Below are 58491 nucleotides of genomic sequence, written 5' to 3'. Positions count from 1 at the left end.
CAACTCCCATGATCCCTAGCTAACAGAACCAGTGGTCAGGGATGATGGGAATTGTAGACCAAAACATCTGGAGGACCGAATGTTGGGGATGCCTCCTCAAGAGAGTCACCAGCAAACCAGAATACAGGGAAGAGTTGGAAGCCATAAGAACCTGCTGGGTCAGGCCAATGTCCCACCTAGTCTAGCATCCTCCTCTCAAGGGGCCAAACAGATACCCCAAAGGGAAACCCCCAAGCAGGACCCAAGCACAAGAGCCATCGCCCTTCCTCAGGCTTCTAGCAACTGGTATTCAGAAGCACTGCTTCCTCTGTCTGTGGAGGCAGGCATAACCATTATGGCTGGTAGCCATCAATAGCCCTCTCCTCCATGAAATTCAATCCTCTTTTAAAGCCATGCAAGTTGATGGCCATCTCTGCCTCCTGTGGGAGGGAGTTCCGTAGTTCAACATCCAAGGCCCCTGGCTTGACATCTTTGCTTAGTTGACCCAAGTTAGGGCGCAGGTTGTGTGGACCGCTGATGGCTTTCCCCACCTCAATGGAACACACCATCGCAGGAAAAGCATAGACCACATCCCTTCTCTCCAATAAAATACAAGCGACCACGGATAAAGATTTACAAACATCTTGCATTTTTATTAAGCCAGTCGATGTGTTCCAATCTTACATAGTGGAGGGCCGTATACCAGTAAGTCAGGAGCCAGTTCACATCTCTTCCTCCTCCCGCCCTACTCATACTGAGAAGAGCTTTATATGGATGCTCAGATATGGCTCCTGGCCACCTTTAGGACTGCAGATCTCGTAACACGCCCCCCCTTCCCACCAACTTTTGAACTCCCCACGCTTTTCAGAGAAGCTGCAGTTTGGGCCATGTCCCACACCGTTTCTGCTGTAGTCCAAGTCTTTGGAAGCAGCCAGCTCTGGTGCGCAAACTGGCATCAGCGGCAGCTCCTCCCCCCCCCCAATTTCTCTCCTGCCACGTTTTCCCAGCCAGAGAATCTCGGCTGGATTTTTTTCTCCCTTTCTAGATGCAGAGAACACGCACACAACATTTAAGGAACAGAGTTAAGCGATGGAAGCAGGAAGAAAAGAACTGGAGGGCTATTTGGCACAGCCTACAAGGGTATCTATAGAATTCAAACCCATGTTTCCACCCATGGCTAATGTCCCATGTGAAAAACACGCACGCACACACACACACACACACACACACACAACTTCTGATGACAGCCCAAAAGATCAGGTTTACTTGGGTGGATGAGCAGCAGAAACCCCAATTTCCGGGAACATAAAATATTAAGATGGATTTCCCACATGGTTTCTCTCTTCCTGCTTAGCCAGAGTTGTTGGGGCTCTCGAGAGTCATCACCAGGGCCAGAGCTTGGTTGTATATCATTGGGTTAGGAAAAGGAACTCCCCCCCCCAAACAGTAGACTCAAATGTGCCCGCTGTGCCTTTGACCTTTGCCATGTGCTAAGCATTAGGTAGAAGCAGCTCATACAAAGGAGACCTTACACATTTACCATCTCTTCTTCCTTCTGACAAGCAAGTCACAGACTCCCAAAAAAGTGAGGACAGAAAGAGGGAACCTTTTTAAAAAGAGAGAAAATCCAACCAGAATTGTTTTACTGCTTACTAGGAGTTAGGCTACACTGCAGAGATGGTCTAAAGGTGGGTGCGATACCGATGGTGTAGCCCAAACAAGATGTTTCAAAATCCCTTTACTCCTCCATCCACTTAGAGGAAACAAAGGGCCTGCCCCCATCAGCACCTGCTGCTGAATGTTTGATGGGTAAACAGGTTGGATTTCAGAGCTGAAGGCCACAGGGGCTGCTGTTGGAAGCCAAGTAGGGTGCCGACAGAGCTGGTTGCAAATTTGGCAGGATCTGTTTCCTCAGTAGTAATAATGATGATGATAAATTTCCACACTAAACCCTGCTTCCAAAAGAAACAAGGCTCCAGGCTTCAAACCTCACCTTTTCTTTTTCTTTAGATCAGCCTGGACCTCCTTGGCAAGAGTTGCTTTTGGGTGAAGTAATAATCTCCAAATGGAGGCAGAAATGTCAGAATTTACATTTAAAACATCCAATTAGCTTGAGCCGATTATTTTTCCCCCAAGTGCTTTTTGGGGGGTTCATTTATAATTTGTAATCTAATTTTAACTTCTCCAAAACAGTGGCCCAACAAACAGCACATACACACACGCGTGCACACACACACACATACGCAATGCAGAAAATGTACAGAAGTACTTTTTGTTGGAAGCTCTTTCGAGAGTTCTGGTGGGCCATTCAGACCTCTTTTGATACTCCTTCAAATCCTCTAATACCTATTTGCTCTGGCAGTCCAGCTCACCATTTCTGTAAAATCCCTGTTCAATTCACAAAGGGTTCACCTGCACCTTCTCCAGCTGCAGGAGGAGCAAGGGAGGTTCTGCCAAACCCTACCCTGCAGGATAGGAGCATTCAACTGCCTGCACTTCAGAAGGGCAGGATTCTTCCCACAGCCAAACCCTTGGAGAATCCTTAGTTACTTGTTTCTCAAAGTACAAAGAGGACTTCAGTGCTGCAAAAGTACCTTACACAGCTGGTGGGCTGCACTCAGCTTGCAGAACTACATACACTCTTCTTTTTAAAAATGCCCATTTTATGTTGAGTCATTTTGCTCTCTCCCCCCCCCCCCCCGGTTTAAAAATATATCACTCAGGTAACAACTCCATTTCTTGATTCCACTGCCTCTTCCAGCAAGACTAAAACTTGCCCCTCACAACTACAAAGTGGTCTAGTTTGCTGGCATTTCTGAAGTCTGCACATGCTCTTGTGTACCTTCCTCTCCTCTCCTTGGCCCATTTTGCATCATGGAAGCTCTTCCCCTGCCTTCTGCTTCACCATTTCGAGCAGAACAGCCCAGAATCCCTTATAAAAACATAAAACCCCAAAGCAAAACCAGGAGGGAGCAGGTGAGGAACAAAACCCCCCTTTTTTCCAGTGTATCCTCTTGGAGGCAAATGATGGGACTCGTGTTCGGTTGCTATTTTGAGAGTGCTAGGATGGCTTAAAAAATTATCAAGCATGTGCTAAGCCAGAGAAATCTAACCTATGGTTCCCAAAGGGTGGCGGCTGTGCTGTCGCCTTCCTGCCAAAGGTAGGGGCATAACGGAAGCAGCGAAGAATTTCATCCTGGGTGCCTTGTTAGGGGTGGGAAGGATGCCTGGGAACAGCATAAAATGTTCGAATGTTTGGGGCCAAACCCCATTAATGGAAAACTCAAAAGCTTTAGAAACACAACCTGATTAAAAAGAGATCGAGAGAAGCAGGCGGCGAGGGCCAAATACAGAACCTGCAGAAAACCATCCAAGATGGCGGGCACTGGATGGCCCACAAAGCCACCAGAGGCATCGCTGCCTTGGAGGAAACCACACCTGGCTCTCCAAGAAAACAAGAGTGGGGAAAGGGGGAGGCCTGGCTGGCAACTCACCCATTTCCTATTTGCCTGGCGGAAGGGAAGTAGAATGCAGAAGGAAGTCCTCGCAGGAAACTGCTTCCAAGCCCTTCCAGTCTCTTCCCTTCCCAGAGGGTGTCAAAACCAGGCCTGGGGGTGGGGAAGGAAGACTTGGGAGGTGTATAGGGCAAAAGCTTATTAGGCCCTGAGGTGGTCCGGCCCCCATAAGAAAAAGCTAGCTTCAAGAAGAAATGGTTTGCCACTACCTGCATCTTTCCAACAGTGACCCTTTGGCAGGCTCAACATAAAACACTGGCAAATGCGGAAGGGAGTCAGGCGTCGAGAACCCATTCAGGAACCTCAACACTCAGACCTTGGTTAACCCTTCCTGGTTTATGGTATTTCAGAGGAGGCAGAGAATACTAGGGGAAAGGAGGCCCCATGGCTTTCTCTGTGGCAAAGGGATACCGTCAGGTTTCCTTCTTCTCCTGCTTAGCCTGCAAAGCCCCCCTTCACTCCTCTCCAATAAGCTCTGCACAAGAGCTAGGCCTTCATCCCTCCTACAACAGCCACAAGGAGCCAGAGAAAACAGGGTTTGTTTGTTTTTCAGGGCAAACCAAGAAACCCAAAGCAAGCCCAACAGAAGGGCCACCATTTTCTAGTTACCTGTTGTCTGGTGAACAGGGGAATAGAAAGGGGAGGCAGGCGGAACAGCACCATGCAGACGGTCGCTTAACCCCAGGGAATGAAAGGAGAGCTGTAATGTGGGGTTTGTTTCCTCCCTGGCTCAAGCAGCCCAAGATGGTCTATGACACCACTCACAAAACGCAACACTTTATGAGAAAAGCAAGGCGTGGGAAGATGGTGCGGTTTTTGGACAGGCAGAGTGGAGGGTGCAGAAAGGGAGGGGAATGAGGCCCACTGTTTCCTTTTCACAGCTAACTCTTCCCACCCCCACCCACAAGGAAATAAATAATGTTTTCATTCGGAAGCTTCTTATAGAGAGCTGTTTTGCTTTGCTGAGACAGGATCACTGTTCCCCTGCCACCTTAACATCTTTCAAACACTCAAAGGTGAAGAACCCTCCCCGGTTTTGGGGGGAAGGGGGAGACAAGGGAGGGGAAAGGAAAAACAAAACAAAACACAAGAGGCATGGTCACTAAGCATAAAAAAACACAATAAGGGGAAGGGGCGGAAATGAAATAAAAATGGGAGAGAAAACGTCCTCCTCCCCATCACCAGATTCTGAAAGAGCCTCCTGCAAATCCTGATCCCCTCTCTCAGGATCACCGGCTCTTTCGCAGCGTGGATCCGGTGGCAAAAAGTCACAAATGTCGTGTTTTTGTTTCAAGCGTAGGCGACAAGCTGCCTGCAGGATCCTGGAGACGAGAAACCAAGCAAGCTTTTTGGAGATGAATGGAGGCCCTCCCTCCCACCGCTCACACCCGTCCCCATCAGCTTGGAGAAAAGGAGACCACCTCTCCTCTGTCCGGCCGAGATCCGTCTCTCTTCCCCAAGCGGCTGCATGGTCTGCCACAGACGCCGCCCGTTTGGTGAGATGGGGAGGGGATGGCGGGGGTGTGGATGTGGGGTGGTGTTTCGTGCACACGCCCAGCTGCTTGTTTTTCATGGATTGCCGCGGCGGCGGCAGCTGCTTCGTGTCCAAATATCGCCTGTGGTTTTGACTTCTTTCGTTCCAACGCTGCGCGTCCAAAGACGGGGAGACAGAGCTTCAACCAACCCAGCGGCTTCTCTCCCCTCAACCCATTTCCTTCCACTGCTTGTAGAATTCCAGAACGTTCTTTATCTCGACGCTGGCGTTGGCTGCCGCCTGGATCGCAGACTGGGGAAAGAACAAGGGAGTTGGGATCCAAGTGCAGTAAGGCCCTGGAGGGGAGGTGCTGGTCTTTGCATCTCGCCCAGTAACTCTTAGCTACCCATGATGTAACCATCCTCACCACCCTGAATCTCAGGCCTTTCTAGCCCTGAATTCTGTCTTCCAACAGTATCTGGGCAGCTGAATCCTGGGGAAATCACAGGCAGAACATGGTGGTGAAATTGCTCACTTGCTGCCAGCAACAATTAAATAGTAAAAATGGAACCTTGCCTCCTGGCAGATTAACCAGCTGCAAGCCTACCCCACCATGTCCCCAGTTACTTTCAACCACTACTTTGCACTCATCACGTGGCAATGAGTTCTGCAGGTATACATTTTGTTTTCGTGAGTGGTACTCTCTCTCTATTTCAATAGACAACACTGCTTTTAAAAAAAGTATTCCATACTCCAAGTCAAAATATCACCACGAAGCCGGAACAGTTTGGTTTCAGACCACACTCACCTTCATGGGTGCAGAAAGCTTGCTTGGGTCATCCAGCTGGAAGCCTGTGAGGATGGTCACCATCCCACTGGAGTCATCTTCGCTGCCCCCTTGAGAGGTTGTCAGCTGTTTGCAGCTATCGAGTATCTTATAGAGGTTCCTGTTATATTAGTATTGAGGCAAAAGAGAGAAAACAGTGCCACCATTTGGCTTAGTAAAAACAGCTCTCTGCTTGTGAATGCAGCTTTGCTTAAGATTTGAGGCAGGTTGAAGCAAATGCTTACCAAGCATCTAGATCTTGCCTCTTCAGTTTATGCCTCTCAAAGCTTTTCCCAACTTCTTTCTGGCAGCGGATGTACCTAGAGACAGAAGATCACACATTGGGTGGATGTGTGCGTGAGTGCAATGCTGATCAGGCTACTTCTGCAGCACAGCTGAAATTGCAAAGTAATTTGCAGTACATTTATGCATATTTATCCCAATAACCCTGCTAAGCAGTGTCCGTGTTTTGCAGGTGAGAGAAGCCAGTTGTTAAAGGAAGATTTGCTCAATGACCAATATCAAGCTGAGAGAGAATCTGAACCCAGCTCTTCCCAAAAGCTTCATCAAAGTTAAAAGGCTCCACCTGGCAGTGGTGGCCCTACAGTTGTGGGGTCCCTCCTTGGAGAACTCTGCTCAAATCCCTTGCTTGAGACCCTACAATATTTTACTGCAATTTTATCAGAAGCTGCTTTTTACTGTATGGTGTTTATTCCACTGTTGTACTGCATTTAAGTTTTATGGTAAGCTGACTTATAAAGACTTGACCTAAAAGGTGGAGCAGAAATCAAAAGAAACAAAATACAGTGGTACCTTGGTTTACAACCATAATCTGTTCTGGAGGTCTGTTTGTAAACCAAAACAGGTTGTAACCCACGGCACGCTTTCGCCAATGGGGCCTCCAAAAAAAAATTTGTTCGTAATCCCAAAAAAGTTTGCAAACCAGGACACGCACTTCCAGGTTTGACGTGTTTGTAATCCAAAACATATGCAAACCAGACTGTTTGCAAACCTTGCAAACCAAGGTACTACTGTAAATATTTATTATTATTAAAAACATCAAATGCCTGCACACCTATACTGGGAAAGGGATGGAGGTGCAATGTTCAAATTTTTATTGCAAACAGGTATTCACATTCAAGGGCAGGACCCAAACAGCTGTTTTACATATGAGAACTGCAGCCTGATCAGGGTGTATATGTAAATTACAACCTAACGACCCATCCCAAGAGAGGCTGCTTCTTAAACACGGTTCTTTATTACCTGTTCCAGTGTACAATGAAAATGAATACTGTTGACCAGGGGGCTCAACCTACCTGTTTCCCTTTTTAAATTCTGCCTCTAGATATCGGATGCTGTCACGAGCTCCCGCATTCTCTTTCTTCAGGAAGTCTAAGCCATCAATTACTAAGGATCAAAGAAAAACAAGGTGGTTACATTTTCTGCTTCCCTTAAGGCAGAGGTTCCCAACTTTTCTGGTCACTGCCCCCTTGGTTCCACAAGCTCATCCCCAGTGCCCACTACCCTATAAAAAGCATTGTTCAGAACAGCGGTTTGCACAACCCGCTAAGAAACACACAGTAAATAGTTAACAACCACACATTTATTAAAGCTCCAATTTAAACTGGTTAGTTTAATTGTTAACAAAGTAGATGAGCCTGCACTGGTTATACAGCTGCCCAACTGCCCCTTAGCAACCCCCCAGGTAATCCCACTGCTCGGCTCGCTCACCGCCCCCCCCCCAGGGCAATCAACCCTTTCACTACCTGGCAACAGCAATTGTCCTGCTCAGGATACCAGCCCTGTGGTGGGAGGGGCCACTTACCTGTCCGTGGGATGATCACAATAAACCTTCCACTGGCAGCCAGCTGCCTGATGGTGCAGAGGTGCTGGCAGAGAGCCTGGGTGTCAGGGACCAGGTAGGGCGACATCACACACTGTGCTTTGGGCTGCTGGAGGCTCCCTTCCAGCTGTGACACCTCCAGCTGGGGAAAGAGAGAAGGAAGCAGGAGCCTTTAGGGAAGAAACTCTGAGCAAGAGCACCAAATCCATTAAGGAGTGTTCTCAGTGGCCCACCCTGTGTTGTCAGATGACCAGCCCATCCAGCAGAGTACAAGAAGTTTTATGTAGCAGGGTGCAGGTTCAACCCCACACAACTCCAGGTAGCGAAGCTGGGAAAAAGACTCTTCTCTGCTAGAGACTCTGAAAAGGACAAGACTATACTGGGATTTGTATGGTTTGACTCAGTTCGTGGCAAGATTTCACAGAACCGGCTTCAGCAAGAATCCAGAGTCTCAGGCAGGAAATCTTTCTCAAAACGAACTGCTCAAGATCATCTTTTAACAGGATAAATCAGGGACTGAACGATGCGTATAAAGCATATGCTCTGGCCTTTCCTCTCCCTGCATGGCTGTGTAGGTCACTGTATTTTTTAGTTATTTCATAAAATGTATTCACTGTTTGATTTTTTTTTTTAAATTACCCTTCAGAGTAGTTTACCAAAAATTATCAATAGCAAAAATTAACAATAGTTTAAATACTTTTGAAAAGTTAAAACAGACTAAAAGCGGATTAAAACTCACACCATCTTTTTAAACCACTTGGTAGACTTGGCTTTTAGCCGGCGCAAAAAAGAGTACAATGAAAAGAACTTGCCTGCTGTCAATAGGCAGGGAGTTCCCAAGTGTGGGTGAGGCCACACGGCAACCCTGAGTTCTTACAAACGGGGAATGGGTATTCTGAACCAGTTCCACCAATCATGAAGACTCGCTGTTATTGGTACCCCAGGTTCTGACCAACAGAGCTGATAGGCCTGACCAGTTTACAGCGCAGGATGGGAACCTTACCTGCTGGCTTTGTCCTCATTCAGTCAAGTGCTTTAATTGCAAGCTATGTCAGGCGCAAGCACAAGCGATACAGCCTCCCCACCCCCCACCCCAGGTATTTGGAGGCCTCCACTGACTTGCACTTGCCTCCCCCATCTATGCACAGTCCATCATCATACCTGCAGCCGAAGCTGAGCCATGTCTCTCATGAGCCTGTTCCGGCGAGCTTCCTCAGCGGCCTAAGGGAGAGCAAAGGGAATGATGCACGTCAAACTGCCTTTGCACCTATGGTCCCATTCCACAACTCTGGAATGGTTCCTCCACTTCCTTTCGCTATCCATGGGTGGTGAGATGGTTAGAGGGTGTTGGAACTATGACCTGGGTTCAGATTCCCACTCAGCCATGGAGCTTACTGAGTGGTCTTGGGCCAGTCACTACCTCTCAGCCTACCCTACCTCACAGGGATTGCTTTGAGGATAAAATGGGGAGCAGGGGAAGAACTATGTACAGCCCCTTGAGCTCCTTGAAGGAGGTGGTGGCATATAAATATAAGAAATAAATCTACTGTAAGGTCACAAAGGCCTAAATATGCAATACAATATAAGCAGTGTAAAATTGCATGCTCTGAATACTCTCCCCATCCCCTAGTTGAAATGTAGTCTGCAAACAGTCTAAAGGACCCTTCTTTTTGCTGATAGCCACAGAAATAACACTGTAAAGTATTTTTACACTTTCCCTAGATGTTTTTTTTTATGGGCAAAGAAAGTGCTAAGTTGAGGACTAGAAACTTGGCTACTACAAGTCTTTTCTCAGCCACTCACTTCCACATCACCCCTGAAACTTCCATCAGATGCTTCCCATGCATTTTCTGGTATTTTCTCAGGCTTCACCGGTGACATAAACTCACATATGGAAGAGAAGAGCTGTGCAATGCACAGGCATGTGACAAGACAGGGAATGCAAGAGGAGGTCCCTGTATGGCTATCAAGCCTTGCTCTTCACTGGAGCATGTTTGTTCTATCCCACTACTCCCCTCCAGCCCACCCTGGAAAAGCTCACCATGCGGAACTGGGCCTGGGCCTGCTGGAGCAAGCCGTCCTGCTCCGACTGAGCAATGCTGATGAAGATCCCAACCTCCGGGTTGAACTGCAGGATACTGCCTTGCAGGTGGGTGATGAAGTGTCCGAAACTCCGGATGCAACAGATGCGAACCACGGACTGTAATGAAGAAAGAGGAGGAGGACCTGGTGGGTGGGGAGGGCAGGGAGCGCGTCCACTTGAGGCCGAGATGGGGGCTCACACACACTAAAGCAAAGCAAAAGCTCCCCTCCTGAACACCTGAAAGGCTACAGGAACAGCTGGGACTTGGGAGGGCAAAGGATGGGCCAAGCTGGCTGACCTCTCGCTGCAAAGGATCAAAGAGCTCCTAGGCCAGAAGGATCAAACCCCACCCAGCGACACCAGCTGACTGATAGGTGGGCGTGGTTTGGGAAAATAGCCTCACACACCAAACTGGGCTCCTTTGGTGGGACAGGACTGGCCTGCGAGCTAGAGGTTCCCCACCCCTGAAGTCCTGGAGCAAAGGTTCTACTTGCCCTCACGTCCCCCCCCCCCAGTCCAGAAGCCTCCCATGACTTCTGAAATCCAGCACCAAAACCAGCCTCTTACCTCCTCCACTTCTGCAAGGAGAGGCCTGTCCTGCTCAAAGTTGAACCTCTTGTGTGCGTTCTTCAGCGGGGGAAGGTTGCGGAGGGCCATGTCCTCTGGGAGCAGCAGGCAGGCAGGCAAGTCTGGCAGCTCACACCCAGGCAGCATGCTCTTCACCTCGTTGCAGAGGAACAGCCCTGCGCATCAGCAGTGGGGATGGGAGGGGACAGAACGGCGGCTTTATATTTCTGGGTCACAGAGGCAGAAGGAGCAACTAGAAAGTCACACGAAACGCTAGTCCTCAAGGGCACGTCTAGTCTAAAACTGGGACTTCCACAACTCCTCATGGTGCCAGCTCTGACTCTGCCACACACGGGAGTCGGCCCCGCAGGAAGCCCAAAGGGGGAAGATGCTCCTGGCTTGGGATGCTTGTGTCTCCTTCAAAGAACAGGGTTGTAACTCAGTGGAAGACCAAATGCTCTGCATGTAGAAGGTTCCCCAGATCGACCCCCACCATCTCCTCCAGGAAGGGATGGGAAACAAACACACACACAGAGGCTGTTGCCAGATCAAGGTAGACGGCACTAGGCTAGATGAGTAACTTGACTCTGTGTAAAGTGGCTCATTACATTTCCATATCATGACCAGCTCTGACAGTAAGCGCTATTCAACGGTGGAACGGACAACCTTGGAAGCTGGTGGACTCTCCATCATGGAAGGTTTTTGAACAGAGTTTGGGGGTGGGGGCATCTGCCAGGGACTCTGCACCTGTTATTTGTGCATTGAAGGACATTGGCTTAGATACCCCTTGAGATCCCTTCCAACTCTACGATTCTGATTCTTTTCATGAGGCATACAGAAGACCTCAGCAGGAGCTTCCCTCTCTGAATCCAGACAAGCCACCATCAGGTAAGCAAGTGTGGCCTTGAAGGTGGAACTGGCGGAGCTGCTCCCCCAGAAAGGGGCTTTGTGCTTACTCCACTGCATAGCATACGAGCTTGGTAGACTTCTCACGTTCTTCTGGAACTAAGCAATGGAATTCCAGAAGAACGTAAGAAGTCTACCAAGCTCAGGTATTGTCTACGCAGATTGGGACAGTAGGTCTCCAAGGGTTTCCAGTAAGGGACATTCCCTGGTTCACCAAGAGATGGTGGAGACTGCAAACTGAAGATTCCAGGTTCAAAGAAGTCACTTTGTGTGACTAGACTTCCCACCATCTCTCCCCATTTTAAAACAGCAGAAAAACTGGGTGTAAAGCAGGAAAAAGACCCAGGAAACTAGCAAGAGTGCCTGAACTGCACAGGAAGTTGAAATTCAAGTATCAGGGGTGGGGTGAGGGGACATTAGAAAAGGAAATTTCTTCTAAAAGTTACCTGAGTCCTGAAGGTCTCCAGCTGAAGGAAGCAGGTTCAGTAGGACAGAAAGTCTGTTCCATAAACTCTGAGAACTCTGGCGAAGGGAAAAAGCACCACAAACAAATGCAAGTTGAGCATGTTGTGAATATTAGGACTTGGGCCAGAGATCCAGGTTCAAGCCCTTGCTCAGACTGGCCAGCTGCTACCACCTCCCAGCCTAACCTACCACACAAAGTCAGCACCAGGATAAAATGGGATGTCCGTTTTACTACAGCTGAGAGCAGGGGGCCCTTGAAGGTTGCACTCGAAATAAAGTGCAAGAGGGTGTGTGCGTGTGTAGATTTAAGGTAGCAATGGGGCAAGAATACGGCACTGAAACACTCAACCTCTCCCACCCACCTTTCTTCCCCAGCTTGGCTTTGACTGTGGAATAGAGCTCAGCTGGGAGAAAATTACCTGGGAGGGAAGGGTTCACAGCTCCCCTTGCTACTTTAAATCACAAGGATTACATGAAGTGTGCATTTTAAGGCATGGGTTTGTCACCCTCACATTAGTTTGAGGTCTACTTGAAATCCCATCATTTTCCCTACGATTTATCTGATAAATATCAGAACTGTGGGTCATTTACACCTCCAGCGCCCCTTTGACTCTTAGCGCGCATGCGCACACCCCCCACACCCCCGGTAATCCCACCGCCCCACCAGGGCTGGTACCACCCACTTTGGGATCCACTGCTTTTATCAGTTACTTCTACTTTTAGCAGTTAATGGCAAAATGCTTTATACAGGCTGGCAAGTGCAGTGGTTGAGTGCACAAGATAGAGGCTCATTCAACAGCCCAGAGGTGTAAGCTGAAGAAGTCGTGTAAGTGGGATTCTCCCCCATCACCCCTCCCTACCTGTGCACACATGATGATGAGATCAGTGTTGGTTCTCAGCCAGTCCAGAAATACTTTGACAGTCGGCAGCAACCCCTCATTGGTGATGATCTCCAGCTTCTCCTGGAGAGAACGCTCGTTCCTGCAGGATTTACTGCTAGAGACGCTCTCTTCCGACTCAGAAACATCGTCTTGGACAAGACAAACGGATCGTTAAAAACAAGGAACTTAGATAATTAAGCAAGGAGTGCAGATTGGAAAATGCAATTCTCCTCCAGAGGAGAGACACCCACCTACCCTGCCAAGTGCTTTTTATCTGGCCCCTGGGAATCAAGAGGTTTTATCAAGTTTTAATCTAGAGGTGATGAAAAGCAGTAGCTGGCACCTCCACAGAAAAGAAAATCACTCCCTACGAGTAGGGATGGTGGAGAAGGAGATTTAGTGCACAATTTAGTACACCACCCTGCCTCAACTTCCTTTCTGCCACACTTCTGCCCCCATCTGCAGTATAAATTTAAAGCAGCACCATACCATTTTAAAGAGTCATGGCTTCCCCCAAAGAACCTTGGGAAATGAGGTTTGTTCTGGGATTCTTAGGAGGAATAAGCCACGACTGCGATATGCTGCTGCTTTGAATGTATAGTGCAGATGGGGACACAATGTCAAAGATTAGAAGACAGGTTTGTCACCCCACTTTAAGACAGCAATGTTTTGGGGGCGCATAGCTAATGGCTGGCCTGGAAATGGATATCAAAGGAGTTCTCATCTTGCCCCCTTCCCCACTTACACCTCTGCGTTGGCAACCGGGATCTGTGTCAGCCAGATCTCACCCACAAATCACCCTCTACAAAATCCTAAGGTCTTTCCACCCCACTTCTGCTCACACACCCTTTTCTCCACTCAGGACCTCCTTTCCAATCTAGCGTACATGCTTTCTTTCTCTCTCTCTCTCTCTCTCTCTCTCTCTCTCACCTTGCTCAGTCATTTTGGACTTCTCCACGTCCCCATTGACACATGGCTTGCTGTCCGCCACCTCTTTCGGGGCAGGCAGCTCACAGTTTGGTTTGAGGAGGACGTTGCTGAAAGTGGGGGCCAGTCGGAAGCAGCGCTTGGTCTGGAAGAGCTGCGTGGACATGGCCTGGAGGTTGCTGGCTATACTGGCATCACTGGCGCCCAGCAAGCCTGGCCCGTTGGCCGCAGGAGGCTCCAGCAGGGGCTCAGTCTTGGCAACGCCAGGGCTTTTCAAGTCCACCAGCCTGCCAACATCCCCTTCCGCAGAGTCCAAAGCCTCCGGGGCGCCGTTCTTCATGCCCTTGGCTTGGCTGCCCCCCTCGGCGTCTGGCTCGTCCTCCATGTCTTCCAGGTCTGAGCGTGACTCCTGGCTGTTCATGTCTGAGTCGGTCTCCACGTCAAAAGCCGCCTCGGCCTCCTCGTCGCTCTTCTCTGAGCCGCTCTCTGAGCCATCACTCCCTTTGGTGGAATCCGGGCTAGAGTCGGAGTCGAAGCCCTCGCTCAGGTCGCTCTCGTCCACCTTCTGGACATGGCGGCGACGGCGCAGGCAGGAGAGGCGTGAATATTTCTTGCCCTTCTTGCTCTCGCTCTTCCGCTGCTCCTCGCTGGGTCGGTGGTTGGCCAGGTCCCCTTCGGCTTCTCTCTCAATGGAGTTCAAGGATTCCCGGGCCTCCAGATCCTCTGCAAAAGAGCAGCCGAACACACATTTTTGGAAACTCTAAAGATACACAAACCGGCTTGACTACTGTTTCGTTGCAACACCTGCCACAAAGACTTTATATCAGTGGTTCCTGAAGTTGGCACCTTGGGGGGCAGTGGGATTACCTGGGGGGGGGGGCGCAAAAGGCCAAGAGATGGAAGGGGGTGCTGGAGGTGTGAATGACTGTGTCAGATTGGAAAGCTGGTCTCATTGGATCAAGTTCATAAATTTTGTTGAATTAATTAAACTAAAGTTTTAACTGAATTTTTAATTACTGTGCAATTCATTGTTGCTGTTCATAGTTTTACAGTGGTACCTTGGTTATCAAACGGATTGGCTCCCAAACAAATCGGCTCCCAAACGCCCCAAACTTGGAAGTGAGTGCTCTGGTTTGCAAACGTTTTTTGCAAGCCGAACGTCTGACACAGCTTCCACGGCTTCCGACTGAGTGCAGGAAGCTCCTGCAGCCAATTGGAAGCCGTGCCTTGGTTTTCGAACGGTTCTGGAAGTCGAACAGATTCCCAGAACGGATTAAGTTTGACAACCAAGGTACCACAGTATTGTGTTATTATCTTCATCCAGTGAAGCTGAATGGTGGGAGAGTCATGACAGGCAAAAGGAAAGACTTCTGCACACAGAACGTAAGTTAAACTAAGGTATTCACTCCCACAAGATCTAGTGATGACCCCCAACTTGGATGGCTTTAAGAGGGGTTTGGAAAGGCTATCACTGGCTTTGATTACTATCTTCTGCTGGGGTTGGGTCCGGTCTCCCTGCTTCCTATAGGTATTTGGCTGGCCACTCTGTAAACAAGGTGCTCAGCCAGACAGGCCTTTGGTCTGATTCAGCAGGGCTATTTTCAAGTTCTTACAGACTCTCCCCAAAGAACTTCCCAGGATCCCCTAGGAAAAGTAAATAACTGTTAACCAGATTATTTTCACCACTGCCTGCCTCGTCACAAGAGCAGAACGCAGTGTGGAAGATGGAAGGCAAGGATCTTAGAATGGGCAAACTTAACCCTTCTCGCAGCCCTCACCTGTGCCATCATTCTGAAAGGCTGGAACTGGATTCTCGCCTTCTTCCAGCTCTGCTTGCAGGCGAATATTGACGTGGTTGATGAGGTGCGAAAAGAGGGCCAGTGTGAATGCAATGGCTGCACTATACTGCTTGGAGCCTGTAAGGAGAGAGATGAGGAAGCATCAGCGTCAAGGGGAGCTGGCAACTGAATGGGAAAAACAGTGTCTGCAACGTCCGTGGGGGAGCAAACTCCATAATTATGCATTTACCTTTATTCAACTGCAGGCACCCAAATGCCTTTGGGCTTCTTTATGTGATCAAAGTTAAAATTCTTGTCAACTCACTGTTATTCAGAGATTTAAAAAGCCTTTCTGCAACAAAACTAAGAACTCCATTCAGCCACTTGCATATATCATGTGCCCCCTTCCACAGGAGGGTCCGGAGGGTGGCAACTTGAGATCAGGCCTTTTCAGTGTTGGCTCCCGGTTTGTGAAATGCTCTCCCTGGGAAGGCTCACTTGGTGTCATCATTACATAGGCTCCAGTCGCCAGGCAAAAACACTCCTTTTAAACCAGGCCTTTGGCTTTGAACTATCTATGGCCTTTTAGAGCGAGTGGGATCTTTTAATATATTATCCCATCCTAGTTGCTTCAAATTGCCATGGCAAAAAGGCAACTAACAAATTTAATAAATGCTAATGCTAATGATGATATGCTAAATATCCAGACTCTTTGAGTCTATGAACTCTATGATTCTATGAAAATACAAATTTAAAGTGAAATGAAATGAAAATACTTCGATCCCAGATTTACTCTGTGAGCACCTGAGCCCAGGAGTCAATGACTGTGTTTTATGAAGTGGATGCTGAACCACCTCATCTTTGCTGCTGTTCTGGAAACAGGAAGAGTTTGAGAGATGCTAGCTCAGTTCAACCAATCATATTATAATGAGAGGCCGACAGGGCAGCTTAAAACCTGCACACCAAGTCTGCAAGAGGAGGACACACCACACACAGCCACGCTGCTCACCTGCCCTCTTGAGGCTGTGGACGCTCATCAGGCAGACAATGACCATCCGGAAGATGAGGAGGTCTGGCAGGAAGGAGTAGCCATTCTCGCACTCCTCTTCGTCGTCATTGGCAGAGCTCGTGTTGGGCGAAGAGGGCAAGTAGAAGAGGCAGAGGTTGAAATCCTCCAGTACTGACTGGCAGAGAGACGTCAGCTCAGAGTCTGCAGAACTGAGAGGTGGGGTGACAAGGAGAGATGAGCCACAGAGGATTGTCCCACAGCAAACAGGAGGTGCAAGCAGTTGAAACAGGTGAAGCCTCTCCGAACCTTAGGCAACCACAGTGCTTATGCAACCCCCATAACGAGCTATCAGATTCCTCATCTGCAGAGGCTGAGCCGACGAGTGGGTAACTAAGAACCAGGCAACCCTGATACTTGATCTGAGGGCACATTCTCCCCAAGGTGCTTTAGACTCGCCCGACAAATTAGGAACTTAAGAAGCTGCCTTATATGAAGTTGGACCACTGGTCAATCTAGATCAGTATAGTCTACACTGACCAGCAGTGGCTCTCCAGGGTTTCAGGCAGAAAGCCTTTTCCAACCCTACTTGGGATTGAACCCAGGACATTTGGCATGCAAAGCAGATGCTCTACTGCTGAGCTATGGCCCTTCTCAAGGGCCAAGGGTGATGCATCCTCCCTAGTGGTGGGAGACTCTCAACCGGTGAAAAGGCAATGCTGTCAATCCATGACAAAAATGCAGAAGAGTGTTGGAGCAAGGAATTCTCCTTCCCCTCATGGGAAGTTATTCCAATGCCCTTGAGATTGTTTGGACCGGTATATTATCCCAATGTAAAAGTGCTTTGCTTCAGCTACATAATCTACCAGGAGTTAACAAAACAGCACAGCAAGAATAAAGAAGCAGAAGACTCACCTGCTCTTTGGCTGAAGGAGGCTCTGCAAGTACATGAAACTCACCAGTAACCTCTTAATGTCTTTGCACCTGCGGGGGTGGGGGGTGGGGTGGAGTTGGGAGAGGGAAAGAGAGGGGGAAGGGCACAATTATCCCAAGGAGGAAGTCAAGTAAGATTTTTCAGTGGTTTCAGATAAGGCCTAAGTGCCCAACAGCTCTAGCTCCACCCCCAAGACTACTAGAAACAAAGTAAGTTCAGCAAAGGAGAAGGCATTTGTGCAAAATGGGGAACTGTGGCAAATCTACTCAATCCACTTATTTTCTAGAGATTGCAGAGTTCACTTTGCTTGGCACAGAATCTGGACTGTTCCTTCTCTTTCTCGTCATTTGGTCATTTTCACCCCTTGTAATATAATGCTTCTTAAGACTCTGAGGAAGTCCTATAGCTATGCAGCCAGCACCACAAAGGCAAAGGAAATTTCAGGCACAGCCAATATTAGTATGTGGCAGACACATTCTCCAATTTGGAATACGAGGGAGTTGAAACCAAACAGCAGCAGCTTTGGCAAAGGACTACTTCACTCACCAAAGTGCACTGGAGCCTCAACTGAAGAGCAGTCAGGAAAGACAAGGAGTGAGAGTCCTAATTCTGAATAAGCCTCAATTGCACAAAGCCACAGTTTTTCATCTCTCATAACCCCTCAGTTACCACATTCTTAATGCTGAGAAAACCCATCGCTAAAATTTAGTAGGGCCAGGCTTGGACTGGCCAAGGTGTTGCATATAAACCTCAGCTCAGGCTGGCCTTGAACCAGACATTTCTCTCTCTGCATCACTTTCCCCATTCATGAAATAGGCTGTTATGGTAAACAAGAGGGCAGTAACACACCTTTGCACACCCAAACAGCCTGCACTGTCTCATCCACTTGCATTTCAATTCTCACATGCAGCACCACACAAATGGTGCGTCCCTCCTTCCCTTCCCCCTTAAGGCCCAAATTGCAAGTGTTAACTCCAGATGACTATTAGGAAACCATCACAATCCATCGAACCAATAAATTCGGGGGGGGGGGGGGTTACATGTGCTCATTGGCATGTCATCCCGCTGGGGTCAGTCACAGGTGTTTCTCTATGGAATTAGGTAATGTTCACAGAGGCTGGATAATACTCTACCTCTGGACATGTCTACCAGAACACTGGACAGATTTTGAGATTTGCTCACCGCAGTACTGAACCACATTACGTCCTTACCTCTTTTTGCTGGGTGACAGTTTCCTGGTTTCACATTTCTTCAGCTGGTGATACATTTTGGCCGCCTTATCATACAGGCGTTTGAGATTCCCATAAGCACCTTCAAAGGACACTTCAGACTGGATACTAAACAGGCACAAAACCCCAAAAGCAGAAATGTTAAATTCTCAGTAAAACCCCAAACAAGCAGCAGGTTACACTTGACAAGGTCAAAAGTGCAGAATTTTGCCACCTGTAGAATTTATTGAAATCAAGCAAGTTTGCACCTCTTGGCTTGTTTCACTTAACTAGTTTTACACTTGTAAGACTTTGAGCAAAGCTCTGCAAGGCCTTGGCTGCATCCAGATGTCATATTTTGTTAAGAATGACATTTCCTTCCTCCTGGCATCCAAGTTCAGAATTTTTCACTTCTGGTTTCAGTTAAACAGCTTAGCATTGTACTCGATGCCTAAAGGTACCCCTGCCCGTAGGGGCCAGTCTTGACAGACTCTAGGGTTGTGCCCTCATCTCACTCTAGAGGCTGGGAGCCAGCGCTGTCTGCAGACACTTCCGGGTCACGTGGCCAGTGTGACGAAGCTGCTCTGGCGAACCAGCACCAGAGCAGCACACGGAAACGCCGTTTACCTTCCCACCGGAGCGGTACCTATTTATTTACTTGCACTTAAGGGTGCTTTCGAACTGCTAGGTGGGCAGGAGCTGGGACCTAACGACGGGAGCTCACCCCACCGCGGGGATTTGAACCGCCGACCGTGCGATCAACAAGTCCTAGGCACTGAAGTTTTACCCACAGCGCCACCCGCGTCCCATTCGATGCCTAGACTGTGGCTAATCATAACCATGGCTTGCTGGCACAAACCAGAGTTTGAAGCTGGTTTGTTTCAAACAAACCATAATTAATAATAGTTTGCCAAGTTCAGGCATCATGACTAGCTGCACTGAATTGAAAACAGAAGCTTCAAAATTCCTATTTGTGGCTGTGCCGGAAATGGGAGAAGGTGCAATCCCTGTGAGGTCAGACTCCTTCCCTTCACAATAAACCCAAGGTACAGCACTCCCCTGTCAACCACTAGAAATCTCATTCAGTGTCCCCTCTGGTTTCAGTCACTTCGTCAAGTATCACTCACACACCCAAGCGTGCAGGCTGATTCACACCATTCCAGAGCAAGAACCCCATGTTTGCCACTGAGCAAACCTCAGCTAATCCTCTCTCATTAATGTGCCTGTTCATTTGACAAAATTACCAACATATCTCTCTCTCTCTCTCTCTCTCTCTCTCTCTCTCTCTCTCTCTCTCTCACACACACACACACACACACACACACACAGAGCTTTTGGGTATGTATCTAAAATGTAACATGAGAGAGGCAGAGTCGCTCATGTTTTTAAGTCACAGAGCTCCACATACCCATCAACTAGGATAACTTTCCCACTCTGTCTAGCATAGTCACCCTCCTCCACAGAGTTCTGAAAGAAAAGCGTGGGATTCCCTACTTTGTATTGTCAGAAACAGGACTCTCTCCAATGACACAAATTAATAGAGCAAGTGTGATATAGTGGTTAGAGTGTCAGACTAGGACTGGAGAGACGAGGGTTCGAATCACCACTCAGCCATGAAGCTCACTGGGTGACCTGGGGCTAGTCACTCACTCTCAGCCTAACCTACCTCATAGCGTTGTGAGGATAAATTGGGGGTGGGAGGGAGGAGAACTATGTACGCCACCTTGAGCTGATTGAACAAAATGTGGGCTATAAATGTAATAAATAAATAAATAAACAAACAAACAAATGATAGAATGCCTTGCCTCTTCACTGAAGCTCCTGTGCATGCCACAGGGTTCAGAGTATGAATGAGGTCTTCCCACCTTTTCAGGAAGGTGGTAAGAAACAACTTGAGAGGGGAAGAGGAAAAGCCACCAGAAACTGTTATAATTTTGCTTTTAAAAGGTCTAGGAGGGAAGGGATATTATGCTTCTGAGCAAGCCTACAAGCTCCAACATCTGCGGAGTGGAAAGACTCGATCAACAAGCACATTTCTCAAACAAAAAATGAACCCCATTTGTACAATATTGGAACCAACTTAGATCTGGAGAGGTGACAGCACTAGACATACTAGCAACGATGGAATCTTCTCAGTTGGCAGGCCTCTTTGGGGAGACTTACTCATCTCTCACTTGAAGTTTACAATGTATTTTAAAAATAATTAAAGCAGAAATTCTGTGGAATTTGGTGCCTAAAACCGACTTGCAAGCTACACAGCACCCCGCTCACAAGTTCCTGGGATTGATTTATTTTTAGCTGCTTTTCAAGGACTGACAGCCCAAGGGCACAGGCTGCACGCACACTTGTAACAGAGCAACCAGCATCCAGGCAGTCAGGTTAGGCAGCTATGGGAACCACATTCCAGCTATGCACAGAGCAAGAAAGTCAACAGGCGATACACTGCACAGTGAAAAGTCCTCTCTGCCCCAAAGCAACAGGTGGACTCGCTCTCCTTGGGAGGCACACTCACCAGCGCAGGTAGCAGTAGGTGGCTTCCACGTTGTAGTAGTTGCTCCCCGCCAGTGTCCCCAGCTGGTTAAAAGGCATACCTGTCCCAAAAAGGCAGAAGTGAGTCAGCTCCACATGTGCTTGTCCAAATCTCCCAACAGCAGCCAAAAACCCTGGAGTCTAGAATCCCACCTAGGATCTGCGGCTGTACCTGACCAAGTCATATTCAGAACAGTCCCAGTGAAATCAGAGGGCACGATCAGCTTAGCCCACTGATTTCAATGGGTCTACTCATACACTTGTGGGGGGATTATTGTTTTTATTTGTTACTATGGTATGCAATTTTTTGTTTTTATATTGTAAACTTCCCTGTGATCCTCAGATGAAGGGCAGCATAGAAATTTCATACATACATACATACAACCCATGGCCTTTTTGCAAGTACAAGGGGCTGCTCTTCCTTAGTTTGCAGGAAGACTGCAGAAGGAATTGTGTTAGAGCCCATAAAGGACCAGAGGAGATGGGCTCCTTCCAGAAAGGCATATCCAGTCATTTCCACCATTTGAGCAGCTGGAAGGCAGAACTTAAGAGGAACCCGAAAGTGACAGGGAGTGGGAGCTTGATCATTCATCCTGCAAAGCCTGAATCCCTCAGGCCCCTTCCCTTTATGGCCAGGCTGTGTCTAAAACCCTGGAAGCAGCCAAAACACCTTTCAAAACATCTGTGCAGCCTGGTCCTACAGCTGTCATCAAGATTTTACAGGCGGGATACACACTGGCTGAGCTTCCACAGACCCAAGAACGTCGTTTGAACTGTGGAACTGTTTTTTATTGGACACAGGAAGCTGCTTTGTGGAAATAGTTCTTCAAAAAGAAAGGGACACATTTTTAAATACATAAAAATTGGCTGATAGACTGGCAAGGTTGGCTCTGCCAATTAAGTGACTTCTTGTTGTGCTGGCTGAGAGAGAGAGAGAGGCACGGGGTTCTCCACCGCCTTCCTGTCCAGAGTAACCAGGAAGAGAAAATAGCTGCAACAGTGGGAAAGAATCATAGAATAGAATCATAGAATCATAGAGTTGGAAGAGACCACAAGGGCCATCGAGTCCAACCCCCTGCGAAGCAGGAAACACCATCAGAGCACTCCTGATATATGGTTGTCAAGCCTCTGCTTAAAGGCCTCCAAAGAAGGAGACTCCACCACACTCCTTGGCAGCAAATTCCACTGTCGAACAGCTCTTACTGTCAGGAAGTTCTTCCTAATGTTTAGGTGGAATCTAAGGTTCCTAATGTTTAGGTGGAATCTAAGGTTACTGCCAACACCACCACGGCCCTCTGAATCCAGGGAGAGAAGTCATGGAGGTACATTGCGATGCTGTCGTTCTCCCACATCCATGGTTGACGGGCTGGGTGGGCCCAGAGATGCTTCCACAAAACATGTAGGAAAAGTCCTGAAGCTGTTGAGTACTGGGGATTTCTCTCAGCAGACAACACACAGGAAGGACAGTGTGCATGTACGTGATACACCCACTTTGCTTTCAGCTTGGGAGATAACCATCACAGGCCCAATTTAGCTCAGATCTGTCAAAGAATCCCTTGCTCCATTGCCTCTAACAAGAGCCAAGAGCAGCCCGAGGCAGGGCAGTAGTTTACAAATACTGACCATCTTAATTGTGAGCAGGCTGGCAAACATTCCAATGGGCTAGTAACTTGAAGACAAAATTGCCTGGTAGACAAATCTGGGGGAAGGATCATAAGACATGGACTAAACACTTACCAATTTGTGGTGCAACAGAAAGGGCTTGATAGTAAAATCTCTCGGCCAGCAATTCTGTGTCCACACCTGCTAATTCGTTCTGATACCGAGCTGATGAGGCAGAAGCACACACAAGAGACTTATGGATTGCAGTAAGAAAAGGTATAGAATTGCAGCACAATGCTATAAAACCATGTGGGAGGCCTTACGGGCAAGTGAAATGGTGAGGCTTTATTCAATAAATGGAACAAATTCACATCTCTGGGCAGTTAGAAAGTATAAATAACTTTTCACAATCCTCTTGAAGTTACCAAAGTCCAATGCAATATCTAAAAACACAACATAAATGCCTCCAACTCTACTAGGATAACTCTAGTTCCCAATCCCCAGAACTTGGGGGGGGGGGGAATCCTGGAAGAGTCTTAAGCTCAGGTTAAGGAAAAACCACAAAAGGAGGAAGCCCAGCAAGCATGGAATATCATTAGCACATCCTTGCCATCTACACAGAGTTCACATAGGGAATTATTAAAGGGGCTTTTGATGAGACAGTCTGAAGCCATTTAGGGCTCTGCTAGTTGGTAATGAATGGAGTCTGCTTCTCCTCTGCAATGTAAGAAAACTGTGGATTCACTGGGCCAGAGCAGCACCCCAATTTCCACTATTAGCACTCACCTAAATCCCCCAGGTAAACCAGACACCGGTGGCAGGCCATCTGTGCCCATTCCATCTCCTTCTCCGATGCAGATACAGGCTTCTTGCAGCCTACAGAAGACACAAGGAATATGGTAACCTGGGATGAGCACTGCTCAAGAACAAGGCAGCTGGGGCTCTAAACCGATGGTGGAGAGTCTGCCTGCACCAGAACCATCATGCTTGCCTTTGCTCATATGGCTCGGCTTGTTCCACAAATAGACCACACAAACTGCAGATTGTGATCTCCTGAAAGCCTCTGCTTTTATTTTTGGAAAAGTAAAAAGCTTGAACAGCCTCAGGGGGGCAGAGATGACCTCATGTGGCCAAGGGGGTGGGGTTTCAGTCCTATGCTGTCCACCGGCTTCAATAGCCATGACAGCAAAACAGCCTTCGGCAACCTGCTGTGCACCAGATGTCTTAGTTCCACTGGCTGGAGCCAGCTGAGTTTGTAATCCAGAACATCTGGGGGACACCAGGTTGGCAAAGGCTGGAGAACAACATGCAATGCAAAAAGGTCCCCTTAATTTCTGTACTAGAGTACTGTAAGAAATGTTTGGAACAAAAATGACATCCATACATACTCTGGACATATATTAAGCCCCACAACCATGGATTTTAGTTTGCCCCTACCACAATAGCAACCCAGGTAAGATTTCAAAGTGCAATTAATGTGTCAAAAGCTACACAGTCTTAAATGTGGATTAGAAGGCATTCTGAGGGCTTAAGTTCTGCAGCAGTATTAATGGGATTCTCTCAGCGATGGTTGCCAAGGACACGAGTCTCTCAGTGCATCATTCTGGAAGGCAGCCATCAAGAAAGCGATGGACTCCCACCAGTCAAGAACTGAGCATGTCCAAGTGAACAAAAAAGCCATTTCTAGCCATCTCACAGGGATCAAAGGACTCATCTGGCCATCAGATCCCACTCCTCCCCCAAACGCCTCTGCAAAACCAGTTCCTTCACAAACTATCTGGAAAATTGTATGTTATGTCATTTACTGAGAACTCAGCAGCTTATAATGCAATCAAGATTAATTACACCAAGAGCAAAGATGTAAAAACCAACCCAGATGCCATTTTGTAAGGCCCCATCTAACAGATGGATAAGACCCATACGTGTTTAAACGAATGAAGTGAATTATGTAAGCCCTATTAGAAATGCAAAACTCACAAAACAATTCTATACAAAACAACACCTTACCTCATATTTTTCACTTTCCTAGATTTAAGCATAACACTGATAACACCTTAAAATAAAATATCTGTATCTAGACACTTTTCAGTATAGACTCCCTTTTTTCAAGGAGTCAGTCACCTGACTGCCAATCATGTATAAATTTCTGAATTCTGATTGTCTTGCCCAAATGTGTGTTAAAATGCTGCAACAGCCCAGTCAAGAAAGACCATCGTAAGTGCTCCTGAGAAATACCAACATGGCCAGGATAATCAACCCACCTTGGATATGGGGAGGAGCAAAGATTAGCAGCAGAACACATGCTTGGCATGCAGAAGGTTCTAGGTTCATTGGCTGCCGGCTTCCATATGACTATGACGTATGTGTATGTTATGGATTGGAGGGCATCCCAGAGGTGGTTCCTGCCACACTAAAAGGTAACCTCCGCCCTTGTTCTTAAAAGCTGGGTGCTCTCATCGTTTTCGTAAGGTTTGTGCAAAGTTTGCAATGGGAGGGACATCTCAGATACTGAGTTTTTCCGTTACGTAAGTAAATGGGTAAGTGCAGATGATCTGAGTAACCATTGCATTGAATAAGATGTTCTTAAAACAGAGAGCCTGTGTGGAGTAGTGGTTAGAGTGCTGGACTAAGACCTGGAAGGGAAGGGCTTGAATCCCTAGTTGGCCATCAAGCTCATTGCCATCATTTAAACATAATGTGTGCCTGCTCAAACTGCAGCCGAGGTATTTCAAGGTTCCCCACAACCACCCCCACTTGCTCTTCTCAGAGCTCTTTATTTTCAAACAGGTCTTGGACTGCATGCTCCTTCAAACAGAGGACTGCCCCCCCCGTAAAGTAGGACACTTGGCCATCCTAGGAGCCATACGGCTCAAGTGGTTGCAACCATTCCCACTCTGGCCAGATATAGTGTATGCCCATTGAAATTATAGCTTTGGCTTTTAAATTTGCCTCCATTGCTAGGGTTCAATTCCCTTCTAGGCCATGATGCTCACCGGGTGACCTTGGGCCACTCACTGCCTCTTGGCCTAACCCACCTCACAGGGTTGTTGTGGGTATTCAATGAGATGGAAGAAAACCACGGGTGTTACCTTGGGGTGAAAGGTAGGGATACAAATGCAATAAATGAATGGTAAATAAAATGCATGCCAACATCTGGATACTGACCTATCAGAGGATCCGTAACATGTGTCCAGTCAATACAGCCCTGCAGCTCTAACTGATAATGAGACTGGATATAGAGAAGAAGGTGTTGGTAAAAGCCGATGCCAGCAATAAGGTGAGTCCGGTAGGCACACTCTAGGGTGCTGCGACTGTGAATGTGCTGTGGGGTGGGGAGCAAAAAGAAGAGGGGAGGGGAAAATAAAGTTAGAACACATCCCCAGTTGCTTCACCATCACCTTCATCCCCCTCCCTGTTCTCAAAAGGTAGCTAAGTTTGGCAGAAAACCCTTTTTTTCCTGGCCACTCTATGGCACCCCTCTTCTGTAGAACTTGCAATGTGTAGGCTGCCACCAGCATTTTGCTACTTGTCGTCTCCCGACCACAGATGAGCTGTGCCAGGCTGAGGGCTACTTTGCTGGTGAAAAGTCAGTTTATGGCTTTTACGCTTTGGAAAGTGAGTACAACTCCGCTATTCTCCAATGGTGGGCCTGCGAAAAGCTGCACCCTCCCTTAAGTCAACGGAAGGGGATTTGGGGTAGTTGTTGCTGCTGTTCTCTCCCCTCAGCTGATAATAAGGAGCAATCACCAACTGAAAAGTTAGCCTTCCTCTGCATGCTGCAGACAAAAGGAGTTTTGCATGCAAGTACACCGTCTGTTGCCTCCTTAATTAGGCTTCCATGACCGTAGCCATTTCTATGCACTATTCACTCCACAGACTTGAAGCAAGGAAGGAAAAAGTCAGGAGAACCAGGGGTCATGTGGGGTGCTGCTCTGTGTCATCTGCAGCCAAGGCTGCAGGCAGCTTAAGAACCACCACTGTGACCCCACAAGAGAAGTAGCTCATCCACTTTATGTTGCTGCCTTTACATGTTAGAACAACAAGATCAAGGATGAGATCTGAGTCATGGGATGAGGTATTTGTAGAAATAAAATACTGGGGAAATCTTTTTAAAAGAAACCCATTGAAATAGCAGTGTTGAGCATATTCAGTGGAGACAACCAAGGGTTGAGTACAAACATTTAATTGTTTACTTATTAATGGCAGCAGGAATATTGGTAGCTAGAAACTGGAAAGAAGCAACGGGTTCAAATCAGTGGTTCCCAAAATGGGCGACACTGCCCCCAGGGCTGATTACTAAGGGGGAGCACTAGGATGCAAGGGGGCAGCATGGGGGCACTGGAAGTGTAAATGACTACCAGTCTTTGAAAAGCTGGTATCACAGAATGAAGTTCATCCATTTTGGTGAATTAAGCTACATACTTTAAATTGGATTTTGAATAAATGTGCATTTGATCGTTGCGGTTTTGAATATGATTGTGTTATTATCTTCCTGAATGGGTTGTGCAAACTGCTACTTTGAATGTTTTCTATATGATACGGGGCACTGGGGGTGAATTTATGGAATCAAGAGGGAGGGGGGCCAAAAGTTTCAGAACCAGTGGTTTAAATGCAAAAATCAAGGGGGAAACGAAATTTGGGACATAACACTTTCTGAAAAACTGACACAAAAACATCATGTGGCCAGAAAGCAAACAAAAATCCCACCAACTTTTATGATGGACCGGTGGCCATACAGTTGTGTTAACATTTTCCTTCATACTGATATTAGCAACTTTCAGTCTCTCTCCACTTCAGGTCTTGTAGGAACTTTGCTATTACTGCTTACATCTGAACTATGCTTCCAGGCTGGGGAAAGCAGGAGTACATTATTATTTTCTATTTTCAATTTTAACATGCTTTTTTCAAAAAGGTTCAGAGACAGCTTGCCTTTTTGTTTGTTTTAATGAGCTGAATGACTTCATAGTAAACTTTCCTCCACAGCAGCTCTTCTGCTTTCCTCCCATAATCCACTGGGTGCAAGAACATCAGCTTCACACATAGTTCACGTAACCTAGAGCAGGAAATTGGAGAGTGGGCAAAAGAGAGGGGGGGGGGTTAGCCTTCAACTTAGCAAGAACAGCCACTTAAGCTATGATCCCTTCCCAGCAGAACAAAAAGATGTGCAGTCTGAAGCCACCCATCTTCCACTGCATCCTGCAATCTGGGTTAATGGCACAATACAGCTTAGCAAAATACAACTTAACACAAAATGTCAGGACAGGGCAGCCAGAGGCCAGATGAACCCTTCACTTTTAACAATACCTGGCATCCCATATGAGACATAGCAATCATTCAAGACAACCTCCCCAACCCTTAGAAACATCTGGAGGGACTTACTGAACTAGAAACTTTAATATGCGGTATAAACTTGTTTTAAGTAGCAGATCCAACTTTAAGCTGCTCTTATGGCATTTCCCCTGAGAAATGACAAACTAATTAGTATTGCTGTAGTTTATTCTAATATATATATATATATAGCAGTAAAATATTTTTTATACTAAAAAAAGAAGCCCCACATAGTTGAGGCAACTAAATAGCCAAGGAAAAAGCAGGACATGGTGGCAGTCAGTCTAGCTTCCAGACTGCCTGGTCACTGTCTCTAGGCAAGATAGCTTTTTAAAACTGGGAGAGCTGGAGCAGTCTGTTTGGAAGCTTCTTCTGTGCAAGTTCCGCTGAACCCCCAAATGCACAAGCCCCTTGTGTACACACACGCACACACACACACACACACACACACACACAGTTTTTTCAGGCTACTGCTGTGTCACATAATTAACAAAGGTATGTGCAGGTGAATAGGCTAGGTAAACTTTACTATGGGGTAAATTTTCTGCAAGGGTGTTCCCAAACAACATTATGTGTAAAGCAACAGCTCTGACCACAAGTTTGAAATTTGCTGCAGAACGAAGCAATATCCTGCACTGAATAATCCACTGGCCCGATAAAGGGCAGGCTTTTATATCATATCATTAATATAAAGCTTCCGCAAGTATTTTTTTTATTCCATTTATATCCGGTCTTCCATGAAACTGAAGGCAGTGTGCACAAGTCCATGCAAAGCATCCCTCCCATACCTGCTTAGTTCCAGCAAGGGTAGATCTTGTGCCTTCAAGACCATGCCCCTAAGTGAACTACAAAACTTAAAAAAAGGAAGAGAGACTCAGCTTGCTTACTTGTTTCTCAGGCTGATGTTCTCTGGTTTAAAAACTTCTTGATAAGCTGCCTTGTTTCCAAGAATGAGATCCAGTCTATGCACGGCTTCTACCACAGCTCTACAAGAGACACAAAAGAACAGCAAGTTTTAACATAAGGAAGACACAGCTTTGAGAGCTGCATGGGAATTCTGTATTGCCATGATCTTCCTCCTTTCCTTGGTTTCTTAAAGCTTGTTCACCCAATCAAGATACATGGGGGACAAAATAATACTGTACTGTGATAAAATAAAAGCACATTTAAAACATTTTAAAGCATCTGAAAACATTTAAACACACTAAAACAAGTTTAAAAACAGATGTAACCAAATCATGTGTCTGGACAAGCCTGCTGAAACAGAAACATTTTCAACAGGTGTCTAAAATAGTATTGTGAGGGTGCCCGCTTAATGTCAATTGGCAGGGAGTTCCAGAGCACCAGTGCAGCCACACAAAAGGAACGACTCCATGCAGAATGAACAGCATGTGGCACTTGCAAAAGTGCAAGTTCTGCGGATAGAATTCTGGGGTGCAACAGCCACACCACCTGGCTAGTTACCTTTGGTCACTGTGTTTACCTTTACTGCAAGCTTAAGCTAAGAGGCAAGCCTCCAGTTTTAAGCAATGCGCAGCCAGTTCAGGTGCTTGCTTGCTCCTTTCTCCAAGCATCCCTCAGAATTCAGCTGCATGGAGGAGGTCAGGCCTGACGTCACTTGCTACTCCCTGGCCGTCAATCCACATCAGCAGCAGCTGAAAATGTATCTGACAAGGGGCTCTAGTCCACAAATGCTTGTAGCATAATAAGTCTGTCACGGTGTAACCAGACTGTTTTCAGACAAGAATCTAACAGAGCCACCCACCCTTTCAGAGTCTATACCTGTTAGGAAGAAAGAACAGCCGCATTTGACAGGCTAGTCTCCACTGATGGAGACAGTCCATAGCTCCAACTACCAGTGGCTGAATCCTGACTAGAGAGTACACTCTAGTTGTTCCCTCCTTTGCTCCCACAGAATGTTAGCTACCTACTTCCAGATGAAGATGTTGGAAGCAAACCTCTTGAGGTGTATGCTTTTAGGTCCAATTTTTATAGTTGCAAGTTGTTGGGCTTTAATGTTAAAACCCACCCCGGAACCTTAGGTTGAAGGGCAGGCAATAAACACACACACACTCTGGGTATGTTTGTGTGTGCAAAGGGTAGCCTATACACAACCTATTCCCATAAAGCAGCAACTCCCAAGCAGCTTCTGCCCTCAAGTTCTGAACTTGCTGCCACTGCTCTGGTAGGAAAGTCCCACTCCAAGATATAAAAGCTTGCACAGGTACCAAATACCATGTGGTTCTAAGGCTGTAATGTAAGGGTGGGCTCCATTCTCTGGTGAGAAGCCTTCCAGGGGCCACATGCCAGTACTGGGTGGGGCAGCTCGGGCCAAAAATGGGCATGGACACAGGTAACGTGTCCACGTTAATAGACCCACAGTACCCATCCTTAAAAAATGAAGGACCAGGCTTCAAACACACCCTTTCCCCTTACTCTCTAAGCAAACCTAAAGGCTTCACAGTTAAGAAGTACTGACCTTCCAACTACTTGATATTTTCAATATAACTGAAAGCAGTGCCACTTTGGGGTATTAAGAGGTTGGCACTGGACGCATTTCGATACCTACTGCTGGGTTTTCTCATTGGCAGAAAGCAAGTCTAATGCCTCAGTCTATTAAAAGACCCAAAAATGGCAATGCATACCATGCTCCATGAACACAAGCCAATGACAAGCATTTTGACTGTAGGGAAGAAGGCAGGGAAAGCTGTTTGCATCTCAAGCCTCAGATTCAAACTCAACCAAAGGCTCACTAAGTGACCTTAGAAAAACCACTTACATCATCAGTTTTCTTCCTTCACTCCGCACTGCCCTCCACAAAAATATAGCTATGTGACCTATGATGTGGCAGGGAAATGCCTAAACCATAGAAAGCTAACCTTGAAAAAGGCTGCCTTACCCTCCAAGGGTCATGTGCCACTCTCTCATGAGCATTTTCAGAAACCATTCACACCTGCAGGCACACAGCACACATATCCTTGTCATAGTACCTGGTGACAAGGTTTAAACCTCTAATTTCATCCCGGCACTGCATCGGAGCTTCAGATCACCCCATCACCATGCTGGGCTATATGTAGAGCTTTAAATATTTCCTCCCAATCCAGCACTATTATGGGGAGGAAAATGAGTACTGGTGGGCCTAATCTGCTTCATGGGTTTGCCACTCTGTCTCAAACCAGATGTGGAAAACCCTTGGCCCTCCAGACGTTGCTGAACTCAAAACTCTCAGCATTCCCAGTCCTTGGCCTAGGGCTGATGGAAGTTGTAGTTCAGCAACATCCGGAGGGTCTAAATCCAGGTTGCTGTCTAAGAAAATGTCAGGAAGGAGACAGGAGAATCTATGTGGAGCCACAGGGAAAGCAGATGAGGTGGGGACAGAAAGGAACAGAATTATTTACTCTGAAGTGATATGCTATGAAGCAGAGGGACATGGCAACAAAGTGCATCCAGCATTCAACTTGCATGCAGTGGCCTGGGAATAGCCACTGAGAGTTGCCATAATCCATCTGTGAAGTAACCTGTCTCCATATAACGTTCTGAAAATTATGATGGAGGGAATGCAGCGGACAGGGCTTTGTTAAGTGCCACAGAAGAGAATCACTTAAGAGTGTCTGCCTCTACTGCCCTGCCAAAAAAAAGGGTTGGGATGGAGAAACTGTCAATTTCTTTACACCCTTGACTCTGGGTTTCCTGCTCCATCGTACTCTGCTTAAGTGGGAATGGAAGAAGAAACTGGCTGATAGGGTCAGGGTGGATTAAAAAAAGGGCAGGGCTGGACCTTTTTTAAAAAAACAACAGAGCAAGGTGAAATAAAATAATTGCAAATGCCTCCTTTCACCCAGTGGAGAGAAAAAAAGAATGATGGATCCATAAGTTTGCGAGAGTTTGCCAGATTTAAGGAAAGCTTCATCCTTGCCAAGCTCCATCAAAGACAGAAAGCTATCTGTGGGATCAGGGCAGAAATGGGTGGCTGGGAGAGAACCAGGTACAAATCCCTGTTGCCATTGGGTGACCTTGGTCCAGCCTCTCTCTCACAGCATACCCCTTCACAATAAGATGGGGATGAAGGGATTTGGCACATGTTCAGCTCAGGCTTCCTCACAGGGTTGCTCAGAAGATGGGGAGGAGACCTTGAGTCATTCAGTCACCCTGTTCCACCTCAGAACCATTCAGTCACCCTCTTTCATCCTCACTTAAGGATTGCTGAGGGGAAAAACTGGGAAGGAGGGGGAGCACCGTATGTCATTCAGTTGTCCTCTTTTGACCTCATGGGGAATAAAGAGAATAAAGGGTGTGTGAGAGGTTAGAAAGAACCTTGAGGTATACGAAATAAGTTTTAACTATTTTAAATTTCTGAATTTGAAATTGCTGTAATCTGCCCCGGGACCTCCTGGTGAAAGGTGCACAATAACTTTAGTAATAAGAATAATAACAATGACAACAACTTTTACCTAGCCTCTTGTTCAGGGCTGCACATTCATCTCTCAGACTTCCAATAGATATATTATAGCAATATTCTGCCTTATATACATTAAGATTAAACTGACCAGGTACCTATTCAAGAGAGGTGAAGAGGGTAAAGACAAGAGGATTAAAGGTGGGGTGAGAAGGCACCTTGGCCTTTACAGCTCCCCTCATCTATACAATCCCTCTCAGGGTCACTAAAAATACAAAATAGGGTGGCCACCTCATAGGGTTGCAAAGGAAAATGCAAAGGAAGATAAAAGATAATGGGTGGGTGGATGAGAAAGATCCTTGGGTTTAAGCAGGTGTAACCTGCTCTGGGTCCTTAGGTGGGGAATTGATCCTCACCCCCTTATCCTCTCAAAAACCCAAAAGGGGGGCAGGATGAAGAGACGGATGTGAGAGAGATCCCCAGGTCATAATATTGGGCGTTAATTGTTGTAATCCACCCTGGGTCCGTAGGTGGTTAATAAATAATGGTGACCATCCTATCCTCCCTCCTCAGGGTCGGTGAGAACATAAAACGGGGGAGGGAAAGGGGGCACCTTAGGTCCCTCAGTTGTGCCCTTTCAACCTCACGAGAGGATAAAGGGGGGGGGGGACAACCGTGTGTGTGCGTGAGAGAGAGAAAGAGCCTTGGGTCCCAGTATTGCGTTTTAATTCTTGTAACCCGCCCTGGGACCGGGGAAATCACCACCACCCCCGCCCCGGGGCTGGTTGTGGGGCGAGTTAGAAATATGAGCGGACTGGGGGGGGGGGACCCATGCCCGCCACCGTGACCTCCGTGGATATAGTTGGATAGATATATTAACATTTGACCAGGTATCTATACCCAGCGAAAGGGAGCGGGGAAGAGGCCCGGATCCGAGGGAGGTAAACCGGGGATGGGGTTGGGGTCTCCCTGCCTTTCTCCCTCACCGGTAGAGCCTCTTGGTGTGGAGAGCTTTGGCCTCGGGTTCCCCGCCGCCGCCGCCTCCTCCTCCTCCGCTTCCGCTGCCTTGGCTCATGGCGCCCAGCCGGGCCTGCCTCGCGTGTGGCCGGCGGCTTCCGAAGGGCTCCCTCAGCAGCTCCACCTGCCGCCACTGCTCCAGGCCCAGCCTTCCCCGCGGCGCCGCTCCAGCTGCTGCTCGTCCCGCCGCCCCTGCCTCAGGGGCCGCCGCCGCTGCTGCTCCTCCTCCGCCGCCTGCCTCTCGAGACTCCCCCGCTGCTGCCGAGCCTGCTGCTGCTGCTGCCGCCGGCGGCCCCCTCGCCCGGCAGCCATCGCGCTCCGGCTCCTCCCCCGCCCCGCCGTGCGCGCGCTTCCTCCCTTCCCTTCCCTCCCTCCTTCCTTCCTTCCTTCCGCGATCGGGATCCCGGGAGCTGTCGCGGCGGCGGAGGAGGAGGCTGCCCACCTCAGCCAAGTCGCGCGAGAACTCGCCCGCGCCTCTCGCGAGACCGGGCCTGGCGCGCGTGAGCGCCACCCCACCCCGACCGCCAGGGCCGCATAGATACATACATATACATGCATAGATCTAGAAAAGTAAAGAGGGAGCATTCGGTGGCCTGATGGCAAGCGGTGGATGCTTTGCTTTGCTGTCTTTTACACCTTTCCCCCTCATTCTGATGTACACGTTTCTTCACACACACACACACACACACACACACACACACACACATACACTTGATCCTCACAACCCTGAGAGGTAGGGCAGGACCGGCCCAAGGTGAGCTTCATGGCTAATGAGTGGGGATTTTTGAACCCCTGTCTTTCCCAAGGTCTGAGTCTGACACGAACCACTGTCTGCACCACCACTGGCTCTCAATGCCGAAGGTCCCTGGTTCGATCCCCAGCAGCACCTCCAGGTAGGGTTACAAGAGCCTGTAACTCTGAGGTGCCACCTTACGCAAGATTTTTCAGTTTTAATTTTGGCAGAAATTATTGGCAGAAAAGCAAAAAGCTTTTGCTCGCTGTCCATAGTTAATGTTACTGAATATTTTTGATGATACCAATATTACCAAAAGAACTGGCCTTGTAAATTCCCTTCAAAGCTCAGATAATACTTGCAACTCAATGGGAAGCAAGCAACCCAAAATCCAACCGTTGGACGCTTGGTACCACTCACTCTGGAATGTAGCTATAATGAAGAAAATTATGCATAATTTTAGATTTGACAAGAACATCCATATGCTTTTATATAATTTGGCCTTCCTTTACTATATATGCAATGGAGACATCATTTTCAAGACAACACTCATCACAAACCTGGCAAATCTTGAACTAGACTTGATAATCAGATTACACTAACTTTTATTTACTTATCTATTTTTATGTGAAGACATTTATTCTAACTTTTTTCTTCTATGGCTTGGATTTTGTTACTTGACCCATGTGTAACTGTGCTCACCCTATGTGCCTTTTTATAGTTTTGTTTTTCACCTTTCAATATTATAATTGCTCTCTCTGTTTTAAAAATATTTACAAACAAAAAGAGCCATCTTACCAGTCAGTGCTCCCCTGCTTCCATTTTATCTTCACAACAAGCCTGTGAGGTTGTCCAGGCTGACTGCTAGGAGTCACTCAGTGACCTTTGTGGGCCAAGAGGGATTTCAGTCATCTTTGTAACTTACTTACCTAGCTTGCCTGGTTCAACTAACTTACTACATTACGAGTGGTTGCAGTTGCTCTTAGTCTCGGCCTGGCTCCAACCTACAATGTGGAGATAACAACACTGCAAGGCTGTTGTGTAAGCATCATTTCTCGGCTTGACCCCCTAGCCAGCAATATTAACCATGGAGATTGTAGCTCGTCAGTAATAAGGTGCTCTATCTATCAGTCCTCCCCTGCAATATAGCGATAATGAACTGAATTTTTTAATTGGCACGGGAATTTTTAGCAGGTCATTTTTGAAAATAATAATAAATGGGTTCCTCCCCCGAGGAGATTTAAAAATGTTTTTCTTTCAAACTAAACTTGGAAGTCCTGAATCCAAGGAAAAGACTGGGTTTCTCTTCTATTTTTCTGATCTCTCTGAAGCACCTCGAGGGCAAGACTCCAGCAGGGGGCCTCTGTGTGACGACAGTCCCCCAGTGACTGGCAAAGGAAAGGGCAGCTTCTGCTTCGTCTCGCGATATCAGCTTACATCGACGCGAGAGCTCATACACCAGTCGCTAAGCGCGTTTCCTTACCCATGAGATTTGCCAGGACTATACTAAGGGCAAGATGGCTGCTCTTCCAGCTTCAAGCTGCATTCAAATAAACTTTATTGACAACATAATCGGTTGCCAAGCAAACGTGGTCAGATTGGGAAGGAAGGAAATCAGCGTTTTAAATATTGTTATTATGCGTGTATGGGGTGTTAGGGGAGGGGTACACTGGTGGGGGCCATGTTGTATTCCTTCTGGGGTAGTTTTTGTCCACCTTTGGTCCCCACCCTGCACTCAGCTCCTAGAAGCTGTCAGCATGCGACAGCAGCCACACCCCAGGAATGGCTTCGACTGGCCGGCTAAACCAGGTGAGGGCTTAATGCAGAATGCTGCAGTGCAATTGCTCACAGGAGCAAGACCTTGCCAATATATAACACCCCTGCTCAGAGACCAGCGCTGGTTGCCAATTTGCTAAGGGTGTTACTACAATCAAAGTGTGTGTGTTGCTAAATAAATAGATAAAATAAAAGGAGGAACTTGAATGTGCTCACATGGTTCGGCCCCTCCTCATTTCATCCCCACAACAACCCTGTGAGGTAGCCTAGGCTGAGAGAGAAAGCGACTCACATAGCTGTCAACTTTTCCCTTTTCTTGCGAGGAATCCTATTCGGAATAAGGGAATTTCCCTTAAAAAAAGGGAAACGTTGACAGCTGTGAGCGACTGGCCCAAGGTCACCCAGGTCCTAGTCAAAATTCTCTAGCCGCTGCACCACACTGGCTCACAAGGGGTAGGGGTCAACACCAATGAGCCCCCTCCAGAGTCCTGGTGCCCCGGATACCTGCCCAGGTTTGCCAGGTACTTTGTTGTTGTTGTTGTTTAGTCGTTTAGTCGTGTCCGACTCTTCGTGACCCCATGGACCAGAGCACGCCATGCACTTCTGTCTTCCACTGCCTCCCGCAGTTTAGTCAAACTCATGCTGGTAGCTTCGAGAACACTATCCAACCATCTCGTCCTCTGTTGCCAGGTGCTAGGGTTGCCATATATCTGGAATTTCCCAGACATATACGGAACACTGCAGTCGGAAGCAGTGTCTGGGCAAAAATCGAAAACAAAAATGTATGGGGAAATCCGTACATATGGCAACCCATGGCAAACTTCATTCTTTTCTCTTTTTCGCGATTTTGCCAAAAATCTCAACAGCTTAAGAAAGGTCAACAACTTTGCCCACCTGCCCCCAATGAAAGAAAGCTAAACAACTTTTCTGTCTGGATTGTCACTGTTTGAAATATGGCAACCCTACCAGGTACTGATCCCTGACCCTGACTAAACCCAACACTAGGAATTAATAGAAAATATTTTGTGGAGAGGAGGCTAATATGTATTAATAATTGTTCTTGGCTCAGTCAGATTGCAGAAAGAAAAAAACACTCCGTTTCTCCACTTACATCCAAAGTAGGGTGGCCATGTGTCCTCCTTCAGAGAAGGCAATCCTCTCTTTGTTGCCCAAATCTGGTTTAAATGGTCTCCCTTGGCAGGTTGTGAACTCTCCTTTCTTGGGGGTTTTTAAGCAGAGGTTGGATGGTCATCTGTTATGGATGTTTTAGCTGAGAGTCCGGCATTTTCAGGGGGTTGGACTAGAGAACCCTTGGGGTCCCTTCCAACTCTACAATTCTATGAAATATACATAATCCAAAAAATGCTTTAAATGGCTTAGCAGCACCTGAACAGCAACACTAAGCAGGCCCAGTAGGTATGGAGATGTAGAATCATTAGAACTGTAGAGTTGGAATGGACCTCTAGGAGTCCAACCCTCTGCAATGCAGGAATATGAAACTGTACCGTAAGAGGATAAAACTTGCAACCTTTGCATTATCAACACCATGCTCTAACCCAGGCATAGGCAAACTCCGGCCCTCCAGATGTTTGAGACTACAATTCCCATCATCCCTAGCTAACAGGACCAGTGGTCAGGGATAATGGGAATTGTAGTCCCAAACATCGGGAGGGCCGGAGTTTTGCCTATGCCTGCTCTAACCAACTATCTTATGTTTCTATTTAAAGGTAAAGGTACCCCTGCCCGTAGGGGCCAGTCTTGACAGACTCTAGGGTTGTGCGCCCATCTCACTCAAGAGGCCGGGGGCCAGCGCTGTCCGGAGACACTTCCGGGTCACGTGGCCAGCGTGACATCGCTGCTCTGGCGAGCCAGACCCGCACATGGAAACGCCATTTACCTTCCCGCTAGTAAGCGGTCCCTATTTATCTACTTGCACCCGGGAGTGCTTTCGAACTGCTAGGTTGGCAGGTGCTGGGACTGAACAACGGGAGCACACCCTGCCGCGGGGATCCGAACCGCCGACCTTTCGATCGGCAAGCCCTAGGCGCTGAGGCTTTTACCCACAGCGCCACCCGCATCCCATGTTTCTATTTAAATGACAGCAATTACTTCTAAATTTGCATCTAACACACACACACACAAAGTCTCATACCCAGCGGAATTCTAAGGCGACATTCTCAGCCTTTCTGGAGAGGCAGGGAATTGAACTCAGCTATACTGTACAGGTGCAAATATAACGTTTTTAAGTGCATTTTAAGTGCATTATACAACTGTGGCACTAGATGGCAATGGTGAGCTATTGGCAAATTCAATATTTTCACAGCTTTTTATATATGCATAGATTCCACCTGGGACCTTCTGTTCTGCCAGTGAGCCAGAGCTCTCCTCCTAAAACTAGATACTTACAAGTTTCTAGTCTTTATGGATCCCAATGAATGGCTGGTTGAATTTGGGCTCTCCTGCATGCAAGGCACTTACTCTTTCACTGAGCTACAGCCTAGGAAACACTGGGAACATAATGTTATCACCAATCACTGTATTGTGAATGCGCTTATCTTATATAAACTTGAGCTTAGCCTGGAAATGGCACAGATTTACAGTGCCATGTGCATTTTGTGGCCTTTTAGCCGGTTTGTGCAATCCTGCCCCTACCCTTGCACCTCCCCTGTTAAAAATCAATCGTTTTGAGTAGTTACCTTAGCAGGTTTGCATGCCTTCCTCTCTGGAATTTGCCTTTGTTGACCAAGCAGTTTGAAACCTGCTGTTCAAACTCTTGTCCAGCTCAGGCTCCTGTATACAACTGGGCAAAACAAATATTGACCTGACAGCAGAACACACTCTGCTCAACAGCAATCATGCTCAGACTTGGCTCAACTCTGGAAACGATACCAATTTAAAAACAAAAACAAAAAACATGTTTGCCATTCTCAAATGGTGGGAAGTTGAAGAGCACTTAACACTTCAAGAGCACATAAGAGGCAAAACCGATTGTATTGTTTTTGTGAGGGGTATTTGCAAATACACAGGTTCAGAAGGTGTTTTGGGGACACAGAAGCGAGCACTCACATTGGTCCTCTGGAATGTGAAAGACAAACTTCTCTTCCCAAAACTGCTGGCTGTTCTGGTTTCCCTTCACAGTCACTTGAACTGTGAAGTGTGACTGGGCGGCAGCAAAATGTCCATCAGAGTCCACCCACAACTTGGTCATCCATCCCCAGGTCTGAAGCAAAGGAAATCCCCATCAAAACCTGTGATTAAAAATAATAATACTGCTGCCTTCCCCAGCGCTTCTAATTTTGTTTCTGTTTTTTTTTTAATAATTTTTATTAACAGGCCAATCAGATCACATTAATTCCAAATCACATTAGTTCCTAATTATACAGCCAAATTTTTAAAATTTTGTTGGGGGTACCCATACTTCTAATTTTGGATACCTTTAGCATACTCAGGAATCAAAGATTTGTGTCTCTTTTGTTGGAAATGTATACTTTTTTGTGCATGCTGAAATTTCCCTTTTTAACCACCCCACTCATACTCAGAAACGGAACTTCTTGGTTGCTCTGTGTTGCTACCTGAAAGCAAAACAGTAAGAGATGTTATTGTGAAATATAAAACAGAGGAGGAGTCGTCACATAAAAAGGGGTTGCCATATTTCAAAAAGTGAAAATCTGGTCAAAAAAGTTGTTGAGCATAAACAACGCTGCCAACATGGCTTGCCATATGTTCAGATTTCCCAGACAACCTCCCATTTCCATCCAGACACAGCTTCCTAAATTGCAGATGTAAGGCAACCCTAAATTCAGGGCTGAGCCTGATCTTGAGAGCCAGTATGGTGTAGTGATTTGGATGTCAAACTAGGACCTGGGAGAGACGAGGGTTCAAATCCTGGCTTGGCCGCCATGAAGCTGCCTGGGTGACCTTGAGCTCAGTCACTGCCTCTCAGCCTAACCTACCTCACAGGTATCTGAAGAAGTGTGCATGCACACAAAAGCTTATTATACCCGGGACAAACTTAGTTGGTCTCTAAGGTGGTAGTGGACAATTTTTTAATTTATTTCGACTGCATCAGACCAACATGGCTACCGACCTGAATCCACCTCACAGGGTTGTTGTGGGGATTGAAAAAGGAGGGGGAGAAGCACATCTATCCCCTTGGAGAGAAAGGTGGGATAGAAATGCAATGAATAAATAAATACATGAGTAGGCAAACTGGGTGGCGCTGTGGGTTAAACCACAGAGCCTAGGACTTGCCGATCAGAAGGTTGGCGGTTTGAATCCCCGCAACGGGGTGAGCTCCCGTTGCTCAGTCCCTGCTCCTGCCAACCTAGCAGTTCGAAAGCACAAAAGTGCAAGTAGATAAATAGGTATCGCTGCGGCGGGAAGGTAAACGGCGTTTCCGTGCGCTGCGATGGTTTGCCAGAAGCGGCTTAGTCATGCTGGTCACATGACCTGGAAGCTGTACGCCGGCTCCCTCGGCCAGTAAAGCGAGATGAGCGCCGCAACCCCAGAGTCGGTCACGACTGGAACTAATGGTCAGGGGTCCCTTTACCTTTACATAGGCAAACTAAGGCCCGGGGCTTGGATCTGGCCCAATTACCTTCTAAATCCAGCCTGCATCTGAGAATCAGCATGTTTTTACATGAGTGGAATGTGTCCTTTTATTTAAAATACATCTCTGGGTTATTTGTGGGGCATAGGATTTCGTTCATTTTTTATTTCCCCTCCCAAAGGTCTGAGGGACAGTGGACTGGCCCCCTGCTGGAAAAGTTTGCTGACCCCTGAATAAATGGCTAATACTGATAAATAAAGTTGGCGTGTATGTTTAAAAGCGAGATCAGAATTTGCGGGACTTAGCTGGCTCCATCCACACTTTCCAGGAGGGATGTGCATGTGTTTCAAAACTCAGAGGCTTGGAGGGTGGGGCCAGGCAAGCCACCCCCCTGGCCCTTTAATCCCAGCTCCACCTGGGCTGGTTAAACAGGTTTGAAAGTCCAAGCGAAAGCAGAGGGTAAGCTGAGCATTTCCAAAGAATTATAGTCGCTATAGAGAGAACAACCGTTCCTAAACTGGATCTGCTTCCTGGTGTTTGGAACAAGCTCAGTTTTCTTTCCCCAGGTAAAAAAAAAGGGGGACGTGAAGGCTGGGGAAGAGGGGATTTGGAGGGAGCAGAAAGTGGGGACGCTATTGTGGGAGCCATGCCTTCCTCCATTTGGGTAAGCCCTGTTTTAATTTGCTTCTGCACCTTTTCCTCTTCAGAAATAGGAGCCACCTTGGGTTCTTCCCCTCTCCTAAACACAGACGGGTTGCAGAAATATTTTCCATTGTGTTTCGGTTGTGATCTCCCCCCCCCCTTCCCATGTTGTGTTTTTGTGGTGGGAAAACTGGCATTTCCTTGAAAATGGTCGGTGTTTTTAATAAATGCCACAGGCTTTGGGCTCCGAAGTTTTAAAATAAAACCTGTGTGTGTGTTAGTGGTACACAAAGAAAACCAGGTAAGAAAGGAAAAAACCTTTTTGCACATCTGAATTTCACAGGGAATTGTACTCAAAGGATATTCCAGACACAGTTCTGTGATCCTTACTCAGAAAGTGATGCTCAATGGGTGTAGATAGAATCGGCAGCATTACGAAGCAATCTTGTGGACATTTGCTTTGGATAGGGAACTCTACTGAGCTGCACGCACACAGGATTGCTGCTTTAAATTGTTAGTTTTTAAATGAGGGGTTGCCAACTTTTTGGGGCCTCTGGGCACATTTAGAATTTGCAACTCCCAGTCAGACTAGGGCTGTATGTTAACTATGCAAAAGTGGTATAGGATTTGGAATGTTTCTATTTTATTTAGTTCATAAAATTTCATACACCGCTTGATTGTAAACGGACAAGCAAACACGCAAAGCGTTTTACAAAAAAGAGAAGGCAATAAAATTGTAAATAAGAAGACTTGAGTCCTGATAATTTAAGGTTTTCAAAAAGTAAAAATAGGAATTAAAAAAAACAGATTAAAGCTTGCATCAGCTTTCGAAACGTCCTTCCAAGTTCTATGATTCTATCTAGGCAGGCTTGTCTAAACAAAAATGTTTGTAGTAGGTGCCGAAAAAAGGCACCTGCTTGATATCAACAGGCAGGGAGTTCCAGAGTTTGGGTGCTGCCACACTAGAATATCGAGTTCTTACAAAGGCAGAATGGGTATTATGTGGCACTTGCGATGGTGCCAGTTCTGCCGATTGAAGATTGTGCTTGTAGACAAACTAACACAACATTGCATTGTAGTCAGAGGTGATGTTACCGCAGATAAATGTTATGACTCGCCTCCCATCATTTATTTCATTAATTCCTCACCAGAACAGCCTAGAACACCTTCTGTTCCCTTTTCCTTTTGGAGAGGTGTGTGAGCCTGAACTTTATCCAGATTTTCGTTATTTAGATATCGTGTCTCTGACTCTCTCCAAGGTTGATAGAAGCTTGTTAACTTTGCAAGCTTTGATCCTATATATTTGGCATTTATATATTATTTCCCAAGTGTGTCATGAAAATGCCCGGTTCACCTGTGTATATATATTTTTTCTGATGTACTATTTGGATGTTTTAATTCTTTTATATCAGTTGCATAGAATTGTACAGTTGGAAGGGACCTCGAAGTTTAATCTTTGTCATTCTTTACCAACCTGGTGTCCTCCGGATGTGTTGGACTACAACTCCCATCAGCCCTAGCCAGCATGGGATGCTGGGACTTGTAGTTCTAAAGTACAACTCTGCATGGGGCTGCCCTTGAAGACGACTTGGAGACTTCAGTTGGTCCAGCCAGATTACTGGCAGGGGTTCCATTTATATCCCACGTGATTCCTGTTTTAAACGAGCAGCACTGACTGCCAGTTTGTTTCTGGGCTCAATACAAGGTGCTCATGTTAGTATTTAATGCCCTAAACAACTCAGACCTCAAATGCCTTTAAGGTTGCCTCCTTCCCCACAGACTCTCTTGGGTGTTAAGATTACTTCTTGGTAATTCCACTCTCAAATCTTCAGGAGGTGGTGGCCTAGGGACAGGGCCTTCTCTGTAGCAGCCCCTAAGATATGGTATGATCTGACATCCTCATCCTACAGCTTTCGGAAGATGCTGAAGATGTGCCTCTTTCTCCCGGCTTTTGACACTTGAGGCGTATGTTTTTCAGACTTACCTTACTGTTATGGTTGTAAGCTCTTTTAACTTGTTTTTAATACTGTGTTATAATTGTTGTAACCCACTCTGAGACCTTAGGGAGAAGGGCAGGTGATTGAAAACATACAATCGGTCAATCAATATCTGGAGGACAGCATGAGAGCTATTTGAGCCAGGAGCATTGAGCAGGCAGAAAAAATGAAATAAGTCATTGATCAGGACCCTGTTTGCCTGTTGTACATTTTCAAAGTTCTAATCATGTTTTGGCTTCTAAACTGTGGTGAGAGCCAAACTCAGTGTGGTTTGCTGTATGTGAAGAGCATTGGGACAATGTAAAAAGCCCCGTACAAATGGAAAGTAATTCTCCTTATCAGTTTTAACGTTTCCTAATAAGGCAGCAGCTGTCGGCTGGCTGTTTTAAATGGTGCAGTTCCATTGTTCACAAGAACGGAAGAAGGGACCTTATAGAGAGTCAGACTGTTTGTGCATCAAGCCCAGCGTTGTTGACTGGCAGGTGTCTTTTTGGAGAACCTTGAACCTTCTATGTGCAGAGCAGAAGCTCAGCAAATGATTTATTCTATTTACTTTTCTTCCATAACGTGTATACACCGCACAATTGTAAACAACAACAAACAAACAAACTCAATGTGGTTTCCAGAAAGAATAAAACAATAAAATTATTTGTTAAAAACAACTGTTTAAAACATTTTGAAAATAAAAATAAAATCAGCAATAAACTAAAAACAAATTAAAGCACATGCTGGTCCTCTGCGTATCTGAGCTTGTTTAAACAAGCATGTTTGGTTTTTTTTAACATGCGCTCTTTTTGAGTGCAAAGAAGGAACTTCCCTGTCAAAAGGCAGGGAGTTCCACAATGCGGGAGGTTCCACATTAAAACATCAAGTTTTGACAAGTGTAGAAAGAATATTGTGTGGCACCTGCAAGAGTGCCAGTGATGATCGTTCCCTTCATAGGGAACAATAACTAACCTATATATTATTTTTATTTATATAAAAAAAGAAAAGATTACCTGCTGCTTGGTTGTAAGAAAAAAACACCTCAAAGTGGTTTACAAAAAGATGACAAGATTGAGGGAAATTAGCAACCCTATTTTAAAACATACAAAAGTTAAAATACTAGACATAAACTCTATTAATTGCAGCAAGCCACATAGCTCCGCATCTTCCACCTGCTTTTCCAAGATGCAAAAATAGTCTGATTTAAGACTGCATAGATCCAATTAAAACTGAAATGAACCGCGTAAACTATGGATCTCTGGGTCCAGGTGCCTGACTGGTCGCCATCTTAACCGGAAGATTAAAATTTCCTCAACTTTCTAAGCATCTGGGCTGGCTTGTCTAAACAAAAATATTTCTAGTAGATGCCGAAAAGAGTATAGTGAAGGCACCGCTTGATCTCAACAGGCAGGGAGTCCCAAAGTGCAGGTCCTGCCAAACTAACAGACTGAGTCCTTACAAATGTGGAACGGGTATTACGTGGCACCTGTGGTATTGCCATTTCCACCAGTCTAAGCAGGTGGGCACATATGGGGGTAAGGCAATCTCTTAGGTAAACTGGTCCCAAGTTGTTGAGGGCTTTATGTGCTAATAGTACAGTGGTACCTCGGGTTACATACGCTTCAGGTTACATACGATTCAGGTTACAGACTCTGCTAACCCAGAAATATTACCTCGGGTTAAGAACTTTGCTTCAGGATGAGAACATAAATCGTGCTCTGGCGGCGCAGCGGCAGCAGGAGGCCCCATTAGCTAAAGTGGTGCTTCAGGTTAAGAACAGTTTCAGGTTAAGAACGGACCTCCGGAATGAATTAAGTACTTAACCTGAAGTACCACTGTAACACCTTGACCTTAGCCTGGTAGCAAATTTTTAACCAGTGTGGATTTCTGAGCAGGGATGTTATATGCTTAGAAAGCCTGCCTCCTGTCAGCAATCATGCTGCAAAATTATGCACAAACTACAGCTTCTGGATCAAGCGCGAAGGAAGCCCCACATAGAGAGCATGGCTTCCACACTGTGCCACAAATAATAATATTAATAATAATAAACCTGAAATTTTGTGTATTGGTGGTGAGAGGACGGTTATTTAATGGAGCCGGTCATTCCTGATCAACAACTCACGGCTTGTAGGCAGCTGCCCAGGAAAACACCTAAAAGAATAGACTGTTTCATAGAGTTGTAGAATTATAGAGTCGGAAGGGACCATTTGCAGGAACTGTTCTGGAATTTCCACCTTGCCTGACTTCCCGCTCCTCCTTTTTTTGCAGGAGCTCAGTTGATGTCATTCCCCATTACTCTTGCCTTACCTATGACCCATAGCTCAGTGGCAGACTGCCCGTTTGGCATGCGGAAAATTCCTGGTTCAGTCCTCACTGACCTCTCCAGCTAGGGCCTTCAATCAAATGCAAAAAATAAAAACATGGCACAGTTTCCTGCATTGTACAATTACTGACCCTTCTCTCATGTCCCCTTTTGGGAGGCAGCCTTTGAACACTGACTTATTGCCATGCCCACTTTGACAAGCATCTCTCCCCTCTGTGAGGGTCAGGCATGGGTCACAGCGGCCGGTGCCCCCAACAAGATTAGCCACCCTAGGCTTGCCTGTTTCAGCTGCAAGTAAGCTGCCTTTATTCCAGCAGACTGGAAGGTGATTTTGAACAAGACAGCAGGTGTTTCATGGAACTATAAAATTCAATTCTACAATTCCAGCTTTTGCTTTTTAAAAACAAAACAAGCAGCTTCCTTTCAGTTAAGGGAGCAAGGCAAGAGCGGCTAATATTTTTTGGGACTGCAGGCTGCTTTGACCCATAGCTGACCTGGTCAAACTGGTCCATCATTAAGGGCATCCAACTGGCTGAAGCTGTCCATCCTGTCTCCAGATCTCCAAGGCCAACACAGGTGTGTGTGAAATAGCCCAAACAGGCACCAGTACCTTTCCACAGGGCCTGCAACTGGTGCATTCATAGCTCAGGGCAATGTCCCTTAACAGCAAAGGCAGCCTTTCCTTAGAGCCCCATTGCATAAGATTGAGCCTGCTGGATCAGGCCAGTGGCCCATCTAGTCCAGCATCCTGTTCTAACAATGACCAAACAATTCCCGGTGGGAAACCAGCAAGCAGGATTCAAGCACAAGAGCACTGACCCCACCTGTGGTTTCTATTATATACTGAAGTTCTCACCCTGGGCCTGCAGGGGGATACGATACTGTAGATAGTTTTCACTCAGGTCTGCATATGCAAATAAGGAATTGAAAATGACGTTCAGTGATTGGCTATTTACAGAAAATTGTTACTGTTGCTTCGTAGTTGAGCTCTATATAAGCAGGTTGGCTGAACCCTTCAGTTCAGTTCTGTTCTGGCCTGTGAATAAACAAGAGCTGTCTGAAGAATCGCTATGTCATCTGATATGTTCACCCACAACAGTTTCCACCAACTGGTATTCAGAAGAGTGGCTGGGGAAACCCAGCCAGATGGGCGGGGCATAGATAATAAAATTATTATTATTATCTCTGCTGTGGAGGCGGAGCATAGTCATTGTGACTAGCAGCCGTCAACCGCCCTCTCTTCCATAAATTTGTCTAATCTTTTAAAGCTACCCAAACAAGTGGCAATCTCTGCCTTCCTGTGGGAGCGAGTTTAACACTGGACTTTCTTTTCTCTGCCCTGAACCTTCCAACATTCAGCTTCATTGGAAGCCCACAAGTCCTAGTGTTGTGAGAGAGGAGGAAAAACTTTCTCCGTGCCTTGAATAATTTTATAAACTTCTATTTCACGTCTTACTCATGTTTGCTCTAAAGTAAGAAATCCCAAACACTGCCACATTTCCTTATAGGGCAGTCATCCCATCCCTTTGATCATTTTGAGGTCCTTTTTCTAAACAATTTCCAGCTCCACAATATCCTTTTTGAGGTGAGGTGGCCAGTCCTGTACAGAATAGTCCAAATGTGCTTGCACTTTTTGCAAAATCCTTATTTGTTATTACTTCATATATACATGTTTTGACGTCTATCAGCCTTTGCCATCCTGGAGCCCTCCCAAGTGTTTTGGACTATAAATCCCATCAGCCCCAATAAGCATGACTGATGGGAGTTGTAGCGTGAGGCATCCGAAGAGCGCCAGGTTAGGGAAGGCCAATGTGCAGGTGATATTTTACAGTAGGGGTGGAAAGATCATTGGCCAGCGAGATCTAGAACTCCGAAATCACTAACAGAAGACAAACAGATTTAAAGAAATCTGAGCTCATGAATTCTTTTGCTTGTTTTTTTTTTTAGTACTGCTAAGACACAAAAGAAAAAGGGAAAAAAGTACTGCTAAGGTACTTCAGCGACAGACGTTTATAGAATTATACTTGGGGTGGAAAAAGTGATTAGGGGAGAGTTTTTTTCTCCCTCTCTCGTGACACTAGAAGTTGTGGACATTCAACAGAGCTGAATGTTGGAAGATTCAGGGCAGATAAAAGAAAGAACTTCTCTCAGCACATAGTTAAACTATGGAACTCACAAGGTAAAGGTAAAGGGAACCCTGACCATTAGGTCCAGTCGTGACCGACTCTGGGGTTGCGCGCTCATCTCGCTCTATAGGCCAAGGGAGCCGGCGTTCGTCCGCAGACAGCTTCCGGGTCATGTCGCCAGCATGACTAAGCCGCTTCTGGCGAACCAGAGCAGCACACGGAAACGCCGTTTACCTTCCCGCCAGAGTGGTCCCTATTTATCTACTTGCACATGACGTGCTTTCGAACTGCTAGGTTGGCAAGAGCAGGGACCGAGCAACAGGAGCTCACCCCGTCGCGGTGATTCGAACCGCCGACCTTCTGATCAGCAAGTCCTAGGCTCTATGGTTTAACCCACAGCGCCACCCGCGTCCCATGGAACACACAAAGAAATGTATTAAAATACAGATGGTAAAAACAGCACTATTAAAATTAATACAAGGGACCCGGCTCGGTAGCAGACAGTGTTAAGCCAAATGTTCCACCCAAGAGGCCATGATGAGTAATTTGGAGGGAAGTGATGCCACATTGGTGGCCTGGGTTGTAGCTGGAATCATAGGGAAAATGGGTAGAGTTGTGGGGTGTGGCTCCTTCCCTTTTTCCTCCTGGCTTTATAATCCTCCAAGTCTTCTTACAACAGGCCAGGAAGGTAGCATTCTGGTTGGGCCGGGTCCTGGTTTCTGGCTAGGTGACAGCCCAGTTCATCATCGCTGAGTAACCAGAGCCTACCTAGTCCTGCTTGATCTGGATTTAGGAACCTGGGCATCCAGCTCACAAGTCTGTGGCTTCCGTTTCAGGATCGAGGCTGGTCATTTCCCTTCTAAATATTAACCCAGGGTTACAGTTCTGTCATTGGCGCTCATGAGAGCCCTTATTGATTCTCATGAGTCAAGACTGTGCCAAGGTTTAAGGTTCACAAAAGGGTAACCGTAATAATGAAAGGTTGCAGCGTTTGGGGGGTTTTTTAGTTTAGAGAAAAGTTGAGAAAGAGGCGACGTGATAGACGTTTATAAAATTATGCTTGGCATTGGGAAAGTGGATAGAGATAAGTTTTTCTCCCTCTTGAAGCTACGACTTGTTGACTTCCAATGAAGCTGAACATTGGAAGATTCAGGACAAGATAAAAGAACGTCCTTCACACAGCACATAGGTAACATATGGAACTCCCTCCCACTGGAGGCAGTAGATGGCTTTAAAAAAAGAGGATTGGACAAATTCATAGAGGAGGAGGAGGCTCTGCTCTGCTCTGCCTCCATAGTCAGAGGCAGTAATGCTTGTGAATACAATCATCTGCTTGGCCCCCCTTTGGCCTGATCCAACAGGCTTTTCTTACATTTTTATGTCCTTAAGCTTTTTCCACTGTTGGTATTTGCTTGAGTTGGGAGGCCTGGTTTTATAGAACAGTCCTATAATGGCTGCTTTTAAACTGAGTCATGTTGTATGCTTTTCCACCCCTTTGTAGAGCCAGATGGAGAAGATGAGGCGAGCCTAGCTATAAACTTGTCCAGAAACAGATTGCACCTCCGCTTTCCAGATCTAAATTGCCCTCCCGGAAGCAGGGAGTCATCAGGACCAGGGATAAATTGCTGTTATGGCGCCCTAGCTTGAGAAGCCCACTGGATGCAACTGTCCCCTTGAGAAGAAGTCAAAACTTGCTGGAGATCTTCCTGGAGGTCCCAAAATGGCAGCTGCTATCCCTTTGGAGGAGGAGGAGGTGGTGATGGTAGTTTTGGGAAAGGACCCACCTGAGAACCAGGAAGTGACAAGTTACACCCCAGAGCAGAATTCTGAGGCGACCCTGCCATGGGATCAAGCCCGTCATGATATGTCTTGTGAGACGCCAACACTGGAAACGTTGGAGACTGACTCCAGACCAAGTCCTGAGGGAAGCAGGGAAGAGGCCATTATGGGGCCTGGTGTGGACAGTGAGGCCTTCTCTGGAGTTCCTGCTACCCAAGTGGTGGAAGAGAAGGAGGAGGAGGAGGAGAAAGAGGATGACAACTGTATGCCTGCGGTGGCGGCCCAAGTCTTCATCCCCATCGACCCCTACTGCATCGAACGCACGCCAGTAACCGAGAAAAAGGAATGGTACCCAGCGTACGATGAAGAGGATGAGATTATCCGCTGTGAGAGGGAGAACGCCGCCCTCGAGAAGCAGAACTTCATCTCCCGCGGCTACTCAGCCCATTTTGACGACTCCCCCAGCTACGAGGGGAAGCCAGGCAAGACCTGCGCCGAGAGGTGGCCTTGCTTTCAAAACGGCACCTGCAGCTCAGCCAACCTCAAAGCGGTGGCTTCCATGATTGGAGCCGCCGTCATCTTCCCCTGCCTGATCTACGGTGCATATGTCTTCTTGCCCTTTGACGCGCCATTCATGCCCACCATGAGCTCCCGACTGGTCTACACCATGCGCTGCGGCGTTTTTGCAACCTTCCCGATCATCGTAGGTGAGCGTCTGGCTGTGGGTTTTGCTACAGGGGAGAAAGGGTTTCCCTGCCAGGTTTTGCCAAAAAGCCTTTCGGAAGCCTTTTCAGTTTGAGGGCCACATTCCCTTTTAGGAATCTGGTCAAGGGCCACTTGCCTGGGGGTGGGGCAGGTGCCAGAGGTAAAAGATGGCAGAACCACAAGTGTGAATTGTACCTTTGTATATAGTAGGCTAGTTTTTACACACACTCCTCTATCTTCCAACTGGGCGAGCAAAAGGCATGGTTGGAATTAAAGGACAAAAGTACTCAAGGAGGGCATTGCAGGAGGGTGGACTAAATGGGGTACCAACCCTATGATTCTAGGGTGCAAAATAGGACCAAGGAGGGGGTTTGCCTGGTGTGAGGAGGTGTGACCTGAGGGGAGTCCTGAGGGCTGGAAAGAGAGGGCCTCTTTTGACCCCCGTCCTGATGTTCATTTGACCTGACCCCTGCAGTCCAGTTTCCCCCATTCTTGCTTCTCAGCACCCCAAATGTACCAGCTGCTGACTTAAATCAATTATGCAAATCTAGCACACTTTAATCTATTTCCACACTTTTCATAATGGCTTCTGCTAGCGCTGAGAACTTTTCCCACCAATACTGATGACCGTTCTTGCTCTCCCTCTCTGGCCTGAGATTTTACTGGTCATGTTGTTGTTGTTTAGTCATTTAGTCATGTCCGACTCTTCGTGACCCCATGGACCAGAGCACGCCAGGCACTCCTGTCTTCCACTGCCTCCCACAGTTTGGTCAGACTCATGCTGGTAGCTTCGAGAACACTGTCCAACCATCTTGTCCTCTGTCGTCCCCTTCTCCTTGTGCCCTCAACCTTTCCTACCATCAGGGTCTTTTCCAGGGAGTCATCTCTTCTCATGAGGTGGCCAAAGTATTGGAGCCTCAGCTTCACGATCTGTCCTTCCAGTGAGCACTCAGGGCTGATTTCCTTAAGAATGGATAGATTTGATCTTCTTGCAGTCCGTGGGACTCTCAAGAGTCTCCTCCAGCACCATAATTCAAAAGCATCAATTCTTTGGCGATCAGCCTTCTTTATGGTCCAGTTCTCACTTCCATACATCACTACTGGGAAAACCATGGCTTTAACTATATGGACCTTTGTTGGCAAGGGTCATAGAAACTATAAACTTGCTCATAAAAACAGAGAGCAGTGAAATAAATGTACTCTCTTGTGCCAGATTTCAGAATTTGCATTTGTGCAATAGGTGAACAAATGCGCTTCTCAGGTGATGCCCAACCCCGGCCTGTAATATTCTTCAGGGCTTTTTATTGTTTGATTTCCGTGTTGATATTCTGAGGGTGTGTAAACAGACTTGCTTTTTCTGGCAGATCAAGCTGGGACCTGTTCTCACTTTACTCTGTACATGATGCCATGCTGAATGAGGATGCTATTTAAATATCAAAAACTGTAATTCCAAAGGGCATTTACACCATTTTGCAAATGGATCTAGGATTCCCTGCCCAGGACTAAGAATGGAGGAAAAACTAGTTGTGCCATTTCCAGTACAACCTAATGTTGCACAGTTCTGATTGGACAATACTTGCAATATCAACAACCCACCTCTTCTCTGCCCTAGTCCCTAGAGTGGTCTTGCTTCTCTTGTATATGTCTGATGTCAATAGGCAGAGAGTTCCATAGTGTAGGTGCTGCCACACTAAAAGAGGGATTTCTTACAAATCCCTCCTCTTGCACCCTCCCAGTTTTAACCAAATCACTTGTCCCAATAGCCTGCTCAAAACAGTTGCTAACAGGGCTACAATTCCCAGAGTTCCCTGGGAAGTGCGATTGGAAGTTAAACTACTCTAGTAACAGTGTGAAGGGAATAGGGAGTGTCCTAACTATTCTCAGCACCTTTAATGAACTACAGTTCCCAGAATTCTTTTCAGGGAAGCCACAACTGTTTAAAGTGGTGTGACAATGTTTTCAATGGATGGTGTGAATGTGGCCCTTGGAACCAAGGTGGCAGGTCCCTGAGAAAGTCTGGGAACCACTAAACTAAGGGTTTGTTTTCTAGTTGTCAAATGAGCCTTGCCAGCTTGGGGAATAGTCAAAGACGTTCCTGCAGATCATATTGGTGATCGAGTTGGAATAAAAGGGTTTAGGTGGTCTGGATTTTGTAAATTAATACGAGGGCCTTGAACCCAGCTCGGAAGCAGATGTCCTGGGATGCAGGGTCCTGGAATCCTTTGAAGTCCACTGCATCTTCATGTTCAGGTATCTGAGTGCACTCTCTCTCTCTCTCTCTCCATCCTGCAGGTATGATTGTGTACGGGGTCTCGCGGATCTGTTTCTCCTCCCTGCAGCCCTTTGGCGAGCTGCGCCGGGAGGTGGAGATCCACCGCCACTACGTCTCCCAGTCGGTCCAGCTCTTCATCCTGTACTTCTTCAACATCTCCGTCCTCTCCACTTACCTGCCCCAGGAAGGCCTCAAGCTCATCCCTCTGCTGACAGCCCTCTTTGCCATTTCACGGTAAGAGAGAGAAGCAGAAACGCAGCAAATGGTTAGCGGCGGCAGCACAGGCACAATTTCAACAGCAGGCCCAGCAGGGCCTCCTCATCTGGAGGCCCCTAATGCAGCAGCCATGGCCAGGTCCACACCATCCATTTTTAAAACGCTAGGGTATCACTTTAAACAGTCATGGCTTCTTCCCGCGAAGAATCCTGGGAGCTGCGGTTTGTTAAGGGCGCAGAGAGATACTAGAAGGACCCTATTTCTCTCCCTGAGCAAGACGGTCTGGGCAGGTTGGCTATGAAAGCAGACTCTGGGTTGTGTCTCAGTGACAGAACACCTGCTTCTCATGGAGAAGGTCCCAGGTTCTTTTTTTAAAACACATTGTCAGAGCTGCTCCCAGATCCTAGCTCACAGAGGATCACGCTAGCCAGCGATCATTAAGTAAAAGTCTTTATTGAGTTACAGTATCCAATCTCAAGCTGCTGCGTGCAACTCTACGTCTTATGCGTTAGATCGGCGAAGCTCCATCTGAGTCTCCGCCCCTTGTACACCAACTTAATATCCTAGCCCTGCTCCACCTTTTCCGCCTGACTGTTCTCCTCTGGGTCCCTCTGCCCCCCGGGGTCTCTTCCTTCCGGGATTCTTCTGATCCCGACCCCCCGGACCCTCCTGTCTCCTTGCGCCGGGCTTTAGGACCTGGCTCCCTTTCCGGGCTGCTTACTGCGCCACCTTCCTGTGCATTTGAACTTGGCGCGCACGCCCAACCTTCCACCTTCCTCTTGACCGTTTCCTCGCTCCCCGATGGAGGTGTGGCCACTCCTGACTCGTGCCCTCCCCCCTGTTGTGAGCCGCCAGCGCTTGATCCCTGGCGCCCTTCCTCTTCCCTGCTCTCTGGCGGTGACGCTGGTCCCGATTTCCAACTGCTCCCCTCTGAGTCCCCTCTGGCTCTATCTTCCTGGGGTGTCCCCCTAGGCTCCCCCCTTGCCCTGGCCACTGGCGCTCCTTCCTGTGAATCTTCTGATTCACTGGAAAGACTCGGAGATCTCGGGTCGTCGTCATCACTCATCTTTTCTTCTGCCTCCTCCCCCTCGCTCTCTGTTTCCTCCCTTGCCCTTGCCTCTGCTCCTGAACCCCTGACACACATTTTTATTGATTTTCCAATAAAAAACATTCAGTTAATATATCCAATCATAATACTCCAATTAAAATAAAAAACTATAAAAAAGACCAAATTATAGTACAAATTATAATTATTAATTTTTCAGAGCTCCCCACGGTCTGGATCTCTGAAGCGTATCTCCACATCTCAGGCATGCCTCTCCTCGTTGTTCCCATATTTTCCACATCTCGATTTTGACGCTTTATAATTCTCCGTCCCTGAGTCCACGATTCTCAGTCATGTCAAACATCATATACTTTCATCCGCCGAATACATCTTTGTTAGTATATATTTTTCCAACTGTCTTTTTACTAGCGCAGCTCCCTCTGACTCCATTCCAATCCGGGATGTTGTAAAGTCTGTTATCTGAAGTTTAATGGCACAGCAACTCCCAGTCATTAATTGTCCGAACCTTCAGTCCCTGCTGGCATCTCCAGGAAAGGCTGGGAGAGAAACCCACCTGAAACCCTGGAAAGCCACTGCTGCCAGCCAGTGTAGGCAATACTGCACTAACTGGACCAGTATAAGGCAATTACCTATGATCCTATGGAAGTACCTGTGCTGCTGCCACAGTCTGCTTCAGGGGCTAATGCAGCCTAGAATACCTCCCCCCCCACACCCTGCTTCCCATCATTAACTGCTACAGCAAATGCACTTTCAGGGCCCCTCTAGGCAGAGTGCGTGGCTCTGAAGGAAGATCCTCAAGCAAGACAAGGAGAGCGCCTCATTGGGCAGGTGGTGGTAGGGCAGCCCAGCAGATAAAAGCTGCAAGACCAGGGGGGCACTCAGGCTGGCTTCATATTTTAATGGAAGGGCCCGTGGCCCTGCAGGTAGTACTGACCTAGAAGGGCCTGTCTTGGGTGGGGGGCACCAGCAGGTGACCAGCCAGGTTAATCTAGCTCATCAGAGGTGAGGCTGAGCTTTAGGCACGTTGTCTAATATTCCTGGGGAGACCGGCGGTTGATTATTTATATGCCACCTTTTTCCTCCAAGGAGCTCAAGATGGCCTACAGACTTTTCCTCCTCCCCATTTTATCCTACCCTGTGAGGTAGGTTAGGTTGCGAGGCAATGACTGGGCCAAGGTCACCCAGTGAACTTCGTGGCTGAGTGGGGATTTGAACCCTGGTCTCCTGGACCCTAGTCCAGCACACTAATCACTATACCACTGGGGCTACCCCCTCCCCTGCTGCACTGTCCCACAAAAGTCAGTTAAATCTCCATTTTTCATCTTCAAGGTAGTGACGGCATCTAGCATCACTGAAGTGTCGTGGGTTCCCACGAGGCAAGACACAGTGATAACAGCAAGAACCTTCACTGAACAAACAGAACTGGACAACAGGGGCAAAGCAACTGCTTATATACATTTCTGAAGGCCTGGGCCACTCCCACTCCCAACATGATTGGCTGTCCAAACTTCAATCATAACTCAGAGTTTAAGGACCAATGGCAGAGGCCCAAATCCTGAAATGTTCTGTGGTTGGATATCATGTATCGAATCAGAACACAGGGGCTCAGTCCAAAACTCAAGCTCAGGCAAACAGAGACCACTGAATATATAACAATCACGACCATCTTTTGACCTTGCTTGCTTTCTCTCCTCCCTCCCACCCTTTCCCCCAATTTCCTCCAGGCTCCTCTACTGGCTAGCCTACGCCATGGGCCGCTCCTTCCGTGGTTTCGGATTCGGCCTGACGTTCCTGCCCCTCTTCACCATGCTGCTGTTCAACCTCTACAGCATGTTCATCATGGATCCAGAGAATATGTTTGCTGTGGCCGACAGCAGTGACAAGTCCTCCCAAGAGAAGGAGCAGCGCCTGGCAGCCCCCAAGCCTCGGTTCTGGGGCTGAAGAGGGAGGGAGCCACTGCCTTGCCTTGGACTCTGGCCTTGACCCAATGGACATTATACATGATGGACCTCAGGTTTCACTACCTGATGGGGTGCCCACCATCCCCTGCTATAGTCCTAATGTTTGGTACACCTGTAGGGCAAGGAGCCCTCTTCCCCATTACTTGTGATCCACTTTGTCCTCAAAACGGGGGCCAAATTGTATCCTGTAGTATTCAAGCTTATTCTAGACCAGCTGCAAAGTTGAACTCTGAAGTGCAGGGAGCCTTATTGTGTGAGAAGTCTGAAGGCAGGGACATTTGTAGGCAGTGCTTTTTTTCTGGGGGGATGCAGGGGTAGACAGACCCCTAAACATTTTGTGAATCTTTGTACTTTTGTCCATTTACTGTATTTATTTTTCCCGATTTGAATTATAAAATGGTGATTTTCTTGAGTCAAAATGAGAGGACCCATAAACATTTTTTTAAGAAAAAAAAAGCACAGTTTGTAGGTCATCATCTCCTGGAGATAGGAGGAAATCAGAGTTACCCAGAAATGGTTGTGTAGGGCCAGGCTGTGCAGGAAATGGACACTACATAGAACCATGTATAGTGGTGCCTCGCAAGACGAAATTAATCCGTTCCGCGAGTCTCTTCGTCTTGCGGTTTTTTCGTCTTGCGAAGCACGGCTATTAACGGCTTAGCGGCTTTAAGAAAAAGGAAACAAACTCGCAAGAACTCGTAAGACGTTTCGTCTTGCGAAGCAAGCCCATAGGGAAATTCGTCTTGCGGAACGACTCAAAAAACGGAAAACTCTTTTGTCTTGCGCGTTTTTTGTCTTGCGAGGTACCACTGTAATTGTAGCATTGAAAGGGACCCCAAGAGTCATCTAGTCTAACCCCCTGCAATGCAGGAATTGCAGCTTAAGAACCCCTGGCAGATGCCCATCCGACCAGTTAAAATCCTCCAGGGAAACAGAGTTTGCCACCTTCCGAGGAAGTCCATTAAGCGGCTGAATAGCTCTTGCCACCAGAAAGTTTTTCTTGATGTTTGATGTTTCCTTTCTTGTCATTTGAATCCATTGATTCCTTGTCATGTGGCCCAACGTGCACATAGATTCATAGGAAAACCTAGATATGAGGCATGCTTCCAGCCAACAAAAATTTAGGCTGCAAAGTTTGCCTGGTCAGAGAGATCAGTGTCCCGGTCCAAAGCTAGCCAAAGCCAGAGGTAGAATGGAATAGGGTTACTGGATCTCCAGGACTGGCCTGAAGTCTCCAGGTTTGCCTGACCCCCCGCTAAGTGGCAATGGGGAGGCTTGGATCTCCAAGTGAGCAAGAGTGCAATTAATAAAAAAGCATAAAAAGGGGGACTGTGCATGCAGATAGCGAGCTTCAGCCTGGCAGGACCTGGCTGCAAATTATTGTACAGACACTGGGGTGGTGGTCTGCCGGTGGTGGTCTGCCCTCTCCCAATTAACCTCTGTCTCTGCCAGTTATTGCACAGACTCTTGGGAAAGGGGCTCTCCAACTTTTACTCCTGCCTCCTCTCTCCCAATCAACCTCCATCTCCAGGGTTCAGTAATAGGAGGAAATGCAGAGGAAGAACGACCAGGGGCTTCCCCCATGACAGGGGCCACCCCTTGGTCTCAGGTTTGAGTCCTGAAGTCTCAGGATCTGGGACGTTCCTGACCTGTCAACCCTTGAGTTAAACATTGGTCAGCGGGGACTTGATTGCCTCTTTAGCTGCCTTCAAGTTACCAGTTGCTGGAAGCTACAGGAGAGGGTACTAAGGTCCTGTTGGGGACACCTGGTTGGCCGCTGTCAGAATTGGATGCTGGACTAGTTGGGCTGTTAGCCTGATCTAGCAGGGCTGCTCCTATGTCTTGCATTTCTGAGATGCCGCACCCAGTGGCAGCCAGGAGCCGCGTCTCCTTTCAGGATGCTTCTCTTGCATAGGTAAAGGTAAAGGGGCCCCTGACCATTAGGTCCAGTCTTGGCCGACTCTGGGGTTGTGGCACTCATCTTGCTTTATTGGCCAAGGGAGCTGGCATACAGCTTCCGGGTCATGTGGCCAGCATGACTAAGCCGCTTCTGGCGAACCAGAGCAGTGCACGGAAACGCCGTTTACCTTCCCACCGGAGTGGTACCTATTTATCTACTTGCACTTGGACGTGCTTTCGAACTGCTAGGTTGGCAGGAGCAGGGACCGAGCAATGGGAGCTCACCCCGTCGTGGGGATTCGAACCGCCGACCTTCTGATCGACAAGTCCTAGGCTCTGTGGCTTAAACCACAGCGCCACCCGCGTCCCAGGAGGCTCCCTCCACCAAGTGGCGACACCTCTGCAGAGGCTTCCGAGATCCTTCTGAGGCTGCTGTTGATGATGTACATGGGCTGCGTGCTCTAGAGATACAGCTGCTCCAAACCTCCATCTTGGAATGTGAAGGCCTTTAAAGGAGGCCCAGTTGTTTGTTGAACACTTGTCTTTGACTCATCCTGTGATGAATCTCGTTTTAAAAACCATTTGTTGTCTAAGCCAGAATTTCCAAACTGCTCATGTTGGTGACACGACTTTTTCTACAGCTGCTAACCTTGAAGGTGAAGTGGGAATGCTGTCTCCAATGCCAGATAAATTCCAACCTAGTTGCTGTTACTAGGTGGATCATTAGGTCCTTATATAACACATTTTGCAGTTTTCTCTCAGGTGGGGGGAAGTGATGGCAAGGCTCAACCTGGGCCTGGAGGGATAACTTGTGGTGCTATGGAGGAGCTAGGACTTTTACCCATAAATCTTGTGCTGCTAGGCATTGCCACCCCATATGGCAACATCCTCCCCATCCCTTAAATCCTCTCCAGCAAGCGGCTGGTGAATTCACTTTGCAACCTGGCAGGCATGTAATATCTATATAGGAGTAATAATGCAATTTCTCTATTTTTGGATGATACACTTTTCATTGAGGGCACTTGTATATTTTAAGAATACCGTATTACATAACCTAAGTTATTTATTATCATTTTCTATTTGTGTGTGTATTGTACTGGTAACAACTATGCCATTGTATAGTTAATGATAGTTAAATCATGAAGGATATTCTTTTTAAGCAATTGCTTCTCCTCTCCCCACCACCACTCGCTGCTGG

General features: G+C 47.2%; 2 protein-coding genes across 7 annotated transcripts; one reads left to right on the top strand and one right to left on the bottom strand.

The window, feature by feature from the left end:
• Positions 1-605: 605 nt before the first annotated feature.
• On the bottom strand, positions 606-33573 carry SMG5 (SMG5 nonsense mediated mRNA decay factor). The gene is made up of 22 exons (XM_082204274.1): positions 33234-33573; positions 28739-28837; positions 27453-27576; positions 25689-25845; positions 23310-23399; positions 22659-22748; positions 20905-20983; positions 18396-18521; positions 17166-17234; positions 16254-16462; positions 15245-15382; positions 13470-14189; positions 12519-12688; positions 11640-11715; positions 10288-10463; positions 9679-9837; positions 8799-8858; positions 7620-7779; positions 7111-7201; positions 6040-6114; positions 5777-5915; positions 606-5280 (listed from the first exon to the last, which is right to left on the bottom strand). Exons 1-22 carry the CDS (start codon positions 33320-33322, stop codon positions 5197-5199), a joined length of 3180 nt encoding a protein of 1059 aa, XP_082060400.1. The 5' UTR covers positions 33323-33573; the 3' UTR covers positions 606-5196.
• Positions 33574-35678: 2105 nt separating this feature from the next.
• On the top strand, positions 35679-55813 carry TMEM79 (transmembrane protein 79; the record flags this gene model as incomplete). Of its 6 annotated transcripts, none has more annotated exons than XM_082204317.1 (4): positions 35679-35806; positions 48897-49881; positions 52172-52385; positions 55158-55813. In XM_082204317.1, the coding sequence occupies exons 2-4, from the start codon at positions 49116-49118 to the stop codon at positions 55372-55374; spliced, it is 1197 nt and encodes a 398-aa protein (XP_082060443.1). In that variant the 5' UTR covers positions 35679-35806; positions 48897-49115. The 6 variants fall into 6 exon arrangements, with proteins under 6 accessions (XP_082060443.1, XP_082060441.1, XP_082060439.1 ...); XM_082204315.1 differs by lacking the exon at positions 35679-35806 and adding an exon at positions 40723-40781; XM_082204313.1 differs by lacking the exon at positions 35679-35806 and adding an exon at positions 40726-40888.
• Between the last annotated feature and the right edge of the window lie 2678 nt (positions 55814-58491).

Source organism: Podarcis vaucheri, assembly GCF_965113315.1.
Source record: "Podarcis vaucheri genome assembly, chromosome: 16".
NCBI lineage: Eukaryota > Metazoa > Chordata > Lepidosauria > Squamata > Lacertidae > Podarcis > Podarcis vaucheri.
The sequence above is the reverse complement of the archived record's forward strand: the minus strand, read 5'-3'. Positions and strand labels throughout refer to the sequence as shown.

Bases quoted from the DNA above. Each gene is read 5' to 3' on its own strand.
- SMG5 (XM_082204274.1), bottom strand. From the start codon at position 33,322: ATGAGCCAAGGCAGCGGAAGCGGAGGAGGAGGAGGCGGCGGCGGCGGG. The intron at 12,689-13,469 runs GTGAGAGAGAGA...GTCTTGTCCAAG, and splicing joins GTCCAAAATGACTGAGCAAG to ACGATGTTTCTGAGTCGGAA. The intron at 7,202-7,619 runs GTAAGTGGCCCC...TTTGATCCTTAG, and splicing joins TGTGATCATCCCACGGACAG to TAATTGATGGCTTAGACTTC.